Here is a 54,940-nt window from a genome sequence, read left to right as displayed (position 1 = left end):
AAAATTTACTCTAATTTTAGGTGGTAAAAACATAATTAAGCCTAATTTCTATAGATAATAGGTCTTTGTCTCTCTCCTCATCAGTTAGATCATTCGAGAAATAAACATTACATAAGATGCATGCACCCTTCTTATATATACTGAAGTTTTTTTTATGACAATAGGACCAAATATATATGAAAGTATTGTTTCTCAACTTTCATAGAATTTAAGGGTGTTTGATTAATTTAGAACCAGATTTGGCACTACCAATAATGACTTCAAAAACATGGCTGATAATTCATTTTTTAATGTAATAATTTAATTTTGTATACATAAAAGTATAAAACTATAAAAGGTACGCACTAAATAGTAAATATTCACGTGCCTAAAAGAAAAGCTTGGATGAGTCCCTTATCGGGCAATCTCTCAATCCAGATCGTACAGGTGGCAAAATCACATTGAGCTGGGGCACACTTATGTGCTACGGTCCAAGATGAACATGGCTATAAATACAGGCACTTGTTCAGGCACTGAACAGCAAGAGTAGAGATCTGGAGTTCCATACAAGCCCTTAGAGTCTTTTGTGTATTCTGTGCCTTTTAACTTTGTCTAAGCTAGAGTTCTAGTTGGCCATCATCATCAACATTCACCATGCTGGGCATAGCACACAATGTGGTGAGCAAGGTCACCTCAGTAGTGACCACCACTGCGCACCACATTGAGGAAGAGGCTCTCAGCCTCTTCACCATGTCTGACAACAAAGTGTTGGAGCTCATCTATGCAACCCATGTTCATGAAGACGATTCCTTTGATGTTGACTCTCTCTTCTTGATCACTGAGAACATCATCAAGCGTTCAACCCAGATCGTTGATAACATTGTGCAGGTATATATGCTGTGCTACTCATTTTTATTAATTCATCATCTTCTGTAGGAAAACAAGGTTCTTGGGTTTTTTTTTTGGTCGAATAAGGTGGGTCGTGGGTGAATAAGGTTCTTGGGTTGAGTCCTGTTGGGTGTGAGTGAAATGTGTGTGTGTGTGTGAGTGAGTGAGTGTGAGCATTGTGGGTGAATCCTGCAGTTAAAATGCCCACTATACCCACCGACTTTTTTTACCAAAAAACTAGTATTTCCAGCTTCTAAAATGAAAAGGGTAATTATGGATATGATTAGGGTAGGTGACAGTTTCAATTTCAATCCCATTTAATTTACCAAATAAGAGTGTGCGAGTATGAGGACAGGAATGCTTGCTATAGTGACATAGATGACTAGATACCAGTTATTGCCTTAAACGAATCACTTGTTTAAGGAAGCTGAAAAATCAGAGAAGCAAAAGCCAAAAAATAAAAATTTGGTCCCCTTCTCATTTATGGTTTCTTTTGAGCTTCGTTAAACACGTGGCATGTTGATGAACGCATTTTTTCTGTTCACTCATCACATATAGTGTTTCAAACAGCGACTGTCCCTAATTAGCAACGACGGTTTGTTACAAGTTCACAATCGCATCCTTTTCATTTATTAAAAGTCATTGGCAGTACTTGACAGTTGGGTACATTTTCTTTTAATACAAGGACAACTAAGTCATTTTCAGTCCGATCTGACTGGTGACTGGTGAGACAGACATATCTTAACACCAAAATTAGACATATCAACTCCAGCTCACTCAGGGCTTTAGTACTACACTACTCAGCTCGTTATAGTCCATGTGTTTGAAATCCCTGAATCCGTACTTATTGAGCTTTAAAAGCTAAAACACAACGTCCAACCAATTAAGCTAGCTACATTTCCTAGTAAATATTTTTACTTGTTAATTATTATGTACCAATTTATATTTACACTAAATTAGCTTCTTTTCTTTTTTCTTTTCTTTCGCAGTAAGTAAAAATGAATTTAGCTTTTTTGCTAAAAATTAGATAGTGAACTGGGGGACCGAGTGTTGACTTTTATAGGGGAAAAAAAAAGGTTGAAAGGCACGTTTGAAATATTTTCAGAATATGCTTATTAGATTAAAGGATGGAGAATCTGAGTCCAATAATTTTATAGATGAAGTATTCCTGAAAATGCTATTTAGAAACAGTAAAAAGATAATGTGCTATTCAGCAAATACCATTCAACTTTTTTCTTGTTCCCACATTACACTTGTTCTGTCATCTAAAGCAAAAATTGCTTTTTCATCAAAGTGAAGAGGGGCCGGTCTATTCTCATCAGATTATAATCAACTTATGAGAATCTGAGTTCAAAAAAAAAAATTATGAGAATATGAGGGTTTGTTTGGTATTCTATTCAAACACTATTTTTTTCTAAAAAGAAAAAACATGTTTTAGTCAAAAAAACATGTTTGATAGACCATTTTCAAAAGCAATTTTTAGAAAAAAAATTAAAAAACAAGCCTCTTTTTAAAAATGATTTTATTGTTTTTCTCATTTTCTTTTACACTTAGCTGCTATTATTTTTAAAATTTTAAAATTGTTTTTAAATTTCATACTAAATAAGTTTTCAAATTTCAAAAATGGATTTTGAAAACTCATATTAAAAAAAAAATACTTAATTTTTGAGAACAAAAAAAATTTGAGTAGGATACCAAATGCCCTGAGTTTTTGCGCCTTGATTTTTGGATAAGGACTTTTTTTTTTTCTTTCTACTATTAATAAAGCTCTTTGTTTCTATTGGTGTTGGTGAAGCATTTGCCCTGCTTACCCCAAAGAAAAAACAAAACATCTACCCTACTTACTAAATATTTACGTTTAAAAAGTAATTAGAAAATAACTTTGTATTGATCGAGTTGAATTTTTGAGTATTACATTTAGAACACTTAAAATTGATCATTACTTGTGACTTGTTGCAGGGCACCCAAGTTCATGTTGAAACCATTGATGAGAAGCCCCCCAAAGCCAGCTTCAGCTCCCCATTGTGCACTCTCAAGTCCATTGGCTGCGAGGTCCTTACATTGCACTAAAATTATTTAATCATTTCATTACTTACTGGTTACTTTTTTAATGCATTCAATGCTTGTAACATAATCATTCATAATACATATGAAATTTCAGATGTCATGCAAGGCACCAGGTGATGAAGTTGCCCACAAATCAACATTGGCAATACTTAACAAACTATCCACCTATTCATGGGAAGCCAAGGCAGTGCTGGCCTTTGCAGCCTTTGCTTTGGAATATGGAGAGTTCTGGCTCCTTGCCCAGCTTCACCAATCTGACCTACTTGCCAAGTCTGTGGCAATCCTCAAGCGAGTGCCGGTCCTTCTCAAGCCCGCCGACCTGCAGAAACGCCGGCAAGCAATTATCGAGCTCAACGTGCTCATCAAGACCACATTGCAAGTGATTGAGTGCATCTTTGAGCTGGAGAAGCTCTCTGCTTATGATCCAAAGGATGTGCCAGCATTGGCAATTGCAATGGACCACATCCCTGTGGATGTCTACTGGTCTATCATCACTATTGTGGCTTGTGCCACTAAGGTCACCCTTCTTACCAGCGAAGAGTAAGTCCTTCTCCATACGATTTTTAAATATAAAAATTCCCACGTCCGGTATTTGAAGCCTTACATCAAAATGTATAAAATCACGTGGCTTTGAACTAATTGTCAATTGGTTTTGAATTGAACACTGTATTTCTAACATGCATGTACCAATCATGTTTACTACAATGCATTGTACGTGGTTAGAACAATCTGCAAGAGAATTTATTGGTACCAATTTATATGCAGGGAGAAGCCATACGATCTATCCCAATTTGCTCAAAAAATCCACTACATCCTAAACAAACTTAAGATTCAGCTGCTTGTCTGCAAAAAACAGATTGGTGGGTACTTGATAATCACTTACTTGTATATATTGCGCTTGAAATGCAATGCTCAAGGTTTGTTTTCTTTTTATTTTTCTTATTTGATACAGAGGAGGCAGAGACCTATCGGAAGCTGAGGAAACTTTTTCAGACCCCTGCCGAAGTTATGGAGGTGTTCAAGGCCCTGATTTTCACCAAGGATACTGTGCAGCCAATCATTGATGGCTCTACTAACAAAACGGTTTGTAGCTCCTATTACTTTTTCATTCATTTTATAATTGGTCATGGTTATTAATTCTACTAACAAAACAACACTTATTATTTGTAATTGCATGTGCAAACAGGTTAGCATTGATGTGCTGAGGAGGAAGTATGTGCTATTGTTCATTTCAACCCTGGACATTTCGGATGATGACATTTCGATTCTCAAACCAGTTTATGAGGGAACCAAAAAAGATGACAAGTACAAGATTGTGTGGATTCCCATTGTGGAGCAGTGGACCGATGAGCTACGAAAAAAGTTCGAGACCTTGAGGGCCAAGATGCCATGGTTCACAGTGCAGTACTTTTCACCAGTTGCAGGCATCAGGTTCATCAAGGAGGAGTGGCACTTCAAGGGTAAGCCTGCAGTGGTGGTGATGAACCCACAGGGAAAGGTGGAAAATACCAATGCTCTCCACTTGATTCGGATTTATGGAATGAAGGCCTTTCCTTTCCATGCCGGGATCGAAGCTACCATCACAAATGACAAGGAGTGGATCACACCCATTGTGAATGACATTCACCCAACCATAAGTACCTGGGTAAGTAAAGTCATCTTCACAAATGCATAAGTACATCTATCCACATGAATATTTATATAAATGGGAAAATTTTATCTCGTTAAACTATTTGTATAATACGTTGCCAAATTGCCAATTTGTACCATTACTTACGTGGAATCTTTTAAATATACGGTTTAGATTGACAATTTCATAATATAATATGTAGATATTAGTCAACATATGCATTCTAATGACATGTAGTTTGATTAAAATTTTAAATGTGCTTTAAAACAAATTTCTCATGAGGCTAATTTGTAATATATTAACCAACAGATCAAAGAGGAGAGGTACATTTTCTTCTACGGAGGCAAGGACAATGACTGGATCCAGCAGTTCACAAAGAAAGCAACCTCCATTGCAAATGACCCCTTCATCAAGGAACAAAAGATCAACATTGAGTTGTTCTGTGTTGGCAAGAGTGCAAAAGGAGGTGAAGACCTTGGCATTCTTGGGCGGTTCTGGAATGGCATTGAGAGCTTGTTCTTCACCAATGTCAACAAGCAGACCGACACTGTGACCAAAGAGGTCCAGAAGCTCCTTTCCTACAAAAATGAGAGTGGATGGGCTGTGCTTAGCAAAGGGTCTACTGTGGTGGTCAGTGGCCATGGCTTCACAATTTTGAAGGTCTTGGAGGACTTTGAGAGATGGAAGGAGCTTGTGAAGGAGAAGGGCTTCGAATTCTCGTTCAAAGCGTACCATGAGAAAGTGATTCAGACTGTTCGCCATTGCTGCCGCCTTGACATTCCAAGTGTTGCCGGGAAGGTGCCGGAGACCATGAAATGCCCAGAGTGCCCTCGCACCATGGAGACATATGTGAGCTACAAGTGTTGCCACACTGATGGTCCCATTAACGCACATCATTAAGTGTTGTTTGTCGATCTTGAGACTATGAGGCTTTCTAGCTAATGTGATCAGTATGAGGCTATGTGTTATCTTTTGTGTTGTTGTGTACTTGTGTGGTGTCATGTCGTTGGTACAATTAATAATGGGAAACACATGTCATTACATTAGGTGGTAATGTACGTGATGCCCAGCAATGTGAGTCTGTATGATGTGTCTGTGTGTCGATCGAGTGCTGTTAATGTTATCTTCATCTGTTAAGTTATTAATGTTATATATCTTATGCTTCCCAAGAACTTTTTCCTCAAATCCATTGCTCTTGTATTTTCCTTGAATTGCCGTTTGAAGATTTTACTTTGTTGTAGCTTCTTATGTGCTCTTGGCATGGAGAAACTGACCAAAAAACTACTTTGTTGTACCACTGGCGAATGACATTGTCCAATTGCTTTTTCTTAAAAAGAAAAAAACGAAGATGGAGTATATTAAAATAACCCAAAGGTAAACTTACACATGGAAAGAGGTCAGAGGTCGAACCCACAACACCAAGAACAAAACCCAACTTGGCATAGCCCGAACACAAAACAACATCCAAGGACCCAAATTCGCAACCCAGACAAACCCAAACGGCACACACAACAAACAACAAACAGTAAAACGACACAAGGAAAACAAACGACAACCCAGGGCAATATATGACACATGCTTATTGCCACATAAGCAGAGGAGAATCACACTAAGAAGCTGGTCCTAGACAATGAGCATCCAAAGCAACCACTCCCCGAAATTCCCTTTCTTCTTCAAGCCACCTAGTCCCAATGACAACAAAACGAACCACTGAATCCTTTTCAATCTTAGATGAGAGCTTCTCATTGAAGAACACAGGATTCTCCCCAGGCACGTAATTGTAATCTGGCACTATCATTCCAGCAGGGAGAAATAAGTTTTCAATTGGTCCACATCTCAAGAATACTCCACACTTGATCACCTTCTGAACAACTCCCTCTAAGATCTCTCCCTTGAAAATCTTGAATGTGATGGCAGTGAAAGCTACTGGAAACAACACATCCCCAGTGTACTGCCTCATTCTTCCCTCTCCTATGTTGTTCATAGTTGTGACAGCAAGAAGGTATCCGAGATCTTCGGTTGCCTTTCTTGTAGCAAAATCGTCCAGAAGCCGGACAAGAATTGACCTTTGGAGCTTCATTCCATCTGCTGCATCCAGGTTTTCAGCAGGGATTACAACATTCCACTGCAACTCTACTTTGAGAAACATAGTTTTTTCTTTTTGTTTTTTAACCTGTCAATGTACGTTCCCTGCATGCAACAAATCATGAGCTGAAAAAGATTGTACGTTGAGATTCACAAAGGACATGACTGCGATTAACATTTAGCTACAAGGTAACTATATATGTCATGAGCTAAACAACCACTAGGAGACCAGCTGTTTCTAGCTTTAACTAAGAGAAGGCTAAAGTACATATACAAGCATGAGTATATATCCAAATGATCAAGTGCACCAAATCTTAAAACCATAAGAAAACATGTGATGATCAGAGCAAGCTAGTTAAAGTTGGACTAGTACATATTCACGGAACATTAGCAAGAACTAAACAACCATTAAGGAAACGATGTGAAGCAACAACTCACAGTCATTAATACCAAGTATTGATGCTCGAAAATCACTCAAAGCCATTAACGAGGATAATTGAAACAATAATTACACAACACAAGAATGTATATAATGGTTCACTTGAATAAAAAATAATCATACAACTACGAAAATTTAAATTGTTTTTTATCCCTAAATAAAAAAAGTGTTTTAGATTAATAGATAACACCGAAAATAATTTTGAAACAATACTTCATTTTAGGCTCGTAAAAATGGACCGAATCAGGCTCTAAGACTTTTGGCCCTAAGGGCCCGTTTGGTTTGCGTGATGGATTGTTTGGGAATATTATATCCTTCCTCATTTCAGGGGATGAGAATGAATAATTTTTATTACAGTGTTTGAAAATGTCAAAAATAATAACCAATAAATAGTTTTAATGAGGGTAGATTGGTCATAAAAAAATGCAATAAATGCTTTCCCAGGAAGGGGGGATTGCATACCCAAGTGGGCTAAAGGATATCAGATGCCCCCTTACATTGGTATTTGAAACTCATGTGGATGGTAACAGATTCCCACCAATGCACATAACAAACATTGGAATGAGATCTCATACCCATACACATACCTAAGCTCCCAAAACAATGAACCAAACGGGCCTAAGAGTTGAAATACGTGCCTACTTGTTCCAACCTTATATATCACAAATAGTCTAGGCCCAGACCTTACGCAAGGACCTAAAAACATTTGCGCCTATGACCAAGCAGTGTAATAGACCAGTCAAGCTCACTTTTTGTTTAATTAAATAAATAATATTTGGAATGAAGTTTGAACCTAGGATCTATTAAGTCCTCACAAATTCCTAATGGCTAATGTCACTTGAACAAAAGATTTTGTTAAAAAGAAAAAAAAAAATTGAATTGAATTCTATAAATATGACAAATTTTTTAAAAGAAATAACCCAAAATACAGCAATGAGCATTTGATTTCAATGATACGGACCAGAATTGAGCCGACAAAAAAAGTAAGACCCAAACTCTACTCTTTTCACAAATAGGTGGAATATATTCGACCATAATATTGGGCCAGGCCTATCCATGGCCCTAACCTCACTAATCACTCTTACACAAGAAGTACGCACAAAACATAAGCAACAAAGCAAATCATGTCTAGACCACAATGCCCAATTTCCCATTCCCTCACAATATTTCTATGTCTAAGAGGTCCCATCACCACAAGCGATTGTTCAATATTTCAAATTTTCTTCAAATTTCTCAATTGCTGTAGCAAAACAGACTTGTAAATGGATCGGATATGCAGTAAATTAGCCTGAATTTGATTGAATCCAATATGATCTTATAATCCGATGGATTCTTAATAACTAAGTTCATGTCCAATCCGTTGGATTATCGGATATCCGACCCACAAATATTTTATTTATATTAAGTAATTTAATGTACACAAAATCAAATTACTTTACATATACATATAAAATATTTGTAATAAATATAGAAAAAATAAGTTATATATTATATTAAATTGGATCAGATTATTATCATATCAGATCTACTAAAATTCATATTTAACTAGTTATTAGATTCAGATATAATCCGATTATCGGATTTAATCACCAAATTCATCTCCTATTAGTTACATCGAATTTGTATCAAAATCTTATTCATTTATAAGTCTAAGCAAAACTACTCTTTGGTCAGTCTCATACACTCATTGTACCAAACAACAAAAATCCATATTTATGCAAATAAATCTAACCAGAAGAAAACTACCTACCCAAACTTTCCCAAATTCAATTCCTCAAGTTATGTGAAACCCAAATACCCAAACAATCAACAGACAAGTGTGTGTACATATATATGTATAAATATATATATATATATATTTGTATAGACAGATATGAAGATTAGAGTTTGCAAATCTTTTAAACATACTTTTGAGATGGTAAGACCTTGAATAGGAAATGGAAGATTTGGGAGGTTCAGCTTAGAGTGGTCGAACGCCTACAGATCAATAGGCTCGTCTGAGTGGATGAAGAAGCCCCAATTGATTCACTAAGTCGATATATGTGTCCTGGTTTCAGGTTTAGGGTTTTGAGTCGATGTGTTATGGTCCTCAAATTGGGTAAAGCTTAACTTACTGCGTGAGTGAAAAGACACACATACATCTCTTGAGATCTTATATACAAGGTTTAACTATTAAATTAAAAAATTTAGAGAAATATTAGCTACTTTACCCTTTGCAAATGGACTTCATAGGAAATCAATTTCTGTCCATTTTCTAGGGGAAGTAAATGACAAATTGTCATTTCTATGTGCGGTATGTGCAGGAATAGGAAAAAATAATAATTTAATTTTTCAATTATATCCTTATGTATTAAGTATATAATTATTCATATTTCAGGACTATAATTGGAATTTTCATTTGTTAATTAATAGATGCAATTTAATCTTCAAAATTCGTAATTAATGTTTTCTTATGCGAAAGGAAAAGCAAACTCAAGTTGGTTAGAGGGATTTATTTTCCCCTTTTTGGGCATTGTTTTCCCATAAAGTATAAATTATTTTTTCAATATTGCACTTACCAACAACGCATGTAGTGTACCAAGGGCCCTGTGAGAAGGTTAATTAGCTTTCATAAGAGTAAGTTAATGGTGAAATAAATTAAAATTGTGATTTATTGCTCGTGTCGGTTTAATTTGTTTGTAGTTGTAGTTGGACACTCACGCCAGAAAGTGCCGATCGGTTCAAATTCCCAAATTAAGGGGTTGCTCCTCCTCCAGTCACCATCAGAAAATGGGTTCCCTTTGGGTTGTTTATTGCCAGATAACTGGGGTTCAATCCTTCCACTGTTGTTGCACATAGGTGGGGGAAATTCATGGGTTTTTTTGCTTCTATGGTTACCGTTATTCATGTTTGTGGCACCTGAACTTGGGTTTTTTCAGAAATTGTGGTTCCTCTTTGTGCTTGGGCTGTGCGTGAATGAGGAAGCACCTGCTACACCCATTTGTTGTGTAAATGGAGACAATATGCTTTTCAAAAAATGTGCTAACTGTTGGAGGTTCTGGAGGTCCAGTCCTCAGCTTCATGTTGGCTTCCTGGAGGTTAGGTCCTCAAGGTGGAGGACCGGTCTCTGCTTCATGGATGTACTGAATTGTACGTGTTTGTATTTTCAGTGATTGTGGTTATTAGTTCTTCTAGTTAATCTATAGCCTATAGGTGTGTGCCATGTGGCTTCTAAAGGGCAATTTAGTAAATTCGTTAGATAGGGTTTGTTTATAAAGACCTAACTTCAACATTTTCTTCTCATTTTAGTTCTGAAGCAGCCGCACACCCCCTTCACTTTCTCTTTCTTCTCTTTCCTCTATTGTGAGCTCTCTCCGGCCATCTCTTCGCCGTCCAGCTGCCAACACCGGCGACATGGACCTCAATCAACTAGTCTCTTCCTCCTCTCTCTATCCTTGCCTTTTGATTGCTTAACAACCCAATGGAAACATGGATTCACACCTTCTCACTGCTATGTCCCAAGATCTTTTCTCCTGCATTCTCCATGGATACAACTTAGAGGACACGCACGGGTAAACAAACATTTTCTCTCTTCCTCTCTCAAATTATGAAATTTTCTTCTAGGGTTTCGGGATTTTGAAAATTATTACAATTTGTAGATTTGGTGTTTAAAGGAAGATTTAGGTTGTAACTATTATGTTTCATTGTTTCCTTTCAGATTTGGAGCTTTGAAGAATTTCTATCTTCAAAGTCATTTCTACAGTCACCATCATCATCATGTTAAGAACATCCTCTGGACCACCCGAAGGAGGATATGAAGAATTTCTGGTGAGACCCACCATGAACCCTAATTTCTGCCCTATCCAAGATCCCTAATTTCTAAGAGACCTTCATCCTAGTTGAACTGATTTTGAGTCATGTTGTGGACAATAAAAAGTGAGCTTCTTTCTTATGAACAAGAGTTTGAGAGTTGATCTGTTTATATTTGTTGTGAATCTGTTTTTTTTTTGTTTTTGTTTTTTTCATTTTTTAGATATGTTTATATTTATTTATGTTTTATAAATTTCCTTATGATTTTGTGGCTATAAACAAACACTTAATTTCGTATTAAATTCTGAGACTAAAAAATAAAAAGAATATGAAGTATTGGATTTTGCTGGGAGAGGTTCGGTCTTCATGGTGAAGCTGGGAGCTGCTGGAGGTTCTGGAGGTCCGGATCCCAAGGTGGAGGTCCGGTCCTCAGCTTCATGGAGGCTTCCTGGAGATCCGGTCTTTAGCTTCATGGAGGCTTCCTAGAGGTCCGTTCCTCAGCTTCATGGCTTCAATGGTGAGTTTCTGGAGGTTCGGTCCTCTGGGGAGAGGTCCGGTCCTCAAGCTTTGAATCTACTTCTTGTCCTACATCAATATAGAACATTCAACATTGCATGGTTTATATATTGGTGTATATATTTGTGTAGATTTTAGATGATGCACAATGGCTAAGTATTGTTGTTGGTTAATTCTATATAAGTACAACAGAAAAGTTTGTTTATCAGTAAATTTAACTGATTTGCACTATATGACTGGTAAATGGTGTTCTTGAAGCAGAGAGAGTTAGTACTGAAGTAGCAACAAATCAAGAGGATAAAGTTGCATGTTGAAGGTACACTCTTGATAATTATCGGGGCATTTATATATTTATTTTGGTGGTACAATTAAAGAAATTTCATTTTGTAGTTCTGTGAGATTGATGGTATTGAAGGATCTTCAGTTTGTGAAGGGGGATCTTGAAGGGGATGATATTGATGATGAAAGCTTGGTCATATTTTTGTGAAAACTGGCAGGGTATGTACATATTTTGTAGCGGGTTTGGAGCTGTTGCTTGACCAAATTTAATTATTTTAGACATTTCTAGTTGTAAGAATGTTGAAGGAAACTGATAGAATGATTTGTAATTTAGGCTTCAACTAATATATATATATATGTGTAATGCAAGTTACATTCGGTTCAAGTATGTGTTTTTAGATTTTATGAGCAGTTTATTAATTAGTAGTATTCATTTGAGGTTACATGAAAATTCATTACTATTAATAATTAGTAAGCATTTTTTTTTTTTTTTTGCATGGTGGAGGACATTTAATTACTGAAACCAAATCAGAAACTAATACCAAGAATGTGGGAATGCAGCAAGCAACTGTTGGAATTAGTGAGCTAGTTAACCCACTTTTAACAAGATAGTAGAAGAAACCATGGCATATCATTATTTAATAATATCAATCTTCCACCAATATAGCAACCTCATTAGATATGGTAAACAACTGAAACCAACTAACTGCAGCATTGGTGATCGAGGATCGAATTTTGCAGACTGTCATGGCAGGTTTTGGCAGAAGCTTCCACCATTCTTACATATTGGTGGCCTTAGCTCCCTTGCTACCCTAACACCAACCTCCAACATGCTCTATGGTGACTGCATGGTGGCAATGGACAATACAAACTAACAACAGTGGCAGTTGCATCTATTCCTACAAAAAAAAATTGGTTGCCTTTGCTAGATTTTGTTGTAGTGAGTGTCTAATATGAAAACTTAATAATAAATATTTTCTTTTGAGATTGCCCATCTCCTAAAATGTCTAGAATTCCATGTGGGTTGAACCAAAAAGATGGTAATTTGTTATACCCACAGCCTTCTTCATTTTCAGTTCCTTCTGATAACGTTAATAGTGGACAGGAATCAACCTCACGGTCCTCACCATCTTCAACTCTGGTTTTGGGTGGGAGGTGTGTATTGTTTGGGTGTGGTGGGTGTATTTTAGAAGATGTGTATTTTGGTAATGAAAGGAGTGTGCAAAAAGAAATTCCAAATTTTAGAAGAATGTAGAGAGTGTGTTGACAGAAAAATGGAAAAAATGGTGTGCAAAAAGAAAAAAAAAAAGTGTGTAAATAGCAACACTCATTAAAAATCCAGAACTATAATTTATAGTTTATATACTAAAATTATTATAGTTAGGGTTAATTTTTATAGTTTATATAGTTTATGTACTAAAATTATTATAGTTTAAGGTATAGGTTTAGGACTTTATGGTTTAGGCCCTTAGGGTATATAGTTTTGGTTGTAAAATACCAATTATAATTTATGGGTATAAGGTTATGTAACTTATGTAACATATATAAGTATATAACATATAACATATAACATCTACTTTAGTTATCAACCCCAAAAAAAAAAAAAAAATCAATTATATATAACCCTATACACTAACCTCTATTAAATACCCTATACACTATATACTATACCCTAAACTCTATTAATTACTTTATACAATAAATCAATTATGAATTACTTTATAATATTAGTAGCAGAGGTGTTGTTGATGGAGTCATATGGTGGTTGATAAAAAATTTGAGGAACCTCTGTTATCCCAGCATCTACAAGGCCTTTAACACCTTCCTTTGTGTCATCAAAAACTTTTAGCTCACTTTGTCTGTTGGGAATTGTAAGTTTGTAACCCCATTTGTGTTCGTAGCTACCAAAGTGGTTTGTGGCAAGGTACCCTTACTTTAGTGGATACTTTATACTATAAATATATGGTTCATAACAGATATGCATATTCTTTTGAAAATTTTATTGAAAAGTCATATCATTCCACAACAGATTATAAACAATATGTTTCTCAAAATAGATTACCTTCTCATCTCAACAAGCTCTTCATCATCTTCTTTCAAATTTCATTTGCATATTTTTAAGAACAGGAAATCTTTGCCAAAACACTTGACCAATATGTAGTTCAATCATAATTATTACAATCAAAACAACCAATACAATGAAAGCCTAAAAGGGTAATGTTATAATTAACAACTAATACAATGTACATAAATTTTCATGCCAAGTTATTTAGTAGAAAATAGACACCGTATGCGCAAGTTCAGAGCTTAAAATGATTCAAGGTAGAGGTTCCATCGAGGCCTTTTGCATTGACGTGGGCAAAATAGCCCCTCACAGTGGTCTCCCTATACTTTGGAGGATTGTCTTCTGATAACAACTCCTTGATGGGTCTGTACAGTTGTGTTGATGGCAGCATTCCTGTGGTTAAAAAGCTCGCAACAGATACTCTTGGACCTACTCGGTTTGCCAGCACTCTGTGTTCTACGCTCTTGAATCTGTCATTTGATATCAACTGGAACCCCAAAAGCATGTTATTTAATATAGAAAACTCCAAATACAAAACCAAATCAAATTAAGAATTTGAAAGTGACATTAAACTTGAAGAACGTACTTGTTACATAGTAACAACATAATAATGGTACCATATTTTGTTACCACATAGTAACATAGTAATGGTACATATATATATACTTGCCTGTACAAGATCTCCAATGTTAACCACTAGAACCCCAGGAACAGGGGGAACATCAATCCACTTGTTGTGATGAAGAACTTGGAGACCACCAATATGATCTTGCAGAAGGACCGTGAGGAAGGAAGAATCAGCATGCTTGCTTGTGCCTAGTGTTAGTTCTGGCTGTGGGCAGGCAGGATAGTAATGGCCTGCAACAATAAGCCCCTTGCTACAATCTATGTCATTCAAGTGACTTGGCTTTAGCCCAAGAGCCTCAGACAACAACTCGAATAATAACTTCGCCAATTTCGTCACTTGATTTGAGTACTCCACAAGGATGTCTCTACAAGATGAAACACAGAAAAGCAATATACACTTCATTTTTACTATGATACTTAGTCTTGGAAGAAAATCAAACTTCACTTCTAGGGAGGAAAGAAAATAACATTGTCATATTGGCATTAATTAGTACGTATTTGCACACCTCCATATGAGTGTAAGAAGTTTTAGGAGAGTCCCCATTTCAAACGGCCTACTATTAGAGGCTGGGGCTTGTCACTTAAACCAAAAGACTAGCCTTTTGGGAGATGTTGCCCATTCACCCAAATATAAATTAAGCCCAGATCAAACTAAAAAAGACTAATCTGTTAGGTGATGTTGTCTATCCCTATAACACCCTCACTTGAACACACAACGCCCATTAGTCTGATAAGAAATTGGGATCATTCTAATACAATGTGTCACAGGCTAACCTTAGATAATGCTGTCTATTCCTGTAAATCTCATATATATGAGTCTCCTTTAATTATCCGATGTGGAATTTTTGTCCATCACACCTACCATTAAATTGGTCAAAGAATTGAGTCTCCTTTAATTAACAAAATTTAGTACATGATCATACCATCTAATTCATCAAGAGGGATATGCATTCTGAATCAAACTAATGCCAAAAACTCATCAGCAGAGAATTCTGTCACAAACCTGCATACTTCTGGCAAATCTTCTGGCTTAGGAGGATTAGGAGCCATGTAACACCCAAAAGTATCCCTCCAATTAGTTGCTGGTGCATTATACAAATCAAAGTTGCTATTGTAGATGAGAGGTCTGAAGGGATCACGAGTATAAAACTCTTTCTTCACTTGAGTGTCCTGCTCATGAAACCCACGGACCCCATCCTTTAACTCCTCCAAAACACCAACAGGTATTCCATGATTGGCAATCTGAAAGAATCCCCAAGTCTCTGATGCCTCTCCGACTTTTGCAACAATCTCCTTGCGCTTAGTTGGACTGTCAAGGCCGCCGAGGTCTATGACCGGAATGCTAAACTGGGTTTGATCTTCTGAAGTAGCAGAGGTGTTGTTGATGGAGTCATATGGTAGTTGATAGAAGATTTGAGGAACCTCTGTTATCCCAGCATCTACAAGGCCTTTAACACCTTCCTTTGTGTCATCAAAAGCTTTTAGCTCACTATGTCTGTTGGGAATTGGAACCCCATTTGTGTTTGTAGCTACCATATTGGTTTGTGGCAAGGTAACCTTACAGTTTCAGTAGATATCTTAGGCTAGCCATGATTCACAGCCACAGAGGAAGGATGTATTTTTGGAAAGATCATAGAGCAAGTTGACGCCAAAGGATATATTAAACAAATTTGGTGACTTTTAGCAACAGTCCTCCACTAATACAGTAATACCTCATGTTTTTTAGAATACTGTATTTATAAGATAGTCCAATCACAGTTAGTCATCACTTCAATAATTAATTCGTTGCGTAAACATATGGCCACTTTATTGATGAGCTGGAGTTAATTTGTTAGTGGTCAATCATTCGATTTTGTGTATAAATACATGGTTGTAATCTTGAATTATTGTTATCGATCACTTCCAAGAGAAAAAATAATCTTGAATTTTAATTTATCAATGAAAAATAATCTTAAATACATGGTTTTTGTCGATCGATCTGACTTGCATATAATGTTGCATGCATACCACCGCAAAGCATGTAAGAATTGAAGAAGAAGAATATGGGATCGAGTGAGGGAGTACTAAAGCAATTAACAACATAATATCTCATATGTGTTTTCGCACTATATATAGTACTCCACTTATAATCGTGAGATGTAATTAATTGAATGGGTGTTTTCGATCAAGTGATATAAATGGTTCATTGGGATGGTTTTCAAGCCATTTCTTTGAAACTGCTTGTATTTCCATGTTCTATATGCTAGCTAATACCTATTGTATGCCAGGCCGGTCCAAAAATTTAGGAGGCCTAGGCAAGAATAAAACTTGAGGCTCTTTGTATGTGGAACCTCATTTTTCAAGGCTTGAAGGAAGTCCAAATCCCAGCTTGGATTGTTACTTGCTTGAGAAATCACAGCTAGGATAGTTACCCAAGTCCGATCCCATCCGTTAATCTGAAGAAAAATAATAATAAGTAATCATTAATCTGAAAATTGAAATGGGTAAGGAAAAACCCAAATTAAATACAAAAAACACAGATTAATGTTATCACATATTGGTGCAAGAAAATGCTTTGAATCCAATGGTAACACCAGAAAGTAAATTAGGTAAGAGCACAAATATAAAAATATTTAAATGTATGATGTTTTTTATCTTTACAATTCCTAATATTCCTTATCAAAATATTTGGATTTTGGAACAAAGGTTTTTATGGTTCAAAGTCAGAAATCTATTGAAACATTGAATAGTGTTGAAAATTAGGAATTTTAATTTCCTTGGCTTCTACTTCAATCTTCTTGGCTTCTTGTTCAATCTCTTTGGCTTCCTCTTCAATCTTAATATATGATAAACTTTGTGGGTGAATTGCAAACTTTGTAGTTGAGAGTGAGAAGCTGGGAGAGACGAGGGGAAAAAGACGTTGGGCTTGTCTTATCAGATTAGAATTAAGTTTTTTTTTTTTTTTTTTCTCAAAACAACATTTTAGAATTTGGTTTAATCATATAAGATTTTTACAACTAATATATTATTTTATACAATTCAAAACTAAACAACATATTTAATAAAGTAGAATTCGCGGATTTGTAAAACTTAAATAAATGAGACACTTCGAGGGTTCGACCCAAACAAAAATAAAAAAGACACCTTAGAAAGAAAGCTAAAGTTGCTTAAAATTCTACATTGATACTTTTTTTTTATAATAAATTACTCCTATTTCCTTTTTCTTTTTTTTAAATTTTAAAGTGAAAATCCACCTAAAATAAATTAAGTCAAATGACATTCTATTTTTCGTGCTTGCAATCGACTAATAAAGTTGTTGAGCACTCAGGTGATACATGTGCATCTGTAGTTTTTTTGAGCATTTGGAGTTAATTTTAAAGTTGCATATGCACTTTTTAGGGTATTTTGAGCTTGCATATGCAGTTTTTAAAATGCATCTGCATGTGCCGAGCACTTAATAAAAATTTTGTCGTGAAAGTTAAGCATTGGCTGGGCTAGGTAGACTGTGGCTTAAATTTCTTTCTTATTCTGAGTTTATATGTAAAGTACTATTTTTTTTAGAGAAACTTAGATTCCAGTTCATTTTATGAGTCTTTCTTAGACTAAGACCGATAGTGATTGAGGGTTTTTAATCAAGTCTTTTTATTTTTCTTCTTGGACGGTTTTATGTTAGGTTTTAACTCTGGAATTTTGGGCTTCGTCCAAAATCCCGGAGTTAAAACCTAACATGCAGCCTTTACAAAGCCCACTATATACCTTAAGAGGGGAAATACCTTTCAATCGGGGGGGAGGACTTTATTATGAATTAAAAAGATTTTCTTATAAATTAAAATAACTTTATTATAAATTAAAAAAATTCTTATAAATTAAAAGACTTTATTATAAATTAAAATAACTTTTGTCTTCTCCATCACATGCACTAGCTAGCTACAACACTCCACCGGTCCTAGAACATGCAACAAATTTAAATCACTACCCCACTTCAAGAGATTACTAACGTTCAGCGTCATTGATCCACCAAAGTTTTACTTTGTTAGTTTATTCCAGATGAATATTCCAGTACTACAAGCATCGACATGTTAGATGAAAACCCCATCAACTTTGGTGACCAGGCGTATATGCAAATAAGAATCTATTATCATATAATTAATATAATTAATGAGGCTCTTTTTATTTAGAAAATTAAGATTAAATACCAAATATTAATAGTTTTTTAATAAAACAGCAAGACACTATCGAACATTTTGGATTAGGTCACAAATCAGTTTGTTATACAATTGTAACTATCGAACAGTTACAGTTGTAATTGTCGAACAGTCACAGTTGTGACTATTTAAAATTTATAAAAAATCAAAATTGTTAAGGGTTTCATACTTTTGATTTACGTTTGGGGGATAAAATCCTATAATCCAAAGACTAAATATTAAAGTTTAAACCTTGCAAATATTGAAAAAACAATAAATCAATAAAAAAGTTATGACTGTTAGACAGTCACAGTTCGATATAACCATGTTTTTTAAAGTTGATACCTAAACTGAAATTTAGTACCTAAAGTGAAATGACATAAATGTTTTAGTAGTTGAAATGAAAAAACATTATAATTTAGTATTTAAAGTCAATGGATCTCTTTTTATTGAGATATATTTTAATTTATTTATATTGAAGTATAAATTTGTTGAGGCCAACACAAGTCGTTTTGTGTCAAACTGAATTATTCATTTTTTACATCTTCATTGATAAATCATTTTTACAAAAAATTAATCAAATAAAAAATCATTTACATATCTAACTTTGATAAAATAAATAGACGATTTTATTGAAAATATTTTATTCGTCTATTTATTTGATCAAAGTTAGATAAGTAAATAATTTTTAATTTGACTAATTTTTTATAAGAATGATCTATCAATAAAGATGTAAAAAATAAATAATTTAGATCAACACAAAATAACTCGTGTGGATTCTAATAAAATATTTTTTTTTTGTAAAAAAAAAAAATAATAATAAAATATACTTCAACATATAAATAAGTAAAAATACACATAATTAAATATAGAGTTTCATAATTAACATATATACAAATGGAGCGCGCTTTCTTTTTCGCATTCAAAGAATTTGTTTTCGCATACATAAACACGAAAAGACTATGCCAGCCTAATTGATATCGATTCTTCATCATGATATTGTCAGAATAAGTCAGATATTAATTCAACAAATATTTGGTTTTTTATATCGAGAAGAAAGGAGGGCCATACTGCAGAGTCTGAGAGATCATTATCCTTCAAAAATGTGAAACAGGAAACAGATGGTAGGCACATAAGTACATTGGCATCACATAAATCATTGTTCTTCATTTTTGCTTTTTGTACGTACGTTTGAACTGTAGAAGCTTGTGACCACGTGACCATGTCTAATTATATTTATAGACTTGGCATTGCCAATGACCTGTGACTATGCACTTTGAAAGATCAGATCCACTGCAGACTGGTTAGAGCTAGGCACTGCTTTTTGTACAGATCGTTGTGGATGATGTTTTTTTCTTTTTTGGTGCAATAGATTGATGTCATTGATTCGTGCTTTTCGTACAGTCCAACTGTGTAAAAATGGACTCCTCTCAATTCTAAAGTGTTGGAAAAGTTAATTTGGAGGTGTAGCTATAAATTTAGACACCTAAATTTGAGTCTTCAGTAAACTCTTAAAGTTAGATAGCAAGAGAAGTAAAATTCATTGTAAATCCCTTAGCCCGATGTAGATTTTCTACTTTTTACCAGTCAAAGAATTAATCGGATACGTAAAAACTCACCCAGAACCTTCGATTATCAAAAATAAATAAATAAACTCCACTCACCACACCCCTCAGTATAAGGGTATAAGGGTTTTAGTTTACATTTTTTTAAATGCAAACAAAAGTACAATTTTGCGTAAATAGTTGTTGGAATAATCTTTTTTTGCTATAACATCATATGGTTTTATTAGTCCAGTTATGTTAACTATGTGTATAATTATTAACTTAAAAGTAAAAAATTATCGTCAATTCATGTTATAACAATATGTGTATTAGTAACATCATTTGACAGGATTATAGTTACATCAAACAAATTCTCGTAAAATTATAAAAATTGATTCAACATTAAAGATAAAAACATAAAATCATAATCATACAGCTCGAAATTAAACTCGATCAATTAATTGAGTTGTTTAGAATTAATTTCACTAACGAAAAAAAGAGATTACACATTTGTTAGATGGGATTTGGCTTAGAAAGAATAGGGATCTTAATTTTCTAATGTTGGAGATCGATGACCTTTAATATATTAATGGAGAGTTTTCTTTGGATGTGGGAAATTCTATGACCTCCAAAGAAGTACTTAATTGGAACCAACATTATCAGTTGAGAGAGAAAAGACGAAAGCGAAAAATGCCACGATACTGATTTTTCAAGCTAGGTGTGTCCGTGTGTAGCACGACAGTAGGTGGAGGAGGAATCCCAGCAAAGATATATATAATTAAAGTAGATGGCATTATTTGCGCTCAAATCCATTGGGGTCACTTTCATGATCACATGTGTTATCCACATTGTACCCACAAGTGCTAAAATGTCAAAAAAGCAATAACCTTAAGCTTTTACACAATTATTCATACATACAGACTTTAGAGAGAGGACCATCTTCTCTTATTTATCTCACCATCTATACATTACAGTCAGTAGAATTGATGTGCTTTGTACTAAGCATATTATGTGATGTATGTTGTGGAAAGATTATTTTCACATTAAAATAGAACAGAATTGGTAGAGTCAAGGGTTAAGATTAAAATAAGTTTAATGTTTGATTCTCTTCAATTAATGTAACTAAAATAATTTATTTTCATATTAAGAAAACTCTAAATCACATCATCTGCCTTTTTTTTTGTTTATATTTTTCTCACTTTCTGGGAAAAAAAAAAAGAAAAAGAAAAAACATACTCCTCTTTAATCAGATTGTCATAAGGAGAGAAGACAAAAATATGTAATATTGCATGTTCTAATAAATATATTTTCCCATGTGCAAGTGCAACTCATGAACTTCTAGGCTTCTAGCTAGCGCTCTTCCGTTTCTTTCTTTTTAATTATTACCTTTTTAAAATATCTAATTAACTCAAATTTGGGTTTTAAAAAAAAAAATTCTATTGATCTATTAATATCTCTCTCTTTTTTTTTTTTGCACGTGCCTATTTAAGTCATGGGTGTAATTGGCACTTTCAACCTTATCTTCAATCCAATTAAAAAGTCCACAACCACAAGGATTGGATCACAGTTCAGGAGAAGGGATATATAGACTAAAAATTTCCACAACCACAAAGATATATTGGAGCTTGACCTAAAAAAAAAAAAAAATTCATTAGCACTTTTTTATAGATTTTGATTTTTTGGCCAAAGCAACTTTTTATATTTAGAAAATTAGGATTAAATACCAAATCTTAATAATTTTTTGATATACCATGAAGACTATATAATATTTCAATTGAATTACTAAATTTAAATGTAGTTTTTTAGATTAGGTCACAAATATGTTGGCCCATTTGATTTGAGCTTTTTTCATTTGCCATTTTTGTCCTTTGGCCCACATATGATAGGTGTTAGTTAAAATTTATAAGATTTTAACAAAATTGCCCTTGAGGCTTTTATATTATCTTGAAAATTTACTAATGTAGTCTCAACTTCACATTTAGTTGTGACTATACGACACTCACAACTTCAAATTTAGTTGTGACTGAACGACAGTCACATCAAAGTTGGGAGACGATCACAGTTAAGTTGTGACTTAATTGAATTATTTTTAGAAAAATTGTACTACAATATAGTATAAATAGAGATCAAAACAATATTTTTACTCAAAATAATACATAGTATAGTGGTGTGAGTTGTCTCTTTAAATTTATCAAGACAGTCACAGTTAAGTTATGACTGAATTGATTTTTTTTTTTAATACAATATAGTATAAATTAATGTAATATTTATGATGTAATATTATTTTTATTTTTTTATTGTAGTAGCATGTTATGTAATATTTGTAAATTTTAATACCTTTTACTTTATTATTTTGTTTGACTTTTCAACTAGTACCTAATCTAAAATGCTATTTAATTTTGGTACCTAAACAAAAAAGTTATTGAAATTTAGTAGTTAAAATCAATGGACCTTTTTATATTTAACTCCATGAAAATATAAAAATAAAAATTCCACGACCAGGCACTAGGAAGGGACCAGCTATAAGCAGCAATAAGCTAAAGCCTAAGGAGATAATATTTGGGTCATGGGTGTTAGATTTTCCCCCCTTATAGTTTGGGTGTCAAGGTTGCTACTAGTTGATCAGTAGTACTTCTCAGGTGTGGCTCCCATAGATGGCAATATCAACATTTATCTTCCATTCAACTAAACAATTTGACGGGTTAGTACGTTTAACTTGTGATCCAAGTTGAATGGCAAAAGATAACTTATTATAGATTGAAAGCTTACCATGAATCTCTGTACATTTAACTTGTGATCCAAGTTGGATAGCAAAAGATAACTTATTATAGGTTGAAAGTTTACTATGAATCTCTGTATTTTTATGGTGACTTGACGGTTTAAGGTTTATAATTTAGCATTTGGCGTGTCTCACACTTATACCTTTAATGATTTTCTTGATTTTAGAGCACTTGAACCCGATGGTTGATTCAATTTTCAACTGGTATTTTTTTTTTCATTTTTTTCATTTTGTTTGATTTCATTACTGTTCTTTTATTCATTTTTTTTTTTTTTTGTAATCGAGGGTGTTTTAGACTAGTTTTCATACCAAACTAATTTTTTGGGTCAATCAAAGGCAGAGACTCGAATTCGAGTGACTATGTTTATAGCTACACCTCCAAATCAACTCCTCCAACATTTTGGAGTTTCTTTTATTCATCTTTAATTTCTTATTGTCATGGGCGTAACTACATACAGGCTACCATGTGCTGCAGCCCAGGTAGTTTTTGTGTAAAAATACCAATATTATGTATGTTTTAGCCTAAAATTTTTTATATAGCCCACATAATTAATAGTTATTTAGTCAAATTTGTTGAGTTTTAACTCAATTATTTTGTCCTTAACTCAAAAGTTAGCCCAAAAATTTATATATAACTCACCCAAATTTTTTGTTGTTGTATTATTCTATGTTTTTTATTAATAAATATTTATTTATATTAAATTTTGTTTAAAATTTGGTTTGATTATAAAATTTTAGGCTCAATTACATATTTATCCATGAACTATGACGCTCTTTTCAAATGTGTCCATGAAAGTCTAAAACTTTCAAGCGCATTCACAAAAATTCGGAAACGTTGCAAATTTGACCTTCGTCAAGAAGTTCGTCAAAGCTGGTGTTAGATGCCAACGTGAACAATGCTCACATATATTTTTTAATGACATGTATGCTACGTAAAAAATATATATATATATCATCAAAGCTTTTTTTCAAATATTAAAAACTTAAAATAAAATTAAAAAAAAAAAAAACTTAAAAACTTAAAACAACCCATACCCCACCCACGTGTGCAGATATCCCACCAGCCCCCATCTCTCCTTCTTCCTCCTCGCCTCCTTCTGCTACTCTCTCTGTCACTCTCTCTCGTATACTACACACATCTACAAATGTACTAACAACATATATATCTGCAAGTATACCACCAACATCCATTAATGTCAAGCTTCTTGAGCTTGACCTCACAAATTCAAACCCAAGACCCCAAGAACAATGAATCCATCACAATAAATCTGTCACAAAGCTTGAAAAATCCTTCCGACCCAAATATCAAATTCAATCACAAATTTTAACTAATAGATTTATCCAAATTATTCAACCAATACTCAAAAATCAAAACCCAGTGAAAAAGAGAAATAGAGAGAGAGAGAGAGAGAGAGAGAGAGAGAGAAGGGGAGACCAGCATGGTCGACCTCGACACCGACCGCGACGGATTCTTACCGAGTCTCGCCATCGACCGAAGATATGAATGGGAAATCAATGGCGGCTGGTGGTGTTGGTGGAGGTGGTGTCGGCTGGTGGTGTTGGCTGGTGGTGTTGGTGGAGGAGGTGTATGGGTGGGAGGTGGGACTTTTGGAGGGTGAAATGAATGAGGAATGGGAACAATAACATCTGGAACAGAAATGGAAGAAGATGGAGAGGAAGAAATAAGAGAGGAATGTTTGAAGGGAAAAGAAGATTCATGAAAAATGACATGTCGCGAGATATAAATGCGACCAGTGAGAGGATCAAGACATTTATAGCCCTTGTGAGATAGACTATATCCAAGAAAAACACAAGGTTTGCTCTTTGGGTCAAGTTTGTGGGAAGAGTAGGGTTTAAGCCATGGAAAACATGCACAACCAAGTGTTCTAAGAAATGTGTAATCAGGAGAATGATGAAATAAGAGCTCATATGGAGAAAGTTGATTGAGAGAAGGAGAAGGCAGTCGATTTATAACATAGACTGCAGAAAGAAAAATATCAACCCAATATTTGAAAGGAATAGCAGCCTGTGCAAGAATGGTTCTACTGAGTTCAACAATATGCCTATGTTTCCTTTCAACCACTCCATTTTGTTCTGGAGTATGAGGGCAACAAAATTGTTGTGAAATGCCATGGTGAGCTAAAAATTGCTGAAGAGCAGTGGAAATAAATTCCCCACCAGCATCTGTTCTGATCATTTTAATTTTGCAATCAAGCAAATTCTCGACCTTAGCCTTGAAGATTTGAAAAACAGAAAAAAAATCTGATTTTCGAGTAAGTGGAAAAAGCCAACAAAAACGAGACCAATCATCAACAAAACTGGCATAGTATTTATATCCATTGGAAGAAACAACAGGAGATGGACCCCATAGGTCAATATGGACAAGCTGCAAAGCAGTAGTGGATTTACAAACAGATTTAGAAAATGAAAGCTTATGACTCTTACCTAATGGACAAGACACACAAGACACAAGTTTATGAATATTATCAGAAACTGGTAAATGACTTGTAGAAATGACTCGATGAAGAACTTGAAAAGAAGGATGACCAAGTCTGGAATGCCAAGTAGAGGCAGATGCTTTATTGATAGTAAATGCTGTAGGAAGAGCTTTGACAGAAGAAGAAGAAGGATGGAGAGGATACAAGCCATCTCTAGCTGGTCCTTGAAAAAGTATTTTCCCCGAAGTCTTGTCCTTGACACAGAAAGAATTAGAATCAAATATCATAAGACAGTTATTGTCTTTGACAAATTGATTGACGGACAACAAATTGTAGGCTATATTAGGAACATGCAAAACTCTAGATAATTGAAAATTAGCATGAGAAGTATGTAAAGTAGTAGAACCAATGTTAGAGATGGGCAAACCTTGACCATCTCCAATGACTATCTTGTCTGGACCATCATACTCAGAATGCACATTGAGAGTAGAGCAGTCAGAAGTGACATGACTAGAAGCACCTGTGTCTGCCAACCAGTAAGCAGGCTGGGAAGAGGGACCTTGTCCGTGAGTGGCAGCCATAGCAGTGAGCTTCTCAGTAGGAATCCGGCCTTGAAATGCCTTGTTCATTCGATTGTAACAGTCAATGGCAGCATGACCAACCTTGCCACAGATTTGGCACTTTGTTTGGCTGAGAGGAAGAGAAGAAGAGCTGGCATTGAATCGACCATCAGGCTTGGGGCTGAAAGATGGAGAAAATTGTTGGGAAGGCCTGAACTGAGAAACAACAGGAGGAGAGGGAGAGTAAGGCTTGAAAGTGTTGTTGTTGTTGAATCGATTACCCCCATTGTACGGCATCTTTCCCTTGCCTTTGCCTTGATACTTCCCTTTAGAGTTACTAGAAGAGCCACCAGAGAAATGTGGAGCAGCAAAGGCATGAACTGGAGTCTCAAGAATACCCTTAGCGTGTTTCTTTCGCTCAATAGCAATCTCCTCACTCAATAAAAGGCCATGAACTTCATCTGGTGTAGCAGGGGTTGCTCTAACCCTCAGGGAAGTGCAAAAACCATCATACTCTTCATTAAGACCATTAAGAATATGAACAATCATAGTGGTGTCATCCACTGGAGCACCAGCAGCAGCAAGACTATCAGAAATCTCCTTAATTTCTTGTAAGTAATCATGCATAGATCTAGAGCCCTGACTAACCCCTTGAAGACGAGTTTGCAATTGAATCACATGAGATTGAGACAAAGTTGAAAAACGTTTCTCAAGATTAAGCCAAAGATCTCTTGCAGACTTAGCACCAACAACATAAGGAAGAACACTTTCAGAAAGAGAAGATTGAATCCAGATCTTTAGAGTTTTGTCTTTGTGATTCCAATCAAGAAACTCAGGGTTAGGGCTAGGAGGATCAGTAGGAAGCATACCAGCAATGAAACGTGGAGGAAATGGCACTGTGCGATCAACGATGTCGAGCATATCATAGTGTTCAAGCACGGGAATGAAGAGCTCCTTCCAAAGCATGTAATTGTCCTTGGTCAATTTGACCGGGATCATATTACCAATGCTCTGCACATTCTGGAAGTTGAAACCAGAGGTAGAAGACGAAGAATTGAGAGCAGGCAGAGATGGACCACTCTCAGCTTGAACACGAAGAAGATTAGTGAGACCAGAGAGGAGATTAGCAAGTAGTTGAGCAGAATCGTCGTTCGCCATTCTTGAAAAAGGAAAAATTGAGAAATTTTCAGAGAAAGTAGCCAAACAGGAAGCGAAGAAGGATCACAGAGCAGTGAAGCACAAAGCTCTGATACCAAGAAGAGAAATGAAGACAGAGGAAATCTTGGAGAGAAAAAGCAAGAGAAGGATCGAGAACTTTGATGAAAAACTGTTTTCATTAATTGAATAATGATTACATGAGGGTTTATATACATTTACAACTAATTCTAACAGCTGGAATCACAGCTGGTGCTAGCTAACTAATCTAACTAACTGGACTAATAACAAACTGCCACATGGCTCAGTCAGTTGCTTGCTGTATCAAGCCTTGATTAGCTGCCTTCCTGTGTACATTCTTATCGTGAACATCCTGAGCTTCAGTAGGGGAACATAGTAGCTTATGACGAACAAGAAGAAGAAAGAAGTAGAAAAAGAAGAAAAAAAAAAAGATCGACCGAACAGCTATGATGAGCCCATAGATCCCCCGCACTCCGACCATTTTGATATTTTGATTCATTTCAATCACAATTTTGATTCATTTCAATCGAATTTTTCAGAATAAGATGATGAGGGCTTACAGGAATGCCAAATGTCTCACAAAACCAAATCCCCAAATCAATGTTTTTGCAAATTTTGATAGTTTTTTTTTTCTGGTTTGGTAATTAGATTTCTGGGTTTATTTAACTTTTGGGTGTTGTTGCAAAAGGCGGGGAGGAGGAAGGAGTGTATGGGGGTTGGTGGGATATTTGCACACGTGGGTGGGCTGTGGGTTGTTTTCAGTTTTTAATATTTGAAAAAAAGCTTTGATTATATTTTTTATTGTTTTTTTTTTTACGTGGTCATTAAAAATATATATATATCGGTATTGTCCACGCTGGTATTTAACAGCTTTGATGGACTATGTGTAACACGAGGGGACGGTCCCAGCTTGAAAGCCTTTTACAGAGGCATGTGTAACACGAGGGGACAATATCGTCAATCTCCTCATCTCCTTTGGCCGTGTGGACGAAATCGAGCCACAACATTAATATCTCTTTTACCCTTTTCTATTGCATGTCTCCTCAAAGCAACAGCTTTCTCTCTAGATGAGATCTCTATCTGCTCTTTTTCACTTTTCTTTTAAATTAATGCATTCCAATTAAGAAACTTTTCTGGACAGAGGAATAAACAACGAAATTTGTATATAACTCACCCAAATTTTTTGTTGTTGTATTATTTTATGTTGTTTATTAATAAATATTTATTTATGTTAAATTTTGTTTAAAATTTGGTTTGATTATAAAATTTTAGGCTCAATTACATATTTATCCATGAACTATGAGGCTCTTTTCAAATGTGTCCATGAAAGTCTAAAACTTTCAAGCGCATTCACAAAAATTCGGAAACGTTGCAAATTTGACCTTCGTCAAGAAGTCCGTCAAAGCTGGTGTTAAATGCCAACGTGAACAATGCTCACATATATTTTTTAATGACATGTATGCCACGTAAAAAAGATAAAAAAAAAAATATATATATATATATAGAGAGAGAGAGAGAGAAGGGGAGACCAGCATGGTCGACCTCGACACCGACCGCGACAGATTCTTACCGAGTCTCGTCATCGATCGAAGATATGAACGGGAAATCAATGGCGGCTGGTGGTGTTGGTGGAGGAGGAGCACTCGCGCATGGCCGAACAAGAAGAAGAAAGAAGTAGAAAAATAAGAAAAACAAAAAAGATCGACCGAACAGCTATGATGAGCCCATAGATCCCCAACACTCCGACCATTTTGATATTTTGATTCATTTCAATCACAATTTTGATTCATTTCAATCGAATTTTTCAGAATAAGATGATGAGGGCTTACAGGAATGCCAAATGTCTCACAAAACCAAATCCCCAAATCAATTTTTTTTGCAAATTTTGATAGTTTTTTTTTTTTTTTTTTGGGTTTGGTAATTAGATTTCTGGGTTTATTTAACTTTTGGGTGTTGTTGCAAAGGGCGGGGAGGAGGAAGAAGAAGTGTATGGGGGTTGGGTGGGGTGTGGGTTGTTTTCAATTTTTAATATTGAAAAAAAGCTTTGATTATATTTTTTATTGTTTTTTTTTTACGTGGTCATTAAAAATATATGGCATAAATTCAATTTAGACACATAACTATATAAGCTATTTCAACGAGGTCCATGAATTTTAAAATATTTTAAATATACACCCGATCTATTATCTAAATTGAAAAATGAATTTCTGTACATTGATTGGTTGAGAGATCAGTTAAATGACAGCTTGGCTTTTGCTGACCGGGATTACTTGACGACGTGGCGCTATCTCAGCAAACATTTTCCGCCGAATGAGCGACACGGGCCCACAATTTAATAATAATAGAGAGAGTGAGAGTTTGTGGGCCCGTGTCAGGGGTTAGGTGGATCCGTGTAGCTCATTTCCGGCCAAATGAGCAACACAGATTCACCTAACCCCTGACACGGGTCCACAAACTCATCATCTCTTTCTCGCTCGTTAAACACAAGTGAGAGATTTATATTCGAATTTGGAAGAAAACGTGATGTTTTTTGGAGACTAAATGGTCAGGAGAGCGTTTGACGAGCGAATAGGAGGTGATGGGTGTGTGGGCCCGTGTCAAGTGAACATGTGCTGCTCATTTGGAGGGAAATGTATGCTGAGTTGGTGTCACGTCGCCAATTAATCCCCGTTAGCAAAAGCCAAACTGACATTTAACTGATCTCTCAATAAATTGATGGACGAAATTTCATTTTTCAATTTACATAATAAATCAGGTGTATATTTGAAATATTTAAAAGTTCATGGACCCTGTTGAAATAACATATATAGTTATGTGTCTAAATTGAATTTATGCCAAAATATATATATATATATATATCTCAGTATTGTCCACGCTGGTATTTAAGAGTTTGGACTTCTTGACGGAGGTCGAGGCATGTGTAACACGAGGGGACGGTCCCAGCTTGCAAGCCTTTTACAGAGGCATGTGTAACACGAGGGGACAATATCGTCAATCTCCTCATCTCCTTTGGCCGTGTGGACGAAATCGAGCCACAACATTAATTTCTCTTTTACCCTTTTCTATTGCATGTCTCCTCAAAGCAACAGCTTTCTCTCTAGATGAGATCTCTATCTGCTCTTTTTCACTTTTCTTTTAAATTAATGCATTCCAATTAAGAAACTTTTCTGGACAGAGGAATAAACAACGAAATTTGTTCTTTGTCTCAATCAAATTCGACAGTGAAATGGTGTTCTGTTCCCATTTGGCATTTGCCTTTGCCTGCTGCACGTACATATCAATGTATTGAATAGCGTGAAAAAATTCACTGAATATCACCGTACCGTCAATATATATATACGTGCTGTCTCATTTATGTGAATTCATTTGGACGTAGCTGAATAAGTCGGTAAAACTTTGGTGGTCCTTTTTGCATCTAAGAAAGTGTCAACACAACAAATTTTTATTTTCACACCTAACATACAAATTAAAGGATATATATTAATAATTATTCAAGTATTATAATTTATATATATTTGAAACACTATATGCCATGTCTCACATGTTGTTAGCCAACTTTTTAATAAATAAGAAAACTTTTAATTACACCCCTAAACAGCACTCTCTCCTTCAAGAAAGTCCGGTCCCTTTTTTAATTTGTAGAAATTGTGAGCATCCAACTCTTTTGACAATGTAAAAATTGTGAGCATCCAACCTGTCTAATAACAATGCAGAAAGTCTGAGCGTCCAACTTAAACAAACATTCCTAACGTAAAATAATTTTTATAGATAATAGGTGTTTGTCTCTCTCCTCATATAAGAAATAAACATTACATAAGATACATGCACCCTTCTTATCTATACTGAAGTTTTTTTATGACAATAGGACCAAATATAGTAAATATCCACGTGCTTAAAACAAAAGCCTGGATGAGTCCCTTATCGGGCAATCTTTCAATCCAGATCGTACAGGTGGCAAAATCACATTGAGCTGGGGCACACTTATGTGCTACAGTCCAAGATGAACATGGCTATAAATACAGGCACTTGTTCAGGCACTGAACAGCAAGAGTAAAGATTTGGAGTTCCATACAAGCCCTTAGAGTCTTTTGTGTATTCTGTGCCTTTTACCTTTGTCCAAGCTAGAGTTCCTAGTTGGCCATCATCATCAACATTCACCATGCTGAGCATAGCACACAATGTGGTGAGCAAGGTGACCTCAGCAGTGACCACCACTGCGCACCACATTGGGGAAGAGGCTCTCAGCCTCTTCACCATGTCTGACAACAAAGTGTTGGAGCTCATCTATGCAACCCATGTTCATGAGGACGATTCCTTTGATGTTGACTCTCTCTTCTTGATCACTGAGAACATCATCAAGCGTTCAACCCAGATCGTTGATAACATTGTGCAGGTATATATGCTGTGCTATTCATTTTTATTAATTCATCATCTTCTGTAGGAAAACAAGGTTCTTGGGTTGAGTCCTGTTGGGTGTGAGTGAAAAGTGTGTGTGTGTGTGTGTGTGTGTGAGTGAGTGTGAGCATTGTGGGTGAATGCTGCAGTTAAAATGCCCATCTGAGTCCAAAAGGTTGAAAGGTACGTTTGGAATATTTTCAGAATGTGCTTATTAGATTAAAGGATGCAGAATCTGAGTCCAATAATTTTATAGATGAAGTATTCCTGAAAATGCTATTTAGAAACAGTAAAAAGATAATGTGCTATTCAGCAAATACCATTCAACTTTTTTCTTGTTCCCATGCACATTACACTTGTTCTGTCATCTAAAGCAAAAATTTCTTTTTTATCAAAGTGAAGAGGGGCCGGTCTATTCTCATCAGATTATAATCAACTTATGAGAATCTGAGTTGAAAAAAAAAATTATGAGAATATGAGGTTTATTTGGTATTCTATTTAAAAACTTAAAAAAAAAAAAAAAAAAAAAAACATGTTTGATAGACTATTTTCAAAAGCAATTTTTAGAAAAAAAATTAAAAAACAAGCCTCTTTTAAAAATGATTTTATTGTTTTTCTCATTTTCTTTTACACTTAGCTGCTATTATTTTTAAAATTTTAAAATTGTTTTTAAATTTCATACTAAATAAGTTTTCAAATTTCAAAAATGGATTTTGAAAACTCACATTTAAAAAAAAAATACTTAATTTTTGAGAACAAAAAAAATTTGAGTAGGATACCAAATGCCCTGAGTTTTTGCGCCTTGATTTTTGGATAAGGACTTTTTTTTTTTCTTTCTACTATTAATAAAGCTCTTTGTTTCTATTGGTGTTGGTGAAGCATTTGCCCTGCTTACCCCAAAGAAAAAACAAAACATCTACCCTACTTACTAAATATTTACGTTTAAAAAGTAATTAGAAAATAACTTTGTATTGATCGAGTTGAATTTTTGAGTATTACATTTAGAACACTTAAAATTGATCATTACTTGTGACTTGTTGCAGGGCACCCAAGTTCATGTTGAAACCATTGATGAGAAGCCCCCCAAAGCCAGCTTCAGCTCCCCATTGTGCACTCTCAAGTCCATTGGCTGCGAGGTCCTTACATTGCACTAAAATTATTTAATCATTTCATTACTTACTGGTTACTTTTTTAATGCATTCAATGCTTGTAACATAATCATTCATAATACATATGAAATTTCAGATGTCATGCAAGGCACCAGGTGATGAAGTTGCCCACAAATCAACATTGGCAATACTTAACAAACTATCCACCTATTCATGGGAAGCCAAGGCAGTGCTGGCCTTTGCAGCCTTTGCTTTGGAATATGGAGAGTTCTGGCTCCTTGCCCAGCTTCACCAATCTGACCTACTTGCCAAGTCTGTGGCAATCCTCAAGCGAGTGCCGGTCCTTCTCAAGCCCGCCGACCTGCAGAAACGCCGGCAAGCAATTATCGAGCTCAACGTGCTCATCAAGACCACATTGCAAGTGATTGAGTGCATCTTTGAGCTGGAGAAGCTCTCTGCTTATGATCCAAAGGATGTGCCAGCATTGGCAATTGCAATGGACCACATCCCTGTGGATGTCTACTGGTCTATCATCACTATTGTGGCTTGTGCCACTAAGGTCACCCTTCTTACCAGCGAAGAGTAAGTCCTTCTCCATACGATTTTTAAATATAAAAATTCCCACGTCCGGTATTTGAAGCCTTACATCAAAATGTATAAAATCACGTGGCTTTGAACTAATTGTCAATTGGTTTTGAATTGAACACTGTATTTCTAACATGCATGTACCAATCATGTTTACTACAATGCATTGTACGTGGTTAGAACAATCTGCAAGAGAATTTATTGGTACCAATTTATATGCAGGGAGAAGCCATACGATCTATCCCAATTTGCTCAAAAAATCCACTACATCCTAAACAAACTTAAGATTCAGCTGCTTGTCTGCAAAAAACAGATTGGTGGGTACTTGATAATCACTTACTTGTATATATTGCGCTTGAAATGCAATGCTCAAGGTTTGTTTTCTTTTTATTTTTCTTATTTGATACAGAGGAGGCAGAGACCTATCGGAAGCTGAGGAAACTTTTTCAGACCCCTGCCGAAGTTATGGAGGTGTTCAAGGCCCTGATTTTCACCAAGGATACTGTGCAGCCAATCATTGATGGCTCTACTAACAAAACGGTTTGTAGCTCCTATTACTTTTTCATTCATTTTATAATTGGTCATGGTTATTAATTCTACTAACAAAACAACACTTATTATTTGTAATTGCATGTGCAAACAGGTTAGCATTGATGTGCTGAGGAGGAAGTATGTGCTATTGTTCATTTCAACCCTGGACATTTCGGATGATGACATTTCGATTCTCAAACCAGTTTATGAGGGAACCAAAAAAGATGACAAGTACAAGATTGTGTGGATTCCCATTGTGGAGCAGTGGACCGATGAGCTACGAAAAAAGTTCGAGACCTTGAGGGCCAAGATGCCATGGTTCACAGTGCAGTACTTTTCACCAGTTGCAGGCATCAGGTTCATCAAGGAGGAGTGGCACTTCAAGGGTAAGCCTGCAGTGGTGGTGATGAACCCACAGGGAAAGGTGGAAAATACCAATGCTCTCCACTTGATTCGGATTTATGGAATGAAGGCCTTTCCTTTCCATGCCGGGATCGAAGCTACCATCACAAATGACAAGGAGTGGATCACACCCATTGTGAATGACATTCACCCAACCATAAGTACCTGGGTAAGTAAAGTCATCTTCACAAATGCATAAGTACATCTATCCACATGAATATTTATATAAATGGGAAAATTTTATCTCGTTAAACTATTTGTATAATACGTTGCCAAATTGCCAATTTGTACCATTACTTACGTGGAATCTTTTAAATATACGGTTTAGATTGACAATTTCATAATATAATATGTAGATATTAGTCAACATATGCATTCTAATGACATGTAGTTTGATTAAAATTTTAAATGTGCTTTAAAACAAATTTCTCATGAGGCTAATTTGTAATATATTAACCAACAGATCAAAGAGGAGAGGTACATTTTCTTCTACGGAGGCAAGGACAATGACTGGATCCAGCAGTTCACAAAGAAAGCAACCTCCATTGCAAATGACCCCTTCATCAAGGAACAAAAGATCAACATTGAGTTGTTCTGTGTTGGCAAGAGTGCAAAAGGAGGTGAAGACCTTGGCATTCTTGGGCGGTTCTGGAATGGCATTGAGAGCTTGTTCTTCACCAATGTCAACAAGCAGACCGACACTGTGACCAAAGAGGTCCAGAAGCTCCTTTCCTACAAAAATGAGAGTGGATGGGCTGTGCTTAGCAAAGGGTCTACTGTGGTGGTCAGTGGCCATGGCTTCACAATTTTGAAGGTCTTGGAGGACTTTGAGAGATGGAAGGAGCTTGTGAAGGAGAAGGGCTTCGAATTCTCGTTCAAAGCGTACCATGAGAAAGTGATTCAGACTGTTCGCCATTGCTGCCGCCTTGACATTCCAAGTGTTGCCGGGAAGGTGCCGGAGACCATGAAATGCCCAGAGTGCCCTCGCACCATGGAGACATATGTGAGCTACAAGTGTTGCCACACTGATGGTCCCATTAACGCACATCATTAAGTGTTGTTTGTCGATCTTGAGACTATGAGGCTTTCTAGCTAATGTGATCAGTATGAGGCTATGTGTTATCTTTTGTGTTGTTGTGTACTTGTGTGGTGTCATGTCGTTGGTACAATTAATAATGGGAAACACATGTCATTACATTAGGTGGTAATGTACGTGATGCCCAGCAATGTGAGTCTGTATGATGTGTCTGTGTGTCGATCGAGTGCTGTTAATGTTATCTTCATCTGTTAAGTTATTAATGTTATATATCTTATGCTTCCCAAGAACTTTTTCCTCAAATCCATTGCTCTTGTATTTTCCTTGAATTGCCGTTTGAAGATTTTACTTTGTTGTAGCTTCTTATGTGCTCTTGGCATGGAGAAACTGACCAAAAAACTACTTTGTTGTACCACTGGCGAATGACATTGTCCAATTGCTTTTTCTTAAAAAGAAAAAAACGAAGATGGAGTATATTAAAATAACCCAAAGGCAAACTTACACATGGAAAGAGGTCAGAGGCCGAACCCACAACACCAAGAACAAAACCCAACTTGGCATAGCCCGAACACAAAACAACATCCAAGGACCCAAATTCGCAACCCAGACAAACCCAAACGGCACACACAACAAACAGTAAAACGACACAAGGAAAACAAACGACCTAAAAACATTTGCGCCTATGACCAAGCAGTGTAATAGACCAGTCAAGCTCACTTTTTGTTTAATTAAATAAATAATATTTGGAATGAAGTTTGAACCTAGGATCTATTAAGTCCTCACAAAATCCTAATGGCTAATGTCACATCAATAAAAAATTTTGTTAAAAAAAATTTGAATTGGATTCTATAAATATGACAAATTTTTAAAAAGAAATAACCCAAAATATAGCAATGAGCATTTGATTTTAACGATACGGACCATATTTGAGCCGACAAAAAAAGTAAGACCCAAACTCTACTCTTTTTACAAATAGGTGGAATATATTCGACCATAATATTGGGCCAGGCCTATCCATGGCCCTAACCTCACTAATCACTCTTACACAAGAAGTACGCACAAAACATAAGCAACAAAGCAAATCATGCCCATTTTCCCATTCCCTCACAATATTTCTATGTCTAAGAGGTCCCATCGCCATAAGCGATTGTTCAATATTTCAAATTTTCTTCAAATTTCTCAATTGCAGTAGCAAAACAAACTTGTAAATGGATCGGATATGGAGCAAATTAGCCTGAATTTGATTGAATCCAATAAGATCTTATAATCCGATGGATTCTTAATAACTAAGTTCATGTCCAATCCGATGGATTATCGAATATCCGACCCACAAATATTTTATTTCTATTAAGTAATTGAATGTACACAAAATCAAATTACTTTACATATACATATAAAATATTTGTAATAAATATAGAAAAATAAGTCATATATTATATTAAATTGGATCAGATTATTATCGTATCAGATTTACTAAATTTCATATTTAACTAGTTATTTAATTCATATTGTAATCTGATTATCGGATTTAATCCCCAAATTCATCTCCTATTAGTTACATCGAATTTGTATCAAAATCTTATCCTATAAGTCTAAACAAAACCACTCTTTGGTCAATCTCATACACTCATTGTACCAAACAACAAAAATCCATATTTATGCAAATAAATCTAACCATAAGAAAACTACCTACCCAAACTTTCCCAAATTCAATTCCTCAAGTTATATGAAACCCAAATATCCAAACAATCAACAAACATAAGTGTGTGTACATATATATATTTGTATAGAGAGATATGAAGATTGGGGTTTGCAAATCTTTTCAACATACTTTTGAGATGCTAAGACCTTGAATAGGAAATGGAAGATTTGGGAGAGGTTCAGCTCAGAGTGGTCGAACGCCTATAGCTCAGTAGGCTCGTCTGAGTGGATAAAGAAGCCCTAATTGATTCACTGAGTCGATGTGTCCTGGTTTCAAGTTTAGGGTTTTGAGTCGATGTGTTATGGTCCTCAAATTGGGTAGAGCTTAATTTACTGCGTGAGTGAGGAGATACACATACACCTCTTGGGATTTTATATACAAGTTTTAACTATTAAATTAAAAAATTTAGAGAAATATTAGTTACTTTACCCTTTGAAAATGGACTTCATAGGAAATCAATTTCCATCCATTTTCTTGGGGAAGGAAATGACAGATTGTCATTTCTATGTGCGGTATGTGCAGGAATAGGAAAAAAAATTATATTTAATTTTTCAATTATATCCTTATCTATTAAGTGTATAATTATTCATATTTCAAGACCATAATTGAAATTTTCATTTGTTAATTAATAATGTAAACTATTTAAAACCCCCTAATTAGAGTTTAGTTATTTCAAAACCTCCACCTTTAATTAAATTAATTCAAAACACCCTATTAAAGATTTAATCTCTCCCAAAACCCCCTAGTCAACTACACCCAGCTAAGTTTGACCCTTTTTTTTTTCCAATTATAACCCTTGAAAAAAATATCAAGCCCACATTTCTGAAATTTCTCTCTCCCTCTGCATGCTTTCTCTTTCTCTCTCTCTCTCTCCCCTGCGGTTGTCGCCTGCGCGTGCGCCGCCTTCTGGCGACGGTTGCCGGCGATACCAGTCCCATCACGTTCACCTCTCTTCCCTCTTCCTCTCCCTGCCCTCCACTCTCCGCAAAACCGAACATCGACACCGGATCGGGTCTAGGCAGACCCGAGCTCCCTCGCCGGCGATCCACCGATTCCGGCCACAACAAGGTGCCGAACCACCATGGATGGTTTCTTCTCGTCGTTCCGAGTCCACTGGTGCCATCAGAAGATATTGACGACCCCTAGGCCCGTCGTTTCGAAGGAGAGAAGCCGGCGACATTCTCGCAGGCGTTCTCTGTTTTTCGGCAGCCATTTCCGTCGAGTCAGGTACCCATCTTCTTCTCTTCATTGTGATGTTCAGTTCTATGTATTTGGTTTGGTGCAATTGTTAATGAATTAGAAAACCCCAAATCGATCAGATTGGCTTCATTTTTCTTTGGGCAGTTAGTACTGAATATGGATGGATATATATTATATGAAGAAAAATCCAAGTCCATCTATTCAGATTTTGTGGTCTAATGGAAGCTATATAACTAGGTAGTCTGCATAATATTCTAGACTGCTCTTAAATATTATTAGAGGGTAATGGAAGCTAGCTAGGGAATCATATATGTGTATGATTCATGCATATATGCTACTCTGCTCAATTAATTGGGAATATTGATGGATACATGCAGACCCAAGCTCCCAATTAATAGTAAACTATTATTAACCCAATGTATGTCAGAAGAATGAAGAGCAAAGAAAAGAATCTTATTGTTCCTCAGGTTTTTATTTTTATTTTTTTTAAATCATGTAACTAAATTGCCATCATTTGATACTCCAAAAGCTGCAATTGTTTGCAGAAATCTGAGTAAGTACTAATTGCCATTCTCCAATGACTCATTTAGTAAATGTAATTGCAGGAGTTATTCTCTTCCTTACCAGTAAATTGCATGTATAGGTTCATTGTTAAGTCATGTAGAATCGTTAAAAACGTGAAATGATAGGAATTGTATTGAAATTAAACAGTTTCAGTTCGTTAAACAGTTTGAGTTCGTGAAACAGTTTCAGTTACAATTTTTTTATTGTTTTATTGTTCATATTTAGTTTCAGTTCGTGCAAATTCAGATTCAGTTTGTAAAAATTCAGTTTCATTTCGTGAAAATTCAGTTTCACTTATAACTATGTTTAGTTATATAACTAAACGATTTTTGATTGAGTTGATTTTTTACAGAGATGATCTATAATAAGTAATCTAAAAAGTGAACGGTTCCGATCATGCGCTGGTATTACCGAAATTACGATTTTAGGGGAAGAGGTGACCCAAGTAGTGTCTGGAGAATATTGGACATAGTGTTTGGTTACATGGTTAAGAAAGTTGTGGTATATTCAATAAATTTTAAAAGCAACACATGTCTTTATTTTATTGGGCCATATTAAACCTCAATACAAGCAGGTATTCAAACCTCAGCCCTTGTGAGAAGGCTAATTAGCTTTGAATTTTCATAAGAGTAAGTTAATGGTGAAATAAATTACAGTAATGCTACACTTACCACATTTTTATACCACAATTTCATACCATCTTACATGGCATTCATACATTGGACACTAAAAATTAAAAATTAAAACCTAAAAAAGAAAAAGGAAATACCCTTTCAGTAAAATAATGACACATCAGGTGGGATACAAATGTGGGAAAAAAAATGTGGGACAACTAGCATTATTGAATAAATTAAAATTGTGATTTATTGCTCGTGTTAGTTTAATTTGTTTGTAGTTGGAGTTGCGCTAAGTTTATGCGATTGGTACTTTGGCTAGCAACTGGTACTGTGTCAACCTAGCATATATAATTGTATATCGGTGGTGGTGGTCTTACTAGGAGAACTATTACTTAACTCATCGACCAAATTGAACACTACAAAGAAAAATTTATGTGTAATGGGTATACCGTCTTTACACACAAGTTTTCTCTAACATTACAGGATGAATTTGTCCAACCTATGCCAAAACCTTCCCCAAGTCTAGATTCAGCCTTCAGGCATATATGTGTGTGCATTTTCTTTCTTAATTAGACCACTTCATTTGTCTCTCACTAGACAGAGAGAATTTTTCCAATAAAAATCTGATTCTTCCTTGAAATGAAGATATATATTTCAGATACTAGGCATAAATAACAGCAATATCAGCACAGGTCAAAATGCTAGTATTGATCCATCAAGTGCAAACAGAACTCGTATTTGGTTCTCATCAAGGCTAGTAGTGATATGCCAAGAAAATTACAGCAGATTTTAACACCAATTAAGATAAAGAGATAATAAATTATTGGCATCACATTAACATGGTTAATTCAGTAATAATATATAATGATCACCCGCTCATCATAAAGTGAAAAATTCAAGGATCGAATTTGTTATTTTTATGTTCTTAAGATTGTCCATATAAAAAATATCACTCAAATTATTAATTATTTAATAAATTTAAAATTAATATATTATAATAGACAGTGTATAAAAGTGACATAGATTGATGCGATGTGAGCAATAACCAAAACATGGTGTCGGCTATTTTGTCATTTTCGCTGAGTTGTGTATATATATATATAATTAATGATTCTCATATCTCCAGTTAAAATGAAATTGACTAATTAACGGGGGGCACCGTAAGTTTATGTATATGTAAGTTGTGATAGTTATTATAGGTAAACCGTAGATTAGTCCTTACAGACACCTTTTGGAGGAAGCTAAGCAAAGCAAGCTTTGGATTGAGTTTAACGAGGCTAGCTGTGTGTATATTTCTCAATTCGCAAACGGGGTGGGGTGGCTCATCCCTTGCTAGTCATGCTCTACATTGTGAGTATTCTTTTACTTGGGTGAGTGATTTTTCTGAGTGGCTAAGAACACAGCTGCAAGTTGATTGTAATTCTGCTCAGTTTCTATTCATAAAAAAACAAAAAAAAACAGAGCATCGTAAACAAGTTCAACAAATAAAACCACAGTTTGACCACTAGAGTATTACTAATTGATTGTTTGTGACTTGTTAATTTGCAGGTCCCGGAGTACAAGTTCCAACCATAGATGGGATAGCTGTTAAAGCCATTGTGCGTTCTAAAGCCCTTTGCTTGCGAGGTTATTAGAACATCTTAAATGAAGAAGAAATTCTATTTAAAGTGCCAATAGTTATATTTGAAATCTCCTTTGATTCTTCAAATAGGATAATACTAAATATTTTCCAAGTTCTATTAGGGGTCTCAAAAACATAAATAGATCGAATTGGTACTATTTGGTGGCCACAAAGTTTGGTCAAATGTTTCGACCAAAAACAAAAGTTGCTCAATGGGAGGTACTTATGAGATAAAAATCTCACACGTGTGAAGTATTGCATAATGACTTATAAGGATTTGAACTACTTCTCTTATTACTAATTAGCTTTTTAATGAATATCTAGATTCCTTCATAGTATCAGAGTCACACGTGTTCCCACGTCAACCAATATGAATTAAGCTTGAGTGACCCCACATATGCTGAAACGTGTTGAGAGAAAGATTCCACATAAAAAATATAAAGCCTTACATGGTGGTTTAATTATAAGAGTTTGGACTATTTCTCCTATTGTCAATTGATTTTGGAATGAATGTCTGAATTCTTTCACAACACATTAAATGAAAAGTTTTTGTGGATATTAAGTAGTTTTTTGTGGGTGCTATATTTGATACCATTTTAATTACAAATCTCATATTTGATGAAACAAAAATTGAGATTGTACTAAATTTAGTTATTTTGTTCCCCAACTTCAAGTGCATTGGTGCTCACATTTTAGTCACCATAATACTAAATTCTCTTGTAAAGTATAAGTGACTTGAGTAAGTCCAAGACATCTTGATGTGATCAGCCTAGCGTGAAGGTGATGTTGGAATCTTTCAATTTTTCTCGGAGACTATGTTATACATGATACATCTACTTTTTGACCCTCTCGGATAGGTTTGAAGGGTACACCATTAAACCATTTCATATAATCTATAGTTTTCCACTGTTAGATAGTGAAGGTACGACATTAGCTGTTATGTACCAATCATTGGTGTAATGCTGAAGGTCGAAGTACATCCGAATCTTGACCAAAAAAAAAAAAAAAGTACATCCGAATCTCTCCTCTTTCTTTCCCTTACCTTACCCTTGTCCTACATCAGTGTTTCAGTTTAATTTGATTGTAGTTGCTTGCAGGCTTTCTCCGCGCATGCACTTCTATTATGTACTCTATTGCTTCCTTTCCAATAAAAATGTTATTCTTTTTAGAAAATAATTTGCTAAGAAAATTACTACAGATATTCACATCAATCAACAGAAAGAGATTAGAAATTATAAGCATCATTTAGCACATAAAAAAACATGTCACAAGCATCATTTAGCACATAAAAAAACATGTCACTTAAGGTCAAATGAAAGTGCCATCAACAACCAGCAATGTTAATTAAAGTGAGTACGAAACATGGAAACAACATACTTTAAAAGGACATTATCGTTTTCTTTTTAAACCCCACATGTTTACTATTATTTGCTTTCTAATACCTCTCATGTGGGGTTCAGAAAGCAACAGTAAGGTCCTTTTAGAATTTCCCTTACTTACGTACCTCATCCACCAAATAAAATTCAACACTACACGGTCCCGAACATATATAGGCCTGCAACTTTGATGAGCATGATTAAACTGAAGTCCAATCCATGCCAAAACCTTCCCCAAATCTACATTCAGGCATATATGTGGATGCCTTTGTTTTCTTAATTAGACCACTTTATTTGGAGAAATTATTCTGTATAACCGTTATATTGATATGTGGTATAACTAGTTTATTTGTTATAATATGAGTGGATGTTATTAATACTATATACCCTACTAATATAAACACATCGTCCACTAATATCATTACACGTTAGATTAGTTATACCACATGGAGGTATATCGGTTATACCTTATAATTTTTCCTTTATTTATCTCTCGTTAGACAGAGAGATGACCTTGGATTCCTTAAATTCCTCAAAATCTTTCCACTAAAAATCTGAATCTTCCTTGAAATTCATGAGATATATATATATTTCAGATACTAGGAATAAATAACAGCAGTATCAGTATAGATCAAAAGGCTAGTATTGATCCATCAAGTGCAAACAGAAACTCGTATTTGGTTCTCATTAAAGAAAATTACAGCAGATTTCAACACGAATTAACAGAAAGATCGAGATTAGAAATTAATGGCATCACATTAACATCCCAAAGACAGACTGCTAAGGTCAACAAGAATACTAAAAGTACCATGAACAACCAGCATTGTTATAAGTGATCGAGTACAAAACATAGAAACTTACTTCCAGATCAAGTTCCAGGGCATAAGCTGCAGAGGGAAATCACACTAAGAAACTGGTCCAAGATAATCAGCGTCCATACCAACCAGTGCCCGAAATTCCCTTTCTGCTTCAAGCCACTTGGTCCCGATGACAATGAAACGAACCACGGAATCTTTTTGAATCTTAGACAATAGATTCTTATTCAAGAAGACAGGATTCTCCCAAGACACATACTCGTAATCCGGCATTTTCTGTTGACAGAGAAATATGTTTTCAATTGGGCCGCATCTCAACAAGACTCCATTCTTCAGCACCTTCTGAACAACCCCCGATAAGACCTCTCCCTTGAGAAGCTTGAAGGTGATGCTACTGAAAGCAACTGGAAACACCACATCCCCAGTGTGCTGCCTGATTTTTCCCTCTCCTATGCTCTCCACAGTTGTGACAGCCATAAAGTATCCATGATCTTCGGTTGCTCTTTTTGTCGCAAAATCATCCAGCAGGCAGGAGAGAATTGACCTTTGGAGCCTCGATCCTTCCTCATCCAGGCCTTCAGCAGGGACTACAACGTTCCAGTGGAACTCTACTTTGAGAAACATAGTTTTCTTTTACCTGTCATACACCAAAGAATTAATGAAATAGCAACAAATTGTACATTAATTAGTTTTGATCCCTGAATTGTTCCCAAACAATATTCTTTGTAGCATAAACCATCCATATCCGAGTGAATCCTCTGTGCATGCAACAAATCATGTGGTGAGAAAGATTGTTCACAAAGGACATAACAACTGCGACTAACATTCAGCTAGAAGGTAACTATGGCATGACCTGAACCACTCTAATAAATTTACTCTCTTTTTTTCTTTTTTTTTACAACAAATAGTTAGCCAGAAGTAGACCAGTTTCTAGCTTTTATTACAAGAATGCTCAATTGCATATACAAGCACAAGTATCCAAATGATGAAGTGCAGAAAATCTAAAAAGCATAAGAAAACATACAAAGAGCAACAAAACAACGCACTAGTACACATTCGAGGAACATTAGCAAGAAGTAACAGCTACCAGGAAACAAAACCACAAAAACCCATTCCTCAAAATGAAGTCAAAAGCCAAATCCACAAACCCAAATTAATGTAAATGAACATGACCACAACTACAAGGAAACAACCTACCCAAACTTGCCCAAATCAAAAACCTCAAGTTATATGAAACCCACCGACCAAACAATCAAATAAGACGAGATTAGGGTTTGCAAAACTTTTAAGCACACCTTTGAGAGGAAATGGAAGCTTAGGGAGCTTCGGCTGAGACGGTGGGGGAGAGTGGTCCAACCCCTGGAGCTCCCAAAAGGGTCGTCTGAGTGGATGAAGAAGCCTCAGATTACTAACTGAGTCAATGTGTTCCGGTCCTCCAGCTTTTTCTAATTTGAGTAAGAGGATTTGAATTTTTTACTTCTTTCAACAAAGGAAAGCAGAGACAGAGAGAGCTAGATGAATAACTTGTTGAGAAAGCAAACATGAACACACCAAAATCAGCTCTAGCTCTGTTTACTACCTTACACGTAGACATAAAGTTCTGTGTCTTCTGACAAACTTGGACCAAAAAGAAGTTTATGACATACCTATATCTAGACTCTAGTTGACCAAAAAAGACAAACTTATTTTTAAATTTGTTGACCAAAAAAAAAATTTATTTTAAATTAAAAAAAATTATTGGTACCACATTTTTTATGCTACATTTTTGTATAGGTAAGACCTACTTATAGTGTGACCACAGTGGTAGTGTAATTAATTAATTCAAACTATAACATATGTACACTGTTAAGAATTGTTTAGAATTCAGAATTTTAAATTTGAATGTTGCTACCACCCCTAATTTTCTCACATAGACCCCTTTTTCTTTTAATTTTATACCCTTGTTACACACAAAAACAGAACATGAACAATACCCATCTGATCCCATATTGCAACCATCCGCCAGACATAGCCGGACTTGTCACCGGTGGTGAGTGTCCTTCTCCTCTCTCTCTGTCCCTCCTTTATCTTTCCTTCTCTCTTTTTTCTTTCTCTTTCTTTACTCCTCTCTCTTCCCACCCCTTCTAGCCTCTCTTACCATCCGAAGGGGGTATGAAGAAAAATATGGAGAAAGAAAGAGAGAGAGAGAGGGAAGAACAGTTGCCGGTGTGGGGTCCAACCAAACTGCCAGCAGAAAAGGTGGCGGGATGGCAGGAACCAGGGGGTTGAGATTGGGTTTGGCAGTGGTTGCTGCATTTTTCTTTTTTCTTTTTGAGAAATTTGAAAAACTAATCTATTTTGGTTTCTATTAAAGACTTTTAACTTTTTTTTTTTTTTTTTTTTAGAATTTTAACCCTTGAGTAGTGTTCGAACTCTCTTCGAAAAGTGCTCGAACTCTCCTCTTGTAATACTCGAACCCTATCGAGTAGTGCTCGAGGGGTGTTCGAACACTTCTCGAGGGGAGCTTAAGCACTACTCGAAGGTCAAATTTTTAAAAATTAAAAAAAGAGGTTAAAAGTCTTTAATTGACTTCAATTTAGGTTAATTTTCTAAATTTCACTTGGTTTTTAATAATAGTTGTCTTAAATGGTCTTTAGTAATAGTTGTCTTCATAAAATAAAAGAGAGGGGTGTCAAGTGAAAATAATAGGGGTGTATATATAGCAGCCATATTTAGATATTTAGATATTAATGATGGTAAATGTCATCTTTCCTCTACCAAATAAAAAACGTCATATTTCCTTCACTATTTCAGTAGTTGGGTGTTTTAAGAAACGAAATTTTCATTCAAGATTCAATAGTTGGTCCACTCTGTTGTATATTTCATCACTTACTCTCTGTCGTCTCCGCTACCAACTAGCCACATTCCCATCGCCTCTCCTTCAATTCGCTTGTTTCAGGAACTTGGGCGAACTGGGATGCACACAATCAGCTCTCCTTCACTTCAGCGCCATTGCAACCAGCCTCAATCTGCATGCTTGTTTCGATCGAGTTTGGGTTGAAAGGGACTTTTAAATCAGCAAGCATCTCGTATTCGGTTCTCATCAAAGAAAGATTATATAACAATTCGCTAAGAAAATGACAGCAGATTTTAACATCTATACCATAAAGAGATTTTGTTTTGGTCGAAAATTAACCGAAAGAGATTAGAAATTACTGGCATCGTTATTAACATACCAAAAAACAGACTGTTGAGTTCATCAAAAATACTAAATGTACCATGAACAGCCAGCATTGTTAACAAAACTTAGAAAACTACTTCCAGAGTTTCAGGTCATAAGCAGAGGGAATCGCACTAAGACACTGGTCCTAGATAATCGGCGTGCAAACCAACCAATGCCTGAAATTCCCTGTCTGCTTCAAGCCACTTAGTCCCAATGACAATGACACGAACCACAGAGTCTTTTTCAATGCTAGATTGCTGCTTCTTATTCAGGAAGACAGGATTCTCCCCAGGCATATAATCGTAATCCGGCATTTTCACATTAGAAAGATATACGTTTTGAATTGGGCCGCATCTCAACAATACTCCATGCTTCAGGACCTTGTGAACAACGCCCTCTAAGACCTCTCCTCTGAAAATCTTGAAGGTGATGCAGTTGAAAACAACTGGAAACAGAACATCCCCAGTGTGCCGGACTCTTCCTTCTCCAATGCTGTCCAGAGTAGTGACAGAAAGAAAGTATCCGAGGTCTTTGGTTGCCTTTTTTGTAGCAAAATCACCCAGCAGGTGGACAAGAATTGACTTTTGAAGCTTCAATCCATCTAATGCATGCAGATCTCCAGCAGGGATTACAACATTCCAGGGCAACTGTACTTTGAGAAACATCTTTTTTTCTACTGGTCAAAAAAATAAAAAAGAAACAGCAATATGGAAGTCAATGTTCCGTGCATGCAACAAATCATGAACTCAAAAAAATTTCACAAGGGACATAACTGCAACTAACATTCAGCTAGAAGTTAACTATGTCAATGAGCTAAACCACTCTAATAATTTTAGTCTCTTTCTTTTCACAATAAATAATTCAGCAAGAGACTAGTTTCACAACAATTTTATTATGTTACCAAAATATCATTTTCTGATGCATTATTCTGAATTTGTCATATGATCTTTTCTAGCTTTAACAAAGAGAAGGCTACATAACGTATACAAGCACGACCATCCAAATGATCAAGTGCGCCAAATCTAAAATGCATAAGAAAACATGTAAAGAGCAAGTAAAAGTTGCATGCAGTACACTTTTGCTGAACATTAGCAAGAACTAACAGCCATCGGGAAACAAAGTGAAGCAACACCTCACTAGTCACTAATACTAAGTATTCTGACAAAAAAAAAAAAAACTAATACTAAGTATTTAATTTTTAAAACTCCCCTGAATAAGAAAATGAGTAATGCTAAGGATCACAAATGATGTGGCAATGTTTTATTGATTTATATCCGGGTCCACTTTGGGGCTCATTTATTTAGAAAAAGTAAAATACTGACACCTATATTGACACATCATTTGGTATATAAATTTGAGGTCCTAGAATTAGAAGAATGTGTTTTTAATAAATAAAAAACACCGAAAAATGGTAATCTTCAAAACAATACCTGACTAACACAAAGTGTTGTTGTCCCTGATTGTTTCATTAATTCATATCTGGGACCAATTAGGGCTCATTTATTCACAACAACTCAACAAATATAATACTGACACATATATTGACACATCATTTGGGTTCCAAATTTGGTGAGATCCCCACCATTATAACAATGTGTTTTAATCGAAAATAGTAATCTTAAAAATAATAATAATAATAATAATACCTCACTAATACAAAGTGTTGTTGTCCCTGACTGATCACTATTAGACAATCTGTAGATACAAGAACAGAAGCAACAAGACAAATCCTGTATGAGCCTAGACCATAATGCCCATTTTCTTATTCGCTCATGAATTTTATATCTCTATGCACAAGATAAAGTGGTCCCCGTACCACAAGAAGAAGTTCAATTTTTTCAAATTTTTTTCAAACCACCTAATTGCAATAACAAAACCACTTGTTGGTCGGCCTCACACACCCATTGAACCAAACCACAAAAACCCATTACTCAAGCAGTCACTGTGAAGCAAATGTCCCTGACTAAACTCTACAAATCCAAATTTATTTATGCAAATAAATCTGACCACAAGAGAACTAGCACCCCAAATTCAATTCCACAAGTTATACGAAATCCAATAGCCCAAACAATCAAATAATACAAGAGTATATACATTTGTATAGGTAGAGAGAGAGAGAGAGAGAGAGAGAGAGAGAGAGAAATGAAGATTAGGGTTTGCAGTACTTTTAAGCATACCTTTGAGACGCTAAAACCCTGACCAAATTGGGAGCCCAATAGGCTCGTCTGAGACTGAGTGGATGAAGAAGCTCCAGTAGACTCACTGTGTCGATGTGTTATGGTCCTCCAGCTGCGCAGTGTGTGAGTGAGTGAGTGAGTTAGAAAGAGACACAAACCCTTTTGTTTTTGTATGCATTATGTGTCACTCATGCGTTAAGCAACAATGGGCCCCGTTCACTAGCTGCACGCCACGTGGATAAGTACGGAAGTCCTAATGGTGTGTGTTTGCATTTGTTTTTTTCGAGTCCAAGTGTCCAACACCCAATCCATGTCGAAACCAAAACCAAATATTTTCAAAGCAAGACAAATTTAGAAAAATTACTACATATGACAGTAATACTGGTGTTATTTAATTTATGTATTATAATATAGATAAATAAATAATTTTATATATGTTATAATTTAAATAAAATGATTATACTATTATGTGATATTAAGATTATACTCACGCACAATAATTTCTTATTAGAAAAATTTGTCATCCACTAGAGACATTTAAACTTTTTTAAAGTTTTAACAATATTACCTTCAAGTAGTACTCTAGCAGTCTAGCTGAGCACTACAGGATAAAGCTCAAGCATTACTCAATAAGATGAGCACGAGAGAAGATTAATTTCCAAAATTTTCTAGTCTAAACTCTCTTTATTCATTACTTCACTTACTAATTTTCTTCACTTGGTGAGGAGAAGTTTTATTTGAGCACTACTCGACAATACTCAAATACTAGTCAAGGACAAGCACAATTCCAGGGATTGATTGATCTCCAAAATTGACAATCAAAACTTGCTTATTTATTACTTGGTTTTATCAATTTTCTTCACTTGTTGGAAAACCTAGTAATTTAGAAGAAGAAATGAAAACTTAGGCAAATGATAGTGATAGGGAAACCATCTTTTTGTACCATATAATATACTATGTCTCTAATAAAAGTGTGACCCACCGGTATGTCTCTCTAGCATTTTCCAATCGCAAATGTTGTCGATCAAAGTAAGGAAAAATTATAGAGTATAACCGATATACTGCTACGTAGTATAACCAATCTAACATGTAAGGGTATTACTGGACGATATATTTATATTAGTAGGGTATAGTATTAATAACATACACTCATATTATAACAAATAAACTGGTTATATCATATGTCAATATAGCGATTATACAGAATAATTTTTTCAAAGTAAAGAAGCTTCGATTGGCAACTACCAAACGCAAGCTGGGTTGACAACTTTTTTCATGTGCCAGCTCATCAAATAAGGTAACAGTCACTGGGCGTGAAAGTTGTCACACCCTACATGCTGAAGAAATCTAGGCATCCATCCCAAAACCAATTGGCAATGGGTGGAGAGGCCCAAGACTTATAAGCACATATACGAAGCTTTAGTTTTCCGATGTGGGACATTGCTCCACATTACTCTCAACACGCCCCCGCACGTGTGGCGAGATTTTGAGCCTTACACGTGAACAAATTGTATTGGGTGACGTGGGAGCACGTGTGGCCGTTGGGCCTTACACGCGGATAACTTGGCTCTCACACATCCAAAAGGAGATAAGCTTGAAGACCAAGTAGCCAAGATCACTTCCTTGGAGTTCACGCATAGCTAGAATAGGCGGGAAAAGAATCCAGACGAAGTTCGGTTCTTACTCCGTCGAACAGTTAGCTTGTTAAGAAGTGAATTGGGCCAGCTCTCAAGCCCAAACACCAAAGATACAAACTTTATGATCTTAGGCCAAAAAAGCCCAAGACAGTGACAAGCCCGCATTCTCAACCACGTCAACAACACAACGGAAAATCAGATTTCCTTTTTCATAAGCATCTTAAAGAAGGGTAAAATGAAATTGTCTTTCTACAAGGTAATTTACAGAAGAAACGTTCATATAGTTTGAATATTCACAAATCCAATTCACCAGGTGGAACGGGACCAAGCGATTCACCTTCTATGCTGGCAAGCATTGCAAACTCCTTTTGTATTTGTTCCCTCTTCTCTATCCATCTGACTCCACGCACCATGAAACGAACCACAACACCTTTCTCTATCTTTACAAACTTATCATTCAAGAAGATTGGATGATCCCCAACGAGAAATTGGTAATTTGGCATTAGTTGATCACTGAGAAAAGCATATTTGGCAGGTCCACATCTGATGATAACCCCAAGCCTGGTTATCTGATGAGCAACTCCCTTCAATATCTCTCCCTTGACAGGTAGGAACGTGCGACAATTAAAAACTACAGGGAAGAACACAAATCCTGAGTCGTCCACAACTATTCCTTTGCCTATCCTCTTTAAGCCAGTGACTGCAAGAAAGTAGCCGTGATCCTTGCTGGCCTTCTCGCTTAACAAGTCCTCCAGAAGCTGTGTTATAATCAACCTCCAGGAAACATTTCTGTCTCTGTCTAGATTTGCAGTAAGGACAGCCACAAACCTGTGCAGTTCCACTTCAGAAAACATGTCCAGATCCACTTCAAAAAATGACCAAAAGAAACAAGATTAGAAACAAAGGCCCTAATAAATTGAGTCGCAAGAATGAATGATATGCTTAGAAGACCTCTCCAAAAATAAAAGTGCTGTCCTATGGAGAGCTGGCCAGCCATCAATCAACCAGCTTAGAAAATGCAAATAAAGGCCCCAATAAATTGAATTGGGGCTTTATTTCTTCATTAATGGAAGAAATGCTAGTATTGAATTGGGCCCAAGTTTTTGCTTTAAAAGTTGCATAAATATCAGTAATTAACTAGAAGGCATTCAAATTTCTATAAGCAATAATGAAACCTCTTCTATAAATGTACTCAGGACAACCATCCAGCTGCAACCGCATTAATAACATGTAACATGCTAGCAAAATAGGCATATTTTCAATTAGGAATTCAAATTAACTGAACAAGTTTGTTAAATGAATTTTCCAAGTGAATGCCTACTGGTGGTGACAAAAGCCAACTAACAAAGGGGAACATGACAATGTTATTCATATAACATATACGGGATATAGACACACACAGAGAGACATTGCAAATGAGGGAAACATGAGATGCAACATTCGCTCAAGAATGATAATGTAAATTATGAAACAAGTGTTATGCTTGTAGAAGCATATTACTAAGTAATAATTCTTCCCTGTTTGATATTTTATGACCATAAACAATTACTTGTTTGTTTTCCAAATATTGAATCATACGGAATCACCCAAGCCCCATGTATACTCAAATCTGACCCTTACGAAAGGTTGCTAAATCCATTCTTAAGAGATGCATGTCTTCCTCTTTGCAACAGCTAGCCAAACAGTTGAACAAATAACCTCTCAGTTGTTTGGTATCACTTCTTATATCTCCTTTACTTAAACACACAGTTGTTTCAGAAAAAAAAAAAAAAAATTTATGAGTTATTGAGTTATAATCAGGGGAATAGAAAAGAATAGTAGAATCCTTTGAATTTCAATTTTTCATGAGCAGGACAGTCGAAGATAAAAAAATTCTGGTCCAATTAATCCATTGGAGAAATATATAAACATATATATATATATAATTTCTCATTAAGACTATTTCTGCTATAAATTCATCTTTTCTTATATCTAATATCTGCAGACACACACCTAAGTTTCACTAGCAACCAAACAAATTGGATTATGGGTCAATTAATATTTGTGCCTGTGCTTTTCTATATATGTAGATGTACTCTGGAGCAATCACAAATACATTAATCAAGTGCATGTAAAACTGCCCCAGTCACCATTTCCTATGACTCCATTAACAAATATTACAAATCAAAGCATTGACCATGAAATAGAGTCATTTTACTCAAAACCCAGATACGAAGAGCCCAAAAGTACTTGAAAGCACCTGACTTTAACCTTAAAGAAGTAAAAATTAAAAGCTATGAATGAGACCAAAACAAATCTAATGAAGTACAATTTCGTGAAATATAAAGAGAGAGCTCAAGAGAAAGAACCTGGTAGCAATTTTAGCTAAACCCAGAAGAGAAAGCCTACTGGGGCTCTGAAAGATCAACTGGGGGACCAAAAATTGATGGGAAGGAAGAAATGGAAGGTTTCACCGTTTTTGGAATGCGTGATATGCACACGCAATTTGGATGAGAGTGACAACGCAGCACCCTGCGTAATTTAGTTAATTTCCGAGGTGTTTTGATGTAGTGAGCCGCTTACATGTTTACCGAGTGAGAAGGACTTGCCGGAATAGGAGAGATGTAATCCCTCCATGTCATCTGTCTCTGTCTCTCTCTCTTTCTGCCATTTATGTCTCTGTCTCTCTTTCTATCTTTTCTATCTTGAGAGGGATGCCACGTCGCCCCTATCACGGGACATGCAAATTTTATTGTTGCCGAGTTGGTTATCAATGACGTACGATAACTTATCATAGATTCATAACCCCTGAATCCAGATGTCCTGCCAAGGTTTGGTTTTGCTACATGGAGGCAAATATATATGTAATCAATTCAGCTACCAATTTGGGTGTGTGACTGTGTGTAGGGATAAATACTCGGTATATTAGAAAATGGGTTAATTACATATTTACATATATATATATATACCTTAATTATATATTATTTATCAGTTGGGTACCTCTGGTTTAAAAACTTTCATTAGGGTACATCAACTTATGTTTTTTGTCAATTTAATACCTCCGTTAGTCTGACCGTTAAGAAGACCGTTAAATGCCTACGTGGCGCTGACGTGGCACACGCAGATCCCACCATTAAATATTAATTTAGCATTTAAAAATAGCCACTAAACCAAAATTAATAAAAAACTAATAAACCTTTAAATTAATATAATATATAAAACTTAAATAATTGAATTTAAAAAAAAAAATGAAGCCCAGAACCCAGCATCACCTCCGCCTCCCTCCGCCTCCCTTGCACAGCCACCCAACTGTTGCCTCTCTCACCAACTGCCACCCTCCCCCATGCGTCTTTCTTAACCCCTAGCCTCGACCCCAGCCCCCGTAGCACCCTCCTCCCTCCAACCTCCGTTCCCTCCAAACCCAGTCGCACCCCTTCCTTCCTTCCCAGCCCCCTTCGCCCCCACCCACCTCCCTCCCCAGCCCCACCCCCTTACCTAGCCGAGCCTCACCCAGCCTTTCCCCGTCACCCAACCCTCCCCCTCAACCAGTCGCACCCACCTCCCCCCTCCCCAGCCCCAGTCGCCCTCACGCAGCACCGCTTCAACCCCCGTCGCACCCTCCTGCCCCTCGACCAGTCGCACCCACCTTCCCCCAAACCCAGTCGCACCCACCTCCCCTCCCTAGGCCCCGTCGCCCTCACCCAGTTTTCTAGCATCATGATTAGAAACTTGAGTAGTTTCCTTCTTAATGAAATTATCAATCTTCACAAAAGGTTCAGACTCTAGCATATTTTTGTTTGTACATCGCAACCCCTCAACAAAAGGATGTCTCATCTCAGAAGATGACAAGGCCTAGGGAGGAAGAGGTGGGTGCGATTAGGTTTGGGGGGGAGGGGCGAGGGAGGTGGAGGGGGTGGCCTGGGTTTGGGGGGGAAGGGCGGGGGAGGTGGGGGGTGGCCTGGGTTTAGGGGGGAGGGGCGGGGAAGGTGGAGGGGGTGCGACTGGGTTCGGGGGAGGGGGGGTCCGACGGGTCAGGGGGAAGAGAGGTTGGGGTTAGGTGGGAAGGGGTGCGACGGGCCAGGGGGTTGGGTTTGGGGGGGATGGGTTGTGGCCTGGGTGGGGAAAGGGTGGGGGAGGAAGGGGAGGGAGGGTGCTAGGTGGGGGTTGGTTTTTTTTTTTTTTTTTTTCAATTTTATATAATTTTAATGGTTTTTTTTTATTTTTTTATTAATTTTGGTTTAGTGGCTATTTTGAAATGCTAAATTAATATTTAATGGTGGGGTCTGCGTGTGCCACGTAGGCATTTAACGGTCTTCCTAACGGTCATACTAACGGAGGTATCAATTAACAAAAAACATAAGTTGATGTACCCTAATGAAAGTTTTTAAACCAGAGATACTAAACTGATAAGTGATGTATAGTTGAGGTATATATATGTAATTAACCCTTAGAAAATCTTATTTATTTATTTATTTTTGGTAAAAGAATAATGAAAATTCAATTTAGTAGTTGTTGTTAGGGGTGGGCACGGTGCGGTTCGGCTCATTTCACCTCGAGAACCGTGCACCGCGCTAGAAGTATTCTATCGGTGTGGTTCGGTGTTGTGAACCGGACAAAATGAGGAAAAACCAAACCAAACCAAACCAAACCATTGCAAGGACGGTTTGGTTCGGTGCAACATGCACGGTTTTGGGCCTAAAAGTTTAGGCCTAAGCCCAATTATTTTGTTGATACTCACATTTGGTTTTTGAACTTTTTGGCCACACAATTGGGTTTTTGAACTACTATTTTACTAATTAAACAAATACAAATACAACTTTGAACTTAATTTGCTTAACTTGCTTAGTACTTAAAATTTTAAAATAAATACAATCTGCTTAAGTTATAAATTATAACTATATATAAGATTATATATAACTACTATAGAGTAATGAGTATAGTATATATATATATATATAATTATATACT

At 36.0% G+C, this 54,940-nt stretch overlaps 3 protein-coding genes and 4 pseudogenes across 7 annotated transcripts; 2 read left to right on the top strand and 5 right to left on the bottom strand.

Annotated features, from left to right (window-relative positions):
- The first annotated feature begins 532 nt into the window (after positions 1 to 532).
- On the top strand, positions 533 to 5,736 carry LOC147293955 (protein SIEVE ELEMENT OCCLUSION B-like). The gene is made up of 7 exons (XM_086232536.1): positions 533 to 867; positions 2,827 to 2,919; positions 3,029 to 3,474; positions 3,700 to 3,794; positions 3,887 to 4,017; positions 4,121 to 4,579; positions 4,874 to 5,736. Exons 1-7 carry the CDS (start codon positions 634 to 636, stop codon positions 5,462 to 5,464), a joined length of 2,049 nt encoding a protein of 682 aa, XP_086088662.1. The 5' UTR covers positions 533 to 633; the 3' UTR covers positions 5,465 to 5,736.
- Positions 5,737 to 6,052: 316 nt separating this feature from the next.
- Positions 6,053 to 6,736, bottom strand: LOC147293954 (DNA-directed RNA polymerase V subunit 7 pseudogene; annotated as a pseudogene).
- Positions 6,737 to 13,803: 7,067 nt separating this feature from the next.
- LOC147293953 (1-aminocyclopropane-1-carboxylate oxidase homolog 1-like) lies at positions 13,804 to 16,030 on the bottom strand. Its single transcript, XM_086231751.1, has 3 exons — positions 15,368 to 16,030; positions 14,408 to 14,729; positions 13,804 to 14,224 (listed from the first exon to the last, which is right to left on the bottom strand). The coding sequence occupies exons 1-3, from the start codon at positions 15,898 to 15,900 to the stop codon at positions 13,973 to 13,975; spliced, it is 1,107 nt and encodes a 368-aa protein (XP_086087877.1). The 5' UTR covers positions 15,901 to 16,030; the 3' UTR covers positions 13,804 to 13,972.
- Positions 16,031 to 31,082: 15,052 nt separating this feature from the next.
- On the top strand, positions 31,083 to 35,372 carry LOC147293952 (protein SIEVE ELEMENT OCCLUSION B-like). Its single transcript, XM_086232086.1, has 7 exons — positions 31,083 to 31,417; positions 32,463 to 32,555; positions 32,665 to 33,110; positions 33,336 to 33,430; positions 33,523 to 33,653; positions 33,757 to 34,215; positions 34,510 to 35,372. Exons 1-7 carry the CDS (start codon positions 31,184 to 31,186, stop codon positions 35,098 to 35,100), a joined length of 2,049 nt encoding a protein of 682 aa, XP_086088212.1. The 5' UTR covers positions 31,083 to 31,183; the 3' UTR covers positions 35,101 to 35,372.
- Positions 35,373 to 43,067: 7,695 nt separating this feature from the next.
- On the bottom strand, positions 43,068 to 44,399 carry LOC147293951 (DNA-directed RNA polymerase V subunit 7 pseudogene; annotated as a pseudogene). The gene is made up of 2 exons (XR_015120715.1): positions 44,273 to 44,399; positions 43,068 to 43,614 (listed from the first exon to the last, which is right to left on the bottom strand). The product of XR_015120715.1 is annotated as a DNA-directed RNA polymerase V subunit 7 pseudogene (transcript).
- Positions 44,400 to 46,310: 1,911 nt separating this feature from the next.
- LOC147293950 (DNA-directed RNA polymerase V subunit 7 pseudogene) lies at positions 46,311 to 48,427 on the bottom strand (annotated as a pseudogene). Its single transcript, XR_015120716.1, has 2 exons — positions 48,357 to 48,427; positions 46,311 to 46,855 (listed from the first exon to the last, which is right to left on the bottom strand). The product of XR_015120716.1 is annotated as a DNA-directed RNA polymerase V subunit 7 pseudogene (transcript).
- Positions 48,428 to 50,185: 1,758 nt separating this feature from the next.
- Positions 50,186 to 52,513, bottom strand: LOC147293949 (DNA-directed RNA polymerase V subunit 7 pseudogene; annotated as a pseudogene). 2 transcript variants are annotated; one of them, XR_015120618.1, is made up of 2 exons: positions 52,342 to 52,513; positions 50,186 to 50,858 (listed from the first exon to the last, which is right to left on the bottom strand). The product of XR_015120618.1 is annotated as a DNA-directed RNA polymerase V subunit 7 pseudogene, transcript variant X1 (transcript). The 2 variants fall into 2 exon arrangements; XR_015120619.1 differs by lacking the exon at positions 52,342 to 52,513 and adding an exon at positions 51,572 to 52,322.
- Between the last annotated feature and the right edge of the window lie 2,427 nt (positions 52,514 to 54,940).

Source organism: Dryas octopetala, chromosome 2, assembly GCF_963921425.1.
Source record: "Dryas octopetala chromosome 2, drDryOcto1.1, whole genome shotgun sequence".
Classification (NCBI taxonomy): domain Eukaryota; kingdom Viridiplantae; phylum Streptophyta; class Magnoliopsida; order Rosales; family Rosaceae; genus Dryas; species Dryas octopetala.
Note: the sequence above shows the minus strand (reverse complement) of the source record. Positions and strands in the feature narration are given on the sequence as shown.

Excerpts from the sequence above, each read along its gene's own strand:
- LOC147293955 (XM_086232536.1), top strand. The coding sequence starts at position 634 with ATGCTGGGCATAGCACACAATGTGGTGAGCAAGGTCACCTCAGTAGTG. Across the intron at positions 3,475-3,699 it reads ACCCTTCTTACCAGCGAAGA|GGAGAAGCCATACGATCTAT; the intron begins GTAAGTCCTTCT and ends ATTTATATGCAG. Across the intron at positions 3,795-3,886 it reads TGTCTGCAAAAAACAGATTG|AGGAGGCAGAGACCTATCGG; the intron begins GTGGGTACTTGA and ends TATTTGATACAG.
- LOC147293952 (XM_086232086.1), top strand. The coding sequence starts at position 31,184 with ATGCTGAGCATAGCACACAATGTGGTGAGCAAGGTGACCTCAGCAGTG. Across the intron at positions 31,418-32,462 it reads TCGTTGATAACATTGTGCAG|GGCACCCAAGTTCATGTTGA; the intron begins GTATATATGCTG and ends GACTTGTTGCAG. Across the intron at positions 34,216-34,509 it reads ACCCAACCATAAGTACCTGG|ATCAAAGAGGAGAGGTACAT; the intron begins GTAAGTAAAGTC and ends ATTAACCAACAG.
- LOC147293953 (XM_086231751.1), bottom strand. The coding sequence starts at position 15,900 with ATGGTAGCTACAAACACAAATGGGGTTCCAATTCCCAACAGACATAGT. Across the intron at positions 14,730-15,367 it reads GATTTGCCAGAAGTATGCAG|AGACATCCTTGTGGAGTACT; the intron begins GTTTGTGACAGA and ends TTCATCTTGTAG. Across the intron at positions 14,225-14,407 it reads ACATTGGAGATCTTGTACAG|TTGATATCAAATGACAGATT; the intron begins GCAAGTATATAT and ends TTGGGGTTCCAG.